The following is a 72,089-nucleotide window of genomic DNA, read 5'->3' as shown; positions in this document are numbered from 1 at the left end:
GAACTAAACGCGTTGCAGTGAAAGAAGACGATATGACAACAGAAAATACATGTCTTTTTCGGTTAAGGTCGTGTTGAACACAGAACCTTCTAACACTCATTGCAGAACATCGCTGGATCCCCATTTGCTGCAACGTGCACGAAATCTCTTCATGCGTCTTACCACCTTCAAAAAGATCTTTAATTAGGCCAGAATGTGGTTCCAGTCCGGCCATGCTGCCTACAGCAATACAGACTGTGTAGATAACACTGCAGTGAACTCCCGCGCAACAGAAACCCACCAAGAATAAACAAATCAGTAACTTCCGGGGCACACAAATGGGTCAAGTTCAAAATCAAAATCAAATTCGGCTCCTGGTCCGTTTTTTAAATTTCCAATTTTTGTTTGGATAACCAAATAAAAATACAAAATACAAGCCGTTATTCGTTTTTTGGTATTATATTCAAAAACGAAAAAACGAAAAAACGAATTGGTTTTTCAATTTTCCAATTTTGATTCTCAATTGAATATCAAATGAACGAATGATACACGGATTCAAAACGTACATTTTTTACTAGCGAGAGGTCAAAATGAGTATCCAGCGTGAAGTTTTCAAGCCGTTTTCAGCACTGTTGTGTTCCTTTTTGCACGGCGTCTGCTAAGTTTTAAGGAAGCTTTAAGCTAATAAATCTAATAAACAGTGGCTAATGAACATTAGTCGGGACCACTTTACCATTTCGCCATATTAAAGGTCTGTAGCAAACATTTCATACCAGACTACCTGTATAAACCAGAAACGTCAGAAGCTTGGAGACGACTGGCAAAGCATGCCACTGCTTTTTAAATGGAATAATTAACGTTACAGCACCCAGGCTCCATGTATTTGGGAGAGGAGATCAGCCTACTTGCCTGAATGATCCACCAGCTAGCATTTTTATTATTATTATTATTATTATTATTATTATTATTGTTGTTATTATTATTATAATAGCTAATTATTATTATTATTAATAATATTATTAAAATATTATAGCTAGCATTTGTATTCTTATTTTTTACTAATATAGCTAGCGTTTTTATTAGTATAGCTTGATATTATTATTATTATAGCTAGCATTATTATTATTATTATTATTATTATTATTATTATAGCTATATATTATTATAAATTGTACTATTATTATTATTATTATTATTATTATTATTATTATTATTATTATTGCTAGCATTTTTATTATTATAGCCAGCATTTGTCTAATTATTTTTATAATGATTATTATAGTTTGCGTTATTATTATTACTAGCATTTTATTAGACTTCCATTTGATAACAGGAGAAACTATCAATAATGCACCTAGCAAGCTATTTAGCTATACTAGCTAATGCTGAGCTATGTGGGCTAACGTAAAATATAAGAAAAAAAACTTTGTAGTGTGTAGGTATGATATAGTTTATAGGCATATAGTTTAAAGCCTTTCTCTAATTTTCTAGTGGTAGGCTTTACTGGTCTCCTTGACGTTGAGGTTAATTTTTAGAAGCTCTTGTAAACACCAGCTGATAATACTGCCATAACGAGTGTATTGGAAAAGCCAAACAGGAAACGCTGGAGCAGCACTGATGAGAATGCGGAAGTAGTTGTGCAAAGAGCGCATAATGTGTCTTATAAGGCTGGATGGCGGTTAGAACGCTGTCTAGTTAAACAGCTGTCTACGTAGTCAGTGCCTATGTAGAGAGCTCACTAGGTTTTGGGACAGACCCTATATGTGCCCACAAATATTCAGCTAACTTAAAGTAGTTGAGTAAAGCTTTGAAATATCCAATCTTATAAGTTCATATAAGTTCAAACAACTTATGGGTTCACAGTGTGCATAACACCTACAGGAACTTTTATAGCATCTTTCCTATAGGCATTATTATGAAAAAATATGCTTCCAATACTTTAATTAGCTCACAGTTCTCAACTCAGACTTTACAGAACATATCAAGGACTTGCTGCAACAATTGGAAATATTATTGGAATTCAGTGAGTTCTTTAGAAATAACCCTTCTTTTATACATATTTGTAAAGGTAGACTGCATTGCCAGGTGCTTGATTTGATTATGTTACTTTACTTGCCGTCGCCAAGCAAACACTCTCTGAGACGTTAATACATTACACCTACAGGAACTTTTATAATATCCTATTCTGTATCTATATGCATTAATATACATACAGTAACATATGCTGCGAAATGTTTTCACGTTTCAATAGCTCACAGTTATCAACTAAGTAATAGTAAAGTGTTATGAAAGGAAGAAAAATAATGAACTTGCTTGCTGAAGCAATGCAACCTTATTACAGTACCATGCTGGAGTTCAGTTAACTTGTCAAAACGATTAATTCTTTCACACATATTTGCAGACTGCATGGCTAAGTGTTTGATTTATTACACACAGTAATTTTATTCTTATTGTTCTGACAGACTGTAATATGCTACAGGACGCACAAGGAGTTACATGGTTTCTTCTCTTTTATTTAAAAAGTGCTGCCTAATGTTTATATGATCCACATAGTCATTCTGACAGACTGTAATATAATACAAATAGTGTAGAGGGTGTTTTATTATGCCTTTATTCAGAGGTGTCAAATAACAAAGTTCTTAAAGAAGAACTCCAGTGTAAAATGGACTTTTGGTGTAGTAAAACATAATAAAAAATACTTACCTGCAACAGCACAGTGTGGCCACGGTTCGGTTCGTATCGTGGTTCTTGAGCCACGGTAGCGGTTCGGTTTCAATATATCAATATTAGAGCTTAGATTCTCTGCCCGAACCGAGATTTCCCACCACTTTCCTTGGGCTGGGTCGGGCTCCATAAAATATAGATTCCCAATCCCATACAGAATGGGATTAGAATATGAGCGCGAGGGAGATAAAAGCACGTGTTCTGTAGTGAAACAGGAGATACAGTATGAGGAATAAACACCACACAGCTACAAGTCCTTCTGAGAAGCAGCTTTGAGAATCTTTACCTGTGAGTAGCTCATACAGCTGAACATCCCACGCGGGAGGATAAACTGATAAATCTCTCTCTCTCTCTCGTACTCACTCCTAGTTGATAATTTTGGTGAAAATTAGTGAAACCTGTAAAGTTTATTAAGTTTTTGAGTTTGTTTATGTGTTTCTCAGATTGATCTCTCTGATGTGATGGGTAAAAACTAATAAAACTAGCAAACTCACTCTAAAAGCGAATCAAAACTAACTGAATTTAAGGAGAAAAAAAAAAAAAAAAAATATATATATATATATATAATGAAACATGAAAAACTATTATAACCTTGTAAATTACATCAGTTAGAATGTACAGAGAACTGTTACATCCCTATCTTGGATAAAAAGCCCACCTCCATTCTCCCACAGCATTTCAAGATCCAGAAGTTTGTCAAAACACCCATCAGACTGGGTGACATGGGGCATAATTTGCCGCGAAAAATTGTTTTTTACACCGTTATCCGGGCTTAAAGTAGCTCCACACCTCCTTGCTAGAATCCAGAGAGCCCTGACATTTAAAATGAAGAACCTCATTAAAAACCTCTGTTTACATCCCATAACACTAGCTTCAGCTCCGTACGCCACCATCTTTGTAATGAAAATAACCTAGACATATGTATATAGTCTATGTATATATAGTAGGTGCAGGTCAGTATCCTCTGCTGAGACTTGCAAATCGCCACGTTGTTAAGATACCAACCTGCCAAAGTCAGAGTTGCACCTGCCCTTAAAGGGAATGACTACTGGCACACTGATTGTTTTTTTTCACGTTACGGCCAAAACACACTCATAATTAATTAATGGACTTAGTACATGGCTTTTGAGCGTTTCGAGCTACATAAGGTGTGTTTTTTGCGCCCTCACAATACCAGAGACACACAGATACGCCCTAAATCAAGCTGCATGTTCTGCAATTGTCTGGTGCACTATAGATCACTAAAATAAGGCCCTTTATGTCTTTCGAATAAGCATGCAACAGTGATAGGTTGCTTTTCTCCCCATTATATCACTGAAGGCTGTCCCAGTTTCCTTTCTTTGCCTGAAGAGAAACAAAGCAGATGTCAGTATTGTATTAATGAAAGATCACTGCTTTCTCAATTTCTTCTCCTAAACCCAAACGCCTTAGGAGAAAAGACGAGATTACTAACATTTATCTGTGCTGGAACTTTCTGAGGGTAAATGAGAAAAGTTCTTCTGCTCTCATTTCTGAAAGCTTCCTGTGGTAACCTATATGAGACATAGTTTTGATTGTTCAGCCCAGAACATGCCTCTTAATCATATCACTGAGGGACGTAGATTAAAGTATACTAAGTATTATTATGCTATAGTGCACTAAAGTGTACTTGTAGCCACATTATTAATCGGTATATTTAAAGGGTGATAAAATGGAACAACTTTTTTTGTACTTATTATACTTTAATTGTATAGAAATAGTACGAAAGTCTTACTTAAATTATGCTTAGTGTACTTAACTATACTAAAATGAAACGTTTTAAAATATATACTTAGGTAACATTTAAACATACATAAACATGTATGTAACCCAATATTTTAAATATGCTTACAGTAAAATTATAATACATTTAGTGAGTAATACAACTGTATCACTATTATACACCTGGGGCCTCATGTACTAAAGGTGCGTACGCACAAAAACATAGCTAGCCATATTTCACGGTCACGGTCAGATGTACTAAATTTGACTTGAACGTGAGAAAGTGCGTTCCCCCACGGCATTTTCGTTTCGGTCGTACGTCTTTTTTTTGTGCGTATATATTGTGTTTTTGTCATTTGGCGACACTTAGAGGCGATGCATTGAAATTACAACTAAGATTTCCTTTACGCACAGATTGTAATAAGTCATTATTGGGTAAAATAAAGTGAATTAATCAGACAATTAAACAGTAATTAACCAGACAATTTCATTGGCTTACTGAAATAATCATTCAACGTGTTTCTGCTTAGCCTAGATTATATAAACATGCATGAAATGTTGCGTTGGAGTTGTTGGAGATGGCAGCGTTGGCATTATCGGAAGATATTGCTAATGGCCAAATTCGTCGAGAGCGCATTTTCCGTGACCATTATGATTTTTTGGCCCATGATGATGACTGGCTTATAAGCCGTTTCAGATTTCCAATTTTCTATCCTCTTGGAACTCTGTGCTGAGTTGGGTCCCGTTTTGGAGAGAGAAACGGCGAGGAGTAGTGCATTGCCAGTTCCTTTACAGATACTGACAACGCTCGGCTTCCTGGCAACTGGCTCGTTCCAAAGAGAACTGGCAGACCGGTCGGGGATGTCCCAGTCATCTTTGAGCCGTGCCATGCCAGCTGTTTTGGATGGGATCATCTGCATGTCAGCTAGGTATATAAGGTTCCCATATGATGCGGTTGACCAGGCAAACATCAAAGCGCAATTTGCAGCGATAGCGGTTTTCCTAATGTAATCGGAGCGATCGGCTGCACACACATTGCTATAAAGGCACCATCTGAGGAAGAATTTTCTTATGTGAATAGAAAGCACTTTCATTCCATAAACGTGCAAATTATCTGTGATGCAAAAATGTGCCTTACTAATGTAGTGGCACGGTGGCCTGGATGAACACATGATTCGTACATCCTAACAAACAGCATGGTTGGGATAAGATTACAAGCTGGCAGAGTGCGTGATGGGTAGCTTCTTGGTAAGCAACAAATGTAAAGCATTTAAATAGAAGTATTACATATTTTCAGCTTAGAATAGTTAATTTAAAACATGTGTAATTGTTAAATTACTTAGGAGACAGCGGCTACGCGCTCAAGACGTGGCTGATGACCCCCCTTTGCAATCCGCAGACTGACCAGTCAGTCGTGGAGGGGGCGATTGGGCAGCTGAAAAGCCGGTGGCGCTGCCTGGACAGGACCGGGGGAATGCTTCTGTATTGGCCAGAGAAGGTGTGTCGCATTGTGAGGGCATGTGGGGTCCTGCACAATGTTGCGCACAGGTATGCCGTGCCATTGTTGGAGGTGGTGGAGCAACCAGCAGACCCAGAGCCAGGACCAATTAATGCGCAGCCTAACCCAGGTGCCATACAATCAAGGCAACAAATCATAAGGTGTGTATTAATTTCTCCGATGCCCCTCACAATCTCCTCCTGTGACTGCAGTACAGCACGAGTCAGGACCCGACCGGTCGGCTGAGATTCAGCACTGGACGTGGAGGGTGCAGAAACACCAGACACACTGGGGACAGCAATTGGGGACATACGGGCTCAGCTGGCGTGGACTGTGTGCCAATGGATGCTGTAGAAATACATAAAAGAATTAAATACATCTCATTAACCCAAACAAGCTATGTCTGTCTTTCTTATAAATAGTAGGGGGTAAATTGCCATAATCAACCAACGTAGCCTACTTACGGGCAGCTATTAAAAAAGGAATAAAATAAAAAAAGGCAAATAGTGTACTTGGAAAATTGCTCAAAGAACTTGAACTCTTACCTTCACCGGTATCCAGGGTAACATCAGTGTCTCCCTCACCTGCTGACACCACGCCAGAGAGGGCCACGTCGCCCACAACAGCCACCACCCTTCGCTCAAATGGTGTGAGCTCCTCCACCCCCGCTCCCAGTCCTCGCAACACTTTCTCGATGGGCAGAAGACCGTTTCTTAACGCCCGACTTAACATCAGACCATTTCTTTTTTAGTTCAGCTACTGTGCGGTGTTCAGAGCCCACTGCATTGACGGCCTGCGCCACACTTTCCCATTCAATCCTTTTACGTTTACTGTTTATGCCGGAGGACAGAGAACCAAATAAAATGTTTTTTTTTGGCCTCTACCTCTGACAGTAAAACCTCCAGTTCACAATCGGTAAAGTTCCTTTTCTTTGCCATTTTCGAAATGAGTATTCCAAAGCCTGTTTTCTCTCATTAGCCTAATATACTCTGCTTAATTGAGGGAGGAGACATGACAGGTGTGATGCGCTCGTGCACGTGCGCTTGATTTCAAGTTGATTGCGATGTACTAAGAGAAAGTACGTGGAATTCTGCCTACGCACGGTTTGATAAATCCAGATTTTTTTGTGCGTACGGAACTTTTCAGGTCTGAGCGTACGGAACATTTTAATAGGAAGTCCACGCAAGTCTTAGTACATGAGGCCCCAGGTATTTTAGGAATGTACAAAGAATTGATGTTAAATATATGTGATCTTTTTACATTAGAGTACAAATATGCTTCTTGTTCCTGTCTTTTGTATATAGCTTCCTTCTAGTATACTTTGTTGGGTATAAAATATATTTTAACATACTATACTACAATTTTACAATGTTACAAATTTCCTTTTTTTTTTTTTTAAATTAGTAGTAGTAATTTAATTTACTTTCTAAAACGTTACATGATACATTGTACTTTAAGTGAACTACTGTAACAGTTGTTTTTAACACATTTTGCTAAAAATGTACAAAAGTATATTTAGAAAAATATGTATTTTATAGAAGTATATTCAATTACATTGAATTAAACTAAAAATGTACTTCAGATTAGTCTTTTTTTTAAATACACTATATTATACTTTTTTAAAAAGTATGATCAAAGTTTACTTTCAAACATTTAATGAGAGCATAATATTCATGTACTTTTAATATATTTTAACTAAGTACATAAATCTCTTAGTATGTTTACAGCATACTTAGACATTTCTCAATATGTTTTAAGTACAGTTAAGTATATATTTTTTACAAGGGTGAAACAAGACCATGAATGAGTAAAACCTATTTTAATTGATATTGCTTAACGAACACAGCTGTTTTAGTGAAAGGAGAAATATGAGCCCTCGTTTTTGTGTTACAGTTTTCATTGCAGCACTTTGCTCCCTCTGCATGCTGGAAATAGAGCTATTTTGTTGGGCAGAAAAGAGGATTGTGTTAATCCAGGCGTGACAAAACCATGTATAAATTTCCCAATCAGCCAGGAAGAGCATTATGCAGATATTGTACAGTATATGTTTCTAAGATGAAACAATGCTGTTTTTCAGACGCTGCTTATGTGGAAATTAAAGCTATAAAAACTCTGCCAAATGTTACAGCCAGAGCTTTGAGCCTTCAGTATAGGGATTCTAAAAAAAAATGCAAGCACCCCCTCTCTGTTCATCACATTCAAATACAATGATATCAGTTCTACTATCATTAAGCTGCAGGAAATATAGATATATAGATATATCCAGCATGTGACGTCCTATAGACACTTATATAGCAGGGTGTTAATAGATCTATGAGAATCAGAGGCTTGCGACAGATATATACCACTTCATTTCATTAGCATACTGATGGAAGAAAATATGAAATATATTCATAAATCTGGCTAATGGCAGTGAATAGAGATGGAATAGTGCTGGACCCAAGATGGTACCCTGGGGTACATTGAGGCACTTGGGTAAAAAATTTCCAAGTGCAACGTAATAGATAGAAGTATAGATAGAATAGTATAGATAGAAGAAAAAAAACTAATTTTTTGCTGATTTTTTATAAACAGTAAGTACAGATCCCTCCGTCAGACGAAGTCTGCTGCCTAATTCTGCAGTGTACTGTCTGATTTTCTCAACCAAAATGACAAATATTGTGCTACTACAACTGATCTAGTGGTTGAGGGTCTGATGGAGGTTGATGGCTGAGGGGTGGTGCCAGGGTGTTTCTATACACATTCTAAGCGGCCATCCAAAGCAGATTATATTGTACATAATGCATATGATTCCTGACACCAAAGTCTTTCAGCTGATTCACAGAAAACGGATGAATGGATTTTCTTTGCATTTGTAGTGTTTATAGTAGAAATACAAAAGCACGCAAAAAAAAGAATTTTGCATAGTAAGTTGCCTTTAATAAAATGGTAAAGACATTTCCTGTGGTCAGTTGCACTGAAAGAGAAATAAGAGAACCAGTATTGCAAAGTTACCAGAAATCTGTTTAATCCTAAAATGATTAAAACATGTAATAATGATCATTTCTCATTTCAGTGCCATTATCAGCCTGGAAACACTCTGGCATTTCTCATTCAAAGTGTTTGAACTGAGAGAATCATTTCATTTAACAGATAAATGGTCTTACTCAGGAAAGAAATGTTAAAATTGATATATAATTATTATGAATGGAGGGTGATTATTATTAGCTTTGCAGCTCTTAATGGAAATCACTCTTTTAGCAGAAGATTCAGCAAGCTCTACATATTTATCATTTTGGAGCTGTAATGATATTTGCAGAGAATGTCTGCCAATCTATCATTTATGGAGAATTTTTTTTTTAGGAAAGTCTCTGGAAATGTCAACGTGGTTTAAAATATAAGCTGAGCTTGACATTCAAGCTGGTTTTTCATCAGTTTCGAGTGACTTTTTAACACCTCAGACCTGAATTAGGTTCCAGTGATGGAAAAATATAGAACAATATAGTGCACTCATAAACTAGACTGCAGGGGTATAACCAAGTCATCAAACCAAGCTGAACTGCTTGAAATTTTGCATCAGGAGTGGCATAAAGTTATCCAAAAGCAGTGTGTAAGACTGGTGGAGGAGAACATGCCAAGATACATGAAAACTGTGATTAAAAACAAGGTCATTCCACCACATATTGATTTCTGCACTCTTAAAACTTTATAATTATGAACTTCGTGTTATCACGAATAACATCACAGCTGTGATTCGGTCGTAGATCATCACAGCCGTGATGTTATTCGTGATAACACAGGACCTCGAGTGTTCTATTGCTTTTATACAACAGTTTTTTTTTTTTGTTTTTTTTTTTTACAAAATGAATAAAGAAAATAAATCAAAGAACTTTAAGAAATTCAGATTGAATATGCTTTAATATGGACTGTGCCTTCCGCCAAAAAGTAGTTCCACATAAACTGTCACAGAACTGAAACTTAACTACAAAACGGTGTATGGTTTATAGAGACTAACACCACGAAAGTTAGCTTGAAATCAAAATTGGGAATAAGCGAAGATGGTAACGTTAGGAGCGTGAAATAGCGCTAATACTGCTTTAGCTCAGCATTAACTTAGCTTAGCCTAGCCTGGCTGGTTAGCGTTCTGGCTGTTAGACGGCATTAACCGAGTGATTTTCTTTCCCTAGAACACTACTCAACCAATCAGATTGTGAGGTCGGAACTAACTGTTGTATAAAATAAAACAACAAAGTTTATTTTACTCAAACATGATATGCCTATAAATAGCAAAATCAGAGAAACGGATTCAGAAACTGTGGTCTCTTATTTTTTTTCCAGAGCTGTATATACATTATATATATATATATATATATATATATATATATATATATATATATATATATATATATATATATATATATATATATTAGTCTAGATGGAAACAGGGGTCCACGAGCACATAGTGGATTTTTTTTCGCCACCTGTTTTTTCTTAACCTTTGAAGTGTCAATTTTAAGGTTCTGACAGGTAACAGGATGAAATAATGTCCCATGATATTTATTTTTAACCCTTTAATGCATCTATGCTAATTCTGAACCGGAAAAAAAATATGAAGAAAATGGCATAGCTCCTTGAGTTAACAACCTATAGAGACAAATGAGCACACTTTTCCATACAATTCTGGGCCAAGGAATTTAACGGAATGGTAATTTTTAAGTTTTTTACACATTTTGACTTAATTTTGGGACAAAAATATAAAAAAATTGCAAAAAATGTAAATTTGCCTGTATGTTTTCACATTACACTAAAATCATGTGCATTAAATAAAAACATCTTGGGGTTTTTCTTAAACTTTGAAGTGTCTACTTTAAGATTATGACAAGTAACAGGAAAAAAAATGTCCTGTGGGGCTTATTTTTAACCCTTTACTACATCTATCCCAATTTCGAACCTGAAAAAATATTAATTAATTGGCATAGCTCCTTAAGTTAACAACCTATACAGACAAATGCCACTTTTCCATACAATTCTGGGTCAAGGAATTTAATGGAATGGTTATTTTTAATTTTTTTACACATTTTGACTTAATTCTAGGACAAAAATATCAAAAATTAGCAGAAAATGTTAATTTGCCTGTATGTTTTCACATTATACTAAATTCCTGCACACTAAATAAAAACATCTTGAGATTTTTCTTAATCCTTAAAGTGTCTTCTTTAAGATTTTGACAGGTAACAGGACAAAAAATGTCCTGTGGGGCTTATTTTTAACTTTTTACTACATCTATCCCAATGCCGAACCTGAAAAATAATTAAGAAATTGGCATAGCTCCTTCAGTTAAAAACCTATACAGACAAATGAACACACTTTTCCATACAATTATGGGCCAAGGAATTCAATAAAATGGTTATTTTTAAGTTTTTGACACATTTTGACTTAATTCTGGGACAAAAAGACAAAAAAATAGCAGAAAATGTTATGGTCTCCTGTATGTTTTTTTACATTTTACATTATATATTTTACATACCTCTTCCATTGTCTTCTCCCAACCCGTGCCCTGATCGTAAGGGTTTGGCCTTTCAGATTTTGGCTGATCTGTCCTTTTATAGCAGGAAACCCTGTAGTTTACTCTGTCTACTTTGGGAGAAGACAATGGAAGAGGGGGTGTTGGAGCCGGTCTGGTCAGTTTGCCCCATCTTCGCTCTTTCTCTTGACATTTTTGCAAGAGCAGACAGGATTGATTGGAGAGGGGACAGATGATCAGAGGAAGGGGCAGAGATTTAAAAGATAGACTTTGATGATCTCTTCAATGGTGATAATGAGGATTAAAATTATTAGTACTACACTATACTAATACTTTATGTTTAGTACATTGTTGGATTTTTATCATCAATTAGTTCTGCAGCTTATTACATTTTTCTTCCTAGTACCTGTCAGGATCTAAAAGTAGACTTTTCATAATGTGAATATAATGTAAAAAAACATACAGGAGACCATAACATTTTCTGCTATTTTTTTTGTCTTTTTGTCCCAGAATTAAGTCAAAATGTGTCAAAAACTACAAAATAACCATTTTATTGAATTCCTTGGCCCATAATTGTATGGAAAAGTGTGCTCATTTGACTGTATAGGTTTTAACTGAAGGAGCTATGCCAATTTCTACATATTTTTTTAGGTTCGGATTTGAGATAGGTGTAGTAAAGGGTTAAAAATAAGCCCCACAGGACATTTTTTGTTCTGTTACCTGTCAGAATGTTAAAGTAGACACTCCAAGGATTAAGAAAAATCTCAGAATGTTTTTATCCAGTGCATTGGATTTTAGTATAATGTAAAAACCTACAGGCGACCTGAACATTTTCTGCTATTTTTTTTTATCTCTTTGTCCCAAAATTAAGTCAAAATGTGTCAAAAACTTAAAAATAACCATTTTATTGAATTCCTTGGCCCATAATTGTATGGAAAAGTGTGCTCATTTGTCCGTATAGGTTTTTAACTGAAGGAGCTATGCCAATTTCTTAATTATTTTTCAGGTTCGGCATTGGGATAGATGTAGTAAAAAGTTAAAAATAAGCCCCACAGGACATTTTTTGTCCTGTTGCCTGTCAGAATCTTAAAGAAGACACTTTAAGGATTAAGAAAATCTCAAGATGTTTTTATTTAGTGTGCAGGAATTTAGTATAATGTGAAAAAATACAGGCAAATTAACATTTTCTGCTAATTTTTGATATTTTTGTCCTAAAATTAAGTCAAAATGTGTAAAAAACTTAAAAATTACCATTCCGTTAAATTCCTTGGCCCAGAATTGTATGGAAAAGTGTGCTCATTTGTCTCTATAGGTTGTTAACTCAAGGAGCTATGCCATTTTCTTCATATTTTTTTCCGGTTCAGAATTAGCATAGATGCATTAAAGGGTTAAAAATAAATATCATGGGACATTATTTCATCCTGTTACCTGTCAGAACCTTAAAATAGACACTTCAAAGGTTAAGAAAAAACAGGTGGCGAAAAAAATCCACTATGTGCTCGTGGACCTCTGTTTCCATCTAGACTAATATATATATATATATATATATATACATATATATATATATACATATATATATATATATATATATATATATATATATATATATATATATATATATATATATATATATATACATATATATATGTATATACATATATATATGTATATACATATATATATATATATATATATATATATATATATATATATATGTATATACAGTAAGTCCAAGAAGTATTTGATCCCTTGCTGATTTTCTTTGTTTGCCCACTAATAAAGACACTATCCTTCTGCACTTTTAATGGTAGATATATTCTAACATGGAGAGACAGAATTTCAAGACAAAAATCCAGAATATAATTTTAAAGAATATATTTTAATTAATTTGTATTTCAATGAGGAAAATAAGTATTTGATCCCTCTTGCCAAACACACTCAATACTTAGTGGCAAAGCCTTTGTTTGCAAGCACAGCGGTGAGACGTTTGTTGTAGTTAACCACAAGTTTAGCACACACACCAGGGGGAATTTTGGCCCACTCTTCTTTGCAGATCCTCTCTAAATCATGAAGGTTGGTGGGCTGTCGCTTGGCAACTCTGACCTTCAGCTCCCTCCATAGATTTTCGATCGGATTGAGGTCTGGCGACTGGCTGGGCCACTCCATGACCTTAATGTGATTTTTCTTGAGCCAATCCTTTGTTGCCTTTGCTGTATGTTTAGGGTCGTTATCATGTTGGAAGACCCAACCACGGCCCATTTTCAGATCCCTGGCAGAGGGGAGGAGGTTGTCCCTCAGGATTGTGCGGTACATGGCTCCATCCATCTTCCCAGTGATGCGGTGAAGTAGCCCTGTACCCTTGGCAGAGAAACACCCCCAAAACATTATGCTTCCACCTCCATGCTTGACGGTGGGCACAGTGTTCTTGGGGTCATAGGCAGCATTTTTCTTCCTCCACACATGGCGGGTGGAGTTGAGGCCAAAAAGTTCAATTTTGGTCTCGTCTGACCACAAAACCTTCTCCCAATAACTTGGTTCATCTTTCAAATGATCATTGGCATACTTGAGGCGCGCCTCCACATGTGCTCTCTTCAGCAGGGGTACCTTTCGGGCACTGCAGGATGTGAATCCATTGTTGCACAAAGTGTTGCCAATTGTTTCCTTGCAAACTGTGGTCCCAGCTGCCTTCAGGTCATTTGCTAACTCCTGCCGAGTGGTTGCAGGACGATTTCTGACCCTTCTCAGCATCATTGCCACCCCACGAGGCGCAATCTTCTTTGGAGCACCGGGCCGAGGTCTGTTGATTGTCATGTTATACTCTTTAAACTTTCTGATAATTGCACCAATAGTTGTTACTTTCACATCCAACACCTTACTAATCTTTTTGTAGCCCATTCCAGCTTTGTGAAGGTCAACAATTCTGACTCTGAGGTCCTGTGACAGCTCTTTGGTTTTACCCATGTTGGAGACTTGAAATCTGTGTGATCTGTCTGATTCTGTGGACAGGTGTTTTTCACACAAGTGATTAGTGAGAACAGGTGGCTTCAGGTCAGGTAACAAGTTGATTGGGAGTGTCTAACTGGTCTGTAAAAGCCAGAACTGCTAATGAATACTAAGGGATCAAATACTTATTTCACTCAATGAAATACAAATCAATTAATATATATTCCTTAGATTTATTTTCTGGATTTTCTTTTTAATATTCTGTCTCTCCATGTAAGAATACATCTACCATTAAAAGTATAGAATGATCATGTCTTTATTAGTGGGCCAACGAAGAAAATCAGAGAGGGATCAAATACTTCTTGGACTCACTGTACATATATATATATAATCTTTAAACAGTACAATAAATTCATTACATAATAAAAAAGAAATCAGATTTAATTTCTTACTCTGCGTTCTTGGTTGAAGTGCTGCTATGCATTGAATTTTATTTCAAGTCCAGTGGGTGGGGCTCATCTGCTGTTTGATTGGTTGACAATTTTAATAAAGCTAATAAAAAAGAGGTACTGTATGGCTTGATGGATGGATGGAGAAATAGATCAAACTTTATTTTACTAGGAAATATAATAAGGATAGACACACCGACACACCCTAAACCCAGCTGTGCGATGCGCAACTTCCGTCTCGCCTATAGGTTGCTAAAATAGAGCCCACAGTGGTGATCTGATATACACACATCAAGGAAGTGTGCCTTAGCAATATATGCAAGTCTAGAGTCTGACCATGTATCTGTGTAGAGCTTGATTCATGCTGAGTAAAGTCAAAAGCATTAGAAAACATAATTACTAAAGGGCACACACACACACACACACTCCAGTGAACAGCACATGGTGGAAATGTTAAAAGTCTGGAAATGTAAGTTTGTACTAATAATAGCTGCAACAAGAGCAGAGGTGCTGTTTAATTTCAGCTTGTTTTCATTCTGGCTTGAATTTGTTCAAAATAAAACATCTATCCACATAATTTGTGCCATCTGGATAGAGTGGAGATGGCCTAGTGCATCACAATTTTTTCACATTTTTCATTTGTTTTGGAAAGGGAAAGTGGGTAGTGCACTATTAGCTCCTGTTGCACAGCCTAAGCTTTTGTTCTTAATGACTGATTTTTCCTCTTTACCTTACCTTTACTTTTATAGTCATATGAACATTTTGGTTTGGGCACCCCTATTAATCTTAATCATTTTTAGTTCTAAATATTTGGGTGTTTGCAACAGCCATTTCAGTTTGATATATCTAATAACTGATGGACACAGAAAGAAGCCATTTCTTATGCAAAATATATATTCTCATTATGCAAAAGCACACCTCAGGCGACTCTGTTTGTGGCGTGCTTGCAGAAATGGCTTCTTTCGCATCACTCTCCCATACAGCTTCTCCTTGTGCAAAGTGCGCTGTATTGTTGACCAATGCACAGTGACACCATCTGCAGCAAGAGAGATGCTGCAGCTCTTTGGAGGTGGTCTGTGGTTTGTCCTTGACTGTTCTCACCATCCTTCTTCTCTGCCTTTCTGATATTTTTCTTGGCCTGTCTCTTCTGGGCCTAACAAGAACTGTCCCTGTGGTCTTCCATTTCCTTACTATGTTCCTCACAGTGGAAACTGACAGGTTAAATCTCTGAGACAACTTTTTGTCTCCTTCCCCTGAACAACTATGTTGAACAATCTTTGTTTTTAGATCATTTGAGAGTTGTTTTGATGAGCCCATGATGCCACTCTTCAGAGGAGATTCAAATAGGAGAACAACTTGCAATTGGCCACCTTAAATACCTTTTCTCTTATGAAGTTCAAAGCTCAATGAGGTTACCAAACCAATTCTGTGCTTCAGTAAGTCAGTAAAAAGTAGTTAGGAGTATTCAAATCAATAAAATGATAAGGGTGCCCATACTTTTGCACCGGTCAAATTTTGGATTAATGCATATTGCACATTTTCTTTGCAAACACCCAAATATTTAGAACTAAAAATGATTAAGATTATTTGGGATGCCCAAACTTTTTCATATGACTGTATACTTAAAATAGTTTTGAAAGCAGTACTTTTACACTTTTACTTAAGTAAAAAGCTTGAGTTGACTTCAACTTCTACAGAAGTATTTTAAACCCTAGTATTTATACTTCTACCTGAGTAATGAACGTGCCTCCTTTTTACATCTTTGAATAGAAGCAATTTGCACCAATATGGTGCACTATATTTAAAACACTAAATTTACTACTACTACTGCTACTCCTGAAAATGCATACAGATCTAAGAAGTTTTTTTGTATTTTATACAGCGTCATAACTTTTTCGGAATTGAGGTTTTGTATATGATTGGTTACCATCTATTTGGTCAATAATAGCTGTGTGTTGAGTTATTTTCAGAGGACAGTAAATCTATGCTGCTTTCTATATCAATAAGCTGTACACAGACTACTCTACAATACATGGAATATTAAAGAATCTGTAAAGAGTACTGTATAAAGTGTTGGATATGGGCTTACCTAAATTTGGATTATTATAACAAAATTAGAATAATTTTTGTTTCTTTTCTACAAGCCACTGACTATACTCCTAAGAATAAACTGCTAGAAACGGTTTAATCAGCTTCGAATGAAAGTTTAACTTCTAAAATGGAAGGATGCTTTCCGATCAACATTCTACAACAGGAGTAGACAATTCTGCCACTTGTGTGGTGAATTTCGCCACAGTTTTCTAATTTCCCTGCTTTAACAAACCAACATAACCTGGTCATATTTTTGATTTCTTGAAATCAGTGGTTTGTAGTTTACTTCTACTGAACTCTAGTGTGGTCCTCTGCAGGTGTGAAAGCTTTTCACTCCCAGTGCCACTTGTGGGGTCGCGTAATTGTTTAACTTTTTCAACAAGTTGGAACGACCTCAGAATTGTTCATTTCCTCTGTTTCACAGGACTGGCGCGAGGGTATCGTTATAAGCTTACCTTTGTAAAGTGAATGTGGGTGCTGACAGCATGGTGATCAATGCTTGTCTCGTGCTGGCTTGCCTCAATACAAATCTTCTGGTATGACAACAGCTCTTGGATTGGAGGAGCTTCTGCACATTGCAAAAAAAAAAACTGCATCCAAAAAGCAGTTACTCACCAATTAAGTGTTTGGATCCAAGCTAAATAATAAAAGGCCAAATGGCGGAAGTTTTACAAATTTACATGCAGAAGAATAATGCAATGTATTGCACAACTACTCCTTAGTTCTTCTGTGTAAAACATAGTAGGTAGATACTCATATTGGTATCAAGGGTGAAAACACCCTTACTGAACTATGGACCATGGAGGGAAAACAGATTCCCTAAGGGAAAGCCAATCCAAAACAGGAAGAGTATGGAAAATTCACCCAGATGGGGACCTCAACTGAAGACCCTGGCACTGAGAGTTCAATATATTTTGTAAAAAAAAAGAGATGGCTGAAGAACTTTTACTTAATGTAAAGGTTCTTTACCAGCTGAATGGGTGTTCACCTTCATTCATCTCTATTATGTACATGGTTCTTCATAAAACCAAACGTTGCATTGCTCAGAAAAAAACATTTGTAGCACCTTTATTGTTAGTAGTGTACCCCAAATAACTGAAGTATCATGCTGACATGTAGCAACTATGGTTCGTTTCCAGCACAACCTTTTAATGTGTTCTCTTTCTCTGAGCATGGGGGAGGAGTCCTCTGTTTTCCAGCTCTCTGTAGAGAACATAAATTGCTAACTGGGGAATAAGGACGCTTTTGATTATCTGAGCATGCTGAGGCGTGGGCTTACAGTGGCGATGAAGGGTACGGTTGATGCTGTCTGTGGACTGTAGAGAGGCCAGAGTGCTTACTGAAGTGGAAAAACATGGGGAGGAGGAACACAATGCTTCTTAGGTGAAAACTCTTGGCTGGCAGCAGAAATCGACTGAGAGCTCAACGTAGGTCCAGCCGCTACTTTATCCTCAGATTTGTGTGAAAATCCCAACAGAGGAGACATTGTAGGAGTGATAGAAAGTGAGGAGGGATGAGAGTGGCTCTAGTATTGCTTGAGGCTAAAGACTTTCATCACAGGACTGAGACTGCGCGCCCTTGAAGAACAATAACTCTCCCCTGTTAGCGATCCAGCGAGTTCTCCATTCTTCTATCTTTCACTCTAGCTCTGATATTCTGCAGTAACTGCAGATAGAGATGAATGTAAATTATGATGTGGGAGGCACCGTCGTTCATACCTCAAATTGGGTTTCAGCAGAATCTGCTTCCAAATAATGTTATCCCTATGAATTTGAAAATGCAATTAAAATAAATAAAATATAAACAAATTATAAATGACTTATGTTTATTAATAGATTAATTCTTCTAATTTAATCCCATTTTCTCCCAATTTACACAGACAATTACCCAACCCACTCATTAGAACTCCCCTTAACACTAGTGATAACACCCTGAGTCAATGAATGTGTTCTGATAGATGTAAATGAATGTGTTCTCATCTGTTCTTGAATTTCTTCAGATTGTGGCATAGTGTGTTGCTTTTTGAGATCTTTTTGCTGCTTTCTGTAGTCAGTCAGATTATATTAAAGTGATTTCTTGATTCTAACGGTCTGGCAGTAATCATGTCTGGTTGTGGCTACTGAAACTGAACTCAGCTTTCCAAAAAGTATGATTAATCCCAGTTCATTTATGGGGGCAAACACTTATTCACACAGGGCTAGATTGGTGTGAATAGGTTTTTGCCCTTAATAAATTAGATCATAATTTAAAAAAGGCTTTTTATATTTACTATATTTGTCTAATATTAAAGTTAGTTTAAAAATCTGAAAATGTAGTGTGATGTAAGGTGCAGATGTGATGGATTGTGGATAAACCAATAGAGCAGGGGTGTCCAAACTTTTTTTGTTGGGGGGCAAACATATTTGAAGAGAAATATATTTCAAGTCACAGGCCACACTCTGTAATAAAACAAATAATGAAATATACCACTTTAAATAATACTTTTTTCCTGATTATTTCATTTACACATCATTTTACTTGACTTACTATCTTTATCTTTGACAGTGTTGTGTAAACTAAGATTTTTCAAATTGATGTTTAATTTCATGATGTCTCTTAATATTAAACTCCTTAATTACGGCAACTTTTAAACTCTTTTACCCCGTTTTTCTGCGCTAGAAATGCGCACCCTCTCCGCTTTTAGACTCTTTGGCCCGTTTCTGACACCTAGCGTTCAAACTTTGAATCTCACATTATAAAAACCTGCTTAACAGCGGGCCAACTTTCATTCTATTTCTAAAATACCTTAGTTTGTACCTAAAGTACCTTAGGCCGTAGTTTGGACACCCCTGCAATAGATGGTATATGTTTGTTCTTCTCATCCAACCACAATCAAATTTACTCTATCTGGATGGAGCGATTTATCTGGATAGTGAAAGCTGAAGATCCAGAATGAAAAAAGCGGAAATTAAATAATAGTAACAAGGCTATTTTTAAAATAGTAGGAGTAGAAAGTACAGAAAACTGTGTGAAAATATAAGGAGTAGGATTAATAAGTCATCTGAAAAATTATTGCTCCAGTAAAGTACAGATAACCAACATTTCTGAGATAACCAACTCGTCTGAAAATGTGGTTGAGACATCCTACATTCATTTCTGAGACTCAGCTGGTAGATTCTTCCAAGTCTTCAATTACCCACAATCCTGCACAGAGTGCAAGGCTGCAGCCTTCAATCTGAAACACCAGTAATGATGTTCCTCAGCCGTCACTCTAGCTCTGCTAATACCTGCTTTTTCACCAGCTGTCGTACTGAGCAGTATGATCAACCTTCAGCTTCCAGCTGCGTTTTCCAGCTCAACACACTGAGTGTGAAGTGAGCACAATGCATTAATGTACAGACGGTAATATAGGAGAAATGTACATAGGTTTAACCCAATGTCTAATTTAATATATCTAACTATATTGAGAAAAGCTTGTTAAAAAAAAACCCCATAGAGGCCAGAGGCTTTCAAACTACATTTAGTTATTTACATTGGAAAGCTCTCCACGATGCTTCATGACTGTTCATAAATTCTATTCTAATAACACATACATTCAGTTTCTCAAGAAAACCATTTATTATATCATGATACCAAAACTGAATCTGACACATAGAGGGTTGGGGTCCCCAAGTCTTTGTGTTTTCTGCTGGCCTACAGTTAAACACAACTGAAAAATGAACAAATACAAATGATTGTCAAGGTGAAAGTAAATGACTCTCTATGGAGTCTAACCCTACACCCAACCCTTACCTTAATTTTAACATTAAATAAAAATTGAATTGCAAAAGTATCAACAAAGATACAGTTTGGACACATCTCTTCTCATTTACTGTTTTATTTGTGTTTTTTTTACATTGTACATTTAATATTGAAGAACTTAAAGCTCTAGAGAAACACGCAGAATTATTTTGTAAACTATTTTTTTTTAACAAACTAAATTATATATTATATATTTTTATACTTTTTTCTAAGTAGCCACATTTAGAGTTGGTTGAAATAAATACAATTACAGTTTATACATATAGTGCTTTTTACAAAAAACAGCTGCAACAAAGCAGCTTTACAGAGATGCAGGTCCAAACCTCTTATGAGTAAGCACCACTGTCACGATGGCCAAACACAAGACAGACCAGCGCAGATACCAAACACACAATTTGTTAAATAGGGGTTCAGACCTATAAGAATAGTCAGGGGCAGGCAGGTTCAATAACCAAAAGGCAGCATAAAAAAAACAACATAAAAGAGTAAACAGGCAAGGAAGCCATACACAGAAAATCTACAACAAAGGATAGGCAAAAAATACAAAAAGTATCGGTAACAAATGGTCAAACAAGAAAAGAAATATGAGGTAAAACAGCTATGAAAATAGGTCCAATACTGGGCAACTAGAGAATGAAGGCAGAGATTATTTATACTAGGAAACACAGGTCCCAGGCCTGAGACCCATAGACAGATGATGATCCTGAAAAATAGGTTAAAAAGCAAGAGGCCAAAACCATGACTTCTTCATGACCATGATTTCTTTTCAAGACAATCAGTCTACAAATATGTATACCAAAAAAAAACAAAATACAGAAAAATATTTAGCTTTCCCCTTGTCTCCGATAACCCCTTCATCCACAAACAGCTATACAAATGTTTACCATTATTAGAGGTAATTTACCAAAAAAATATATAGTGTATATATATATACTCTGAAACACTCTTGCCCGAACATGAAATGTACATTTACTACACATCTTCCACCAAAGACCAAGAGGTTCGCTTGTAAACTAACTAACAGAGAACTGAACAGACAGATAAACACAACAAATTGCAAAGTTATTCACTGCTAGGATTATAATACTAGAAAACACATTAATATGCAGTTAAATGGACAAAAAATTACATTGTAACACTCTGAAAACAGCTTAGAACCTCTTAATTTTAAGTATTTTTAAGGTAGCTAACCTAATTAAAACACAATTACCTCAAACAAAACTAACCAGATCGGTCATTTTACACTCAGCTGCCATTTTATACTACTATCTCTGTATCTCCAACAAAGAAGCATTTTACAATTTACAGCTCATTCTAGGTGACTAAATATGAAATAATATTATCTAGTAACTGGTTTAAAGTTATTTTAGTGCATTTTGAGTACATAACTCACCTGAAAAAACAGGTTCAAAAGCAAGGGACAAAAACCATTACTGGTGTCCACGAATGCCTCTCTGGTCTGAGGGGGAATTCATGGCTACCTCAAATAGTCACAGCTTAGTCATAGTCAGCGCTACACTGCCACCTACTGGCAGAACCAAGAAATAGCAGATAAATTTAACTTATTAATGCTTAGAATGGAAGCATATTAAAACAATGAGTGTTACTTGGCAGATTTGATTAATTCAATAAAAAAATATATATATACTAAATTAAATTACTAACACAAATGTGACCACACTTTGTAAGCATGGCGAGCCGGAATGCTGCAGCGTCACGTGATCTGGCATGTCCGGGATGTCCGGGAGTCTTTATTGAAAACACTAGAGTCTGTGGCAGCAGACAGACAGTGACAGGACTGACAACCCCAGTGGTAGTGGCAATAATGGTAAGAAAATACTCCCTCATACTAAGAAGACAAAACCTTGGGAGGAACCCATCCTCCTCTGGTCGACCTGGACAGCATAAACAAAATGAAACAGAACGAAAACAACTGTAAAGAGAGATCATTGGGAGCTATAGCTAATATAGAAGCAGGTTCTGAGTTATAAGTGTAAGTGATAGGGATATGCTCAGTAGTGAAGCTTTAAGGACAGAGTTGCAGACTCTTGTATTTTTTCAGCATCTTGAAGGAGTACCTGGAGGTGCTGAACAATAGTTGCTGCTTTTCCTTCATGTTGTGTGCTGTGTTTACAACATACTTCCATGTGTGTCCCTTAATTGTTTAGATGTAGAATAAAGAAAAAAAAAAACATTGAATGAAAACATTTGACTAGTACTGTATACTACTACTTCATAGCCATTATATCAAAATCTTATTACATATCAGTCATTTCCAGACTTCAAAGGAGAGGAAAAATGTATGGAACAAATCTTCCAAAAAGATCAGACGTGGCCTGGGATTAAATAAAAGGATCAAAATTGCAGTATTCATTTTTTAAATATGAAAGTTCCAGTGAAATACATATCTCATGGTCCTGAGGTTTCACATGAGTTTTCTTGTCTTGAACACTATCTCTGCTCTAAGCTTATGTTATTGGGATAAGGTGTTTCTATGTTTAACAGCATTATTTTAACCTGTTGTTAAAAAGTTTGACACAGACCTTCCTATTCTTCCAGAGCAAAGATTAAGCAAAACGAGAATAAAAATAAAATTACATATATCAAGACACCCCCAAAACCCTTGTTAGTCTATTCAATAAAAAAGAAAGAAGTACCCAGAGAAAGCACAAGTGCTGACCAACAGCACTTTCACATTCTGTAACTCAAGCAGCTGGTGGTGTAAGCTCCCCAGTGACTCAATAGCTGATGTAGTGTTTTCTCTTATTGTATTTGCAGTAATGCTGAAAGTAAGAGGCTTTTATGATGGTAAACTTGTTATAGTTTATTACAATAAACTGTAGCTGTAAGCATAAGTGTCTATGAAGTGATCAAACATCACTAAGTAGCACTTTAAATAAAAAACTAGGAGGGAAAGTGTGTGAACGAACTTTAAAAGTTGTCTTGGAAAAGCACACTAATGCTAATAGTTTTTGCTATTATATATGTGGTGGTTGCTAATGTGTTGCTAGACAGTTGCTACCATATTCCATGTGGTTTCTAACGTATTGCTGGGCAGCTGCTAAGGTATTCCAAGAGGTTGCTAAGGTGTTGCTAATTGGTTGCTGGGCAAACTTCAAACTATATATATATACATTTGTATATATATGGTGTCTATGTGAAGATTTTATACATTGATTACTCTGGAAGATGCAGTTCATGTGAGGGATAGGCACAAAATGTGAGAAAGAGATGTGTTCACATAACAGACACCTGTCTAGTCTGTGTGAAGATATAAAACATTGTTTCATCAGGAAGTTGGTTCACATGGGAGTGTGTAAGTGAGTGAGTGAGTGAGTGAGTTAATATAGTCTGGATACCCATTCATTTTCTATATTTTGACCAGGAACACCACAGGTGTAACAAGGTTGATTAAAACACTCAAAATTCAATGAAAGAGGTGATCATCACTTTTATATGTTTAAGTGCATGGTGTGGAGAATATCATAAGGCCTTAAGGCAAGCAGATGTAAGACACAATATTTATGAGTTTCTCCCGCTGTTTGATTTGGTTTCACACAGGCATGGTCTGTGCTGTGTTCGCTACTCGCAGCCGCACGACTCCTTTTACTACGTGTAAATCTGCAATGCACATCCTATTAAAAATTGAAAGTGTTTTGATAGGAACGTGCAGCGCAGATGTACACGCAGTAAATGGAGTAGTGCGGCCGTGAGTAGTGAATGCAGCACATATTGGGCGTGCATGGAACAGAGACAGCATTTGCTCATAGCTGTGGTAAATAGTGTTATCTGACTAATACATCAGATTAGCTCTTCTAGCTGGCCCAGTTGTTTTTATCTGCACCTGAGTCCGATTACTGTTTTCACACCTGCTCAATCAAACCGCACTAAGGGTATAAACCAACCAGAGACTGTTTTAATTGGACCAAATAATGCTGGTGTGAAAACTCCCTAAGAAATAACTTTCTTAAAATAAATTCTTGGGCCTCTGTTAGTCGTAGACCATAAGACCTTTCTATTAGAACTTCCTCCTGCACAGCATTCCTAGTCATGTATGAGCACTCCAGCACTGCATGTGGTACTATGAAAGTAAGTACTGAAGGACGACTGCACTTTAGCTCCAATAATAATATGCTTTGCTTGCATGAACACTCAACACACACACACACATCTCCATGAAAATGTCATCTTTGTAAGTATACTGAAGCCATGCGGCATACATACTTGCAAACTGACTTGAACGGAATGTACCATTACAGGTCAGAGCAAGCACAGCAGGAGGTTCATCTCTGACGGTCTCTGCTTGGATTTGATTGCTATAAAGGACACATAATGCTTACTTTGGTAGGACCTTGAAAAACATGAACAGCTAAGCCATAAAATATAAAAAAACACAAAAGCTCCAACTCCTTTAGCCACGTCTAGTATCATCATTCTGTTCAAGTACACAGCACATTTCTGAAGATGGATACATTTTTTTGGTATTTTTTTTACAATGTGATTTACAGTGAGGAGCGTGATTCAACTCTGCTGTGAGGTAAAGCAAGAAATAAGAAAGGCCTAGGGCATTCTCCTTTTCCCTGATCTGGAGATGAAGATCTGTGGTCACAATCTATGATGATAAACAAGTTCTTTCCACAGAACTTTTGGAAGAAAGTTCTTCATAAATTGAACTTGATCCAGGCCAGCGTTTCCCTCTGAACACAAAGCTCTAGTGTCAGAAAAGCTTCTCTAAAAGTTAAACACACATAAGACTGTCTTGTTCTTTGATAAATAGCTTAAAAGATGCCCACAGCAGCCTTATATCTCTGACCATATCCTTGCAAAGATGGTCTTTTATATATATATATATATATATACATTTTTAAGCTTCTGCTGAAGTAGCAAAGAAGTCAGTTTTAATGTCAGTATTTCTGAAGTCTGAAATGGCCTCTTGCCACTGGTTATCATAAGCTTGTTGTGAATATGGCTCCATTTACACAGCAGATAATGTGGCCAAATATGACATTTGATACATGTTTTGTTACATGTTACACATTGACAACTCTGAATACATTGGATCTTATATTTTAATTTCAATTCCAATTATGTGGTATCGAAATCCAATACATATTCAATTTGCAGCAATACGAGTCTAAACAGGCAGAACTCCTGCAATTTTTAAGGAAAAAGTCCTTCAGGAGATGGAAAATAAACTTGAGATAACAATAAAAATTATGACAGCGGTGAGTGAGGGTTTCAGTGGTGATATCGAGAGGTAACAAACCTCATGAATATTTCACACACATTTGGAGTGATGTCTCTGTTGCAGTAAAATGAGAAGGCTATTTGTATTTCTAATGAAAATTACATTTTACATTTAGAAACCAATAAACCAAGGGCCCAAAAAGAAGCAGTGTCCGAAGCTGAATAATGTGAATTACAGTGAGATTGAATGCTGTATATCACCTGTAAATCTGGAAAGAATGAAACCGAACCTTCACATAAAGCACTGCTCTTTTGTGCATGTGCATCAGTTACACAGCGTGAACTGTTCAGAGGGATGTCAGAAATAATTTAAAATAAAATATATTTTGTTAACATCATTAGATTTAGGCCCATTTTATCTGCTGTATGAATGTAGCCTATGTGTCCTTTTGCACAACAAAGTAACAAAGTAAATAAGGGTATCAATAAAAGATCACATGTAACAGAAGCAAGTAAGACACAGGTTCACGCCATATACTTTTTTTTTTCACTCCTAAATTCTACTGGAACCAAAACTTTAAAGCATCACTCCATTAGTTTTGGGGATTTAGAGACCTGTCTGGTGAGAATGTATAATTGCATAGAGCACATGAAAGAATACTTTAATGCAGGTCATATAAATTAATTGCTCCATAAAATTCTTTGTTACTGAGTAAATTGCTTTTTTTTTTTTTTCAAAATCTTGATATCAACCAAAAATAAAACAAATCTATCAGACCACTCTGTTTTTAGATTAAATATATTTGATGTTGCAGGGATGGTCATGCTGGGGCACTGATACCATACCAATATACTCTTTCCACTTCCAAAAATCTTAGGGATTGCTGCTTTAATGATTTCAGACCAGAATTATTTTACATTTAAGGAAAAATATAAACGTACAAACATCTTTGCCCGTTATTTTTGAGGGTTTAAAAAGGGGAACTGTGTCAGGTGACACTGATTTCTGGAATAGTTTTGCTGCTGATGTCGACATTAGTGTTCGGTTGATCTCTAACCCCTCTAAGAACTCTTTTAATCAACTTCACTTGATCCCTTATCCCTCCGAGAGCTAATTTCATCAACTTCACTACAGCTAATCAAGTAATGGAATGGCCCTTAAGATGCCATTGGGAATTCCCTTAAAAGAAAATGGAAAGGCCAAGTGGACAAAGGCTTGTTAAAACTGGTACTGAATCGGGCAGTTGATCAGACCAACAGCTCAGCAGAAAGCTATCAGGGTAATAGGCTAACTGGCTGTGAGAGTACTGAAAAGGGGAGCTAGGGCTGCCCTGAGGGCTGGAGGGAATGATGGTGCTAGCAGCAGTCTGACACGATCCCAAATCCACACATCTAACATGTGAGAAAAAAAAAATAAAATATGGAAAAAAAGAAAAACTGTACAGGAAGAAACTGCACAATATTCAAAACTGGCCCATAGGATTAAACAGCCGCTCAGACTCAATGCTACAAAAGCAAAATATTTGGTTCCAAAAAAAAACTTGTCATAATTTCTGTAAGAGACACATGTGAGTGTAAAGAAACTTTGCATAACAAAAAGCATGAACCTAATTAAATCAAATTTGACTTGAATCTAATAAAATAAACAATAACATTTCGCATATATGACATTTATTTTATATAATATTTGATAATATTTTTTTAAACAATAGAGCAGTATGGTTAAACAGACAGAACACAAAGTTTATCCACTTATATATGAGGGAACAGCTAATCCACCAAAGAACCTTAAAGTGCATCGAAAGAAATTCGAATATCTTTGAAACAATACTTTATTTCAGTAATTCAGTTCAGAATGTAAAACTCATATATTATATAGGTATATTATGCACAGGGTAATCTATTTTAAGCCTTCATTTCTTTTATGGTTGATGATTATGGCTTACAGACAATGAAATGCCAAAAATCAGTGTTTCAATTAATATTTTAGATGTTATATAAGACCAATTGGTACTTTTACACTGTGGGCAGTGTGCCAGGTCCTGCTAGACAATGAAATCTGCATCTCCATAAAAGTTGTCGGCAGAGGGAAACATGAAGACAAGCTGCTTTTTTATTTTGTCGTCTTATGAATTACTTTATGAAGTCCGCTCTTTACTTCTGAAACTGAGACTTAGACCAGTGTTAAGGCATTGCCATGTGAGTCAGCCAGACCTCTTTCTGTACCAGTTTTCTCCAGTTCTCAAGAATCTTTTGAAGACTTTATCTGTAATTATTCTAAAGGTAAGGCTTATGGCTAGAACAGTCATTTTATTTTCTTTCCTGAAAAACCCTGGCAGATTATTGCTATCCAGATTATTCGCTTGATCTGAAAATCTTAACTGGCAAAGATAAACGAATAACAAATTTGGGAGTGTTCTAATACTTTTTACCCATATTGTATTAGTCAGATATGATACACTTGGCCACTTGGCAAAGGGTTAGGCCTTTAAAACATGGTTCTTTATAAAACCTAAATCAATTAAGCAGCAACGAATAAAAGCAAACAACCATCACATTGTACTTGTATCCAAGAAATCTCAACCTAAATGTTTACTGAAAAAATCATTATCTTTAACGAGACTTTAACGAGAAAGTCACATCCAAATTCTATTTTGGAATTTTTAATTTTTTTATGGATTTGCCTGATCAGTATCTCATGGCACTACTAGAAATAGTGTCAGAGCTCAGAATCAGGTGGATCCACCTGACTAGCAGGTTAGGCAAAATCAACAGAGGCAGAAAAGAATAATTATATAAATAATCACATTTTAAGAATGGGCAGAAGATTTTAAAATATTTTTGCTTTTGATTACATTTTTATTGTTTATTAGTTTTATTTCCAGCAGAAATGACAGAGCAGAATTCTGTCTAAAAGGATGCGTCACGTTTAGTGTGTACGGTTCATGTGCGAATCTTTGACCTTTTGAGATGTTGCAGCATTACCACTCTGAATTCAACTCTTAAATGTCTTGCCTATTAGAGCTGAGACAAGTGTGTTTACTGAGGCAGAACACTAAACTCTGTGAAGCTGTGGCCTGAGTTTAGAGATACATCCCTGCAAAAAACAACAGCATAGATAATAAATGAGGAGAGTTCCCAAGAGGGGTGAGTGTGTCATATCAGAAGAAAAACAATAATTAAAAAATATAATTTAGATTCAAACCAGAAACAAACTATTTACTATGCACTGGGAAGATATAACTATTGGATGCACATTTGTAACTATGTTTATCAAACATTTCTCCTGCAGCTGCATTCTCTGTTGTCTGATCTAAATGAAAAATCTACATGTTGCACAGTGCACCTGCTCATGGTGAGTAATGAAATCTCATCATTTATTTTCACCTTATTCTCAAATCCTAAACCTGAATCTGTCTCTTTACTCTGGAAAAACTGTCCAATATCCATGGCTGATATATTATGAGTGGGGCATTAACTATCTCACCTTCTATTATTCTGTAACATTAATTGGCTGATACACAGACAGACAGTACTAGTCTAGCACACTGACTTTAATATCAACACACTCAGCTACCAATGGTACCAGAGCTAGCCTGTGGCTAATTATCAGTCTCCACCATTAGCTTACTAAATTAAAAAAGCCCCAAATCATAAAGAAGCATAAAGCATGCAGAGTAATTTAATGTGTATAAGTGCGTATGTGGGCCATACTGGGGACACTGCTATATTTTTAGTCCTAAAATTATTATTATTATTTTTTTAAATATATTTATTACAATTTTAAACTTACATCAACAAACAAACAATAATATATCCATAATAACAATAATATATACATAATAACAAATTATATCCACCACATTACTGATGTTACATACTTAGAAACAATACCAGTAAAATGAGAGTAAATAAAAATAAGCTAATCAAAATATGTAAAAGGATCTCATAGCAGACTTATCTACATACAATTATAATTATGATTGACAAATTGCAGGTAGGGTGCCCATATTCGTTTAAATAAATCTGCAATATAACATGCAAGTCAGAAACTCCACTGTCTTACAATTGTATGCCAATTTTTATTAGAGGCAACCTTATCACTTATCCAAGACAGTAAGAGATTCTTCCTTGTGGCATAAGTCAGAATACAATATAATCTTTTATCATTTTTACTTTTCAGTGTGTCACTTGGAATGCCGAAAATTTATGAAAGAGGGTCAAGGTCTAAAGCAACTCCAACGTTTTTTCCAAAAATTATTTTAATAATCTATTTTTTTTAAAGATTTGAACATTTTTTAGCTCATCAATAACAACTTCTGTTCAAAAACAATAAAAACACAACTTTTTGCTTTCACATTGGGACACTTTGTAGGGGTTTTTAGGGGTGCTGGGAATAGCTTTAGGGAAAGCTACACCCATGTGACCCATGTTAGATGCGTCAATTTTGCCATGCTCTGTAAGTGCCTTAACTGCGCAGTGTCACTATCGTATATAGTGTCGCTATCTAGGCCACATTTACAAGGGTTGGACAATGAAATTGAAACTCCTGTCATTTTAGTGTGGGAGGTTTCATGTACAAATTGGAGCAGCCTGGTGGTCAGTCTTCATTAATTGCACATTGCACCAGTAAGAGCAGAGTGTGAAGGTTCAATTAGCAGGGTAAGAGCACAGTTCTGCTCAAAATATTGCAATGCACACAACATTATGGGTGACATACCAGAGTTCAAAAGAGGACAAATTGTTGGTGCACGTCTTGCTGGCGCATCTGTGACCAAGACAGCAAGTCTTTGTGATGTATCAAGAGCCACGGTATCCAGGGTTATGTCAGCGTACCGCCAAGAAGAACCAACCACATCCAACAGGATTAACTGTGGACGCTGTAAGAGGAAGCTGTCTGAAAGGGATGTTCGGGTACTTAACCCGGATTGTATCCAAAAAAACATAAAACCACGGCTGCCCAAATCACGGCAGAATTTAATGTGCACCTCAACTCTCCTGTTTCCACCAGAACTGTCTGTCAGGACAATAAATTATTGTGGTCTAAAACCAGGTGTTTCAGTTTCATTGTCCAACCCCTGTATTGACAACATGGGAAAATATTTCTACTAATTTTCCTGATTCTACTGAAGCTGACTAGGATTTCCGATATTTTGGAATAAAGAGCAGTCAAATATCCCCACAAGAACACAGTGATCTTGTTTTCATTTTCAAAATGCTAAACACTCATACACTCACACACACACACACACTGCCTGTCAGCTTTGGACCGTGCTTTGGACCGTGTTCCTGCACACTTAATGCTCCATCTATTTCAGCACATGACAGTCAGATGGGTCTTTTATAGTCTCTTCCTCATGAGCCCCCACACACAGCGCTGCATTGTCATCTTCACATGAAAACAAATAAATATATAAATAAATAAAGCTGCTTGCTGGGCTCTTAAAAGATGATGGATTGACCAGCCTGCAGGTAAATAAATGACACACAGAAAGAAGCAGCGCAGCAGGGGGAAATAAAGGCAACCAAAGCTCTTGTAAACATGCGGCTCCTCTCCGATTCACAACAGGAAGCTCTGGCTGAAGCTCAGGGTAGTATTGCTGAGCTGACGCTGAGGGCAACGCAGCTGTTCAGCTCGGAGAACTGTGCTAACGACCATAGATCTTTCATTTCCAAACCAACCACTAATAATAACAGAAACCCTCTGTTTCGTGGTCATCTTTGAAGTTGGTTGTGTTGTTATAAAATATGTTATATATAGAGATTTTTTCTATTTTATTTCTATTCATTTTTCTATTTTCTCACCAATTAGGAAGGTCAGTTACCCAATCCCTATGAATTACGGCTTTATTTTTAGGAACTAAAGATCTAAAGTATTAAACATCCAGCTAACAGCACCAGTTGTAATGTCTTGCTAAAATCACATCATTTCATAATATTTTAATAAAGTTCTAATTTTCTATGAAATACACTGCCTGGCCAAAAAAAAAGTCACTACCTGGATTTAACTATGTAAATGATGTGGGGTTAAAGCTGCAGTTGGTCTGCAGGTCTAGGTTCAGCAACAGTATGTGCTGAAAGAATTAGGTCAGCTGACTACCTGAATATACTGAATATAGACCAGGTTATTCCATCAATGGATTTTTTTCTTTCCTGATGACACGGGCATATTCCAAGATGACAATATCAGGATTCATGGTGCTGGAATTGTGAAAGAGTGGTTCAGGGAGCATGAGATCATCAATTTCACATCATTTTGAACCCGTTGGTATAATTCGGCTTTCTGCACTGATTACTATAAAAGCACTTGTCTTGGAAACCATGGTTATGGTATCATGACATACTGTAAGGTCATGGACTGCTGCCCATACATTATCCTGTAAAACATTACAAATATGAATTTATTACTACCTTAATGAAAGCAGTCATGCTCCCTCCACCATGCTTTATAGTGGGATGAGGTTGTTGTTGGTGGTGTGCAGAATGTTTTTCTCGTTAAATATAGGGCTGTGCATGTGAGCTTAAACGATTACTTATTATGTTATTGTGTGTTATCAGTCCACAGAACATTTCTTCGTACATCCAGTTCGTACTCCAGTTTTTGTTGTTCTTTCATGAACTTTTTGTTATCAGTTTGTAGAGTTTCCTGCAGGTCTTATGCTGTTACTGTTGGGTTTATTCTCACCTTTGAACATTGTGCTCTCAGAGTGATCTTATCAGGACACCCACTCTAGAAGAGAGAAGTGACAGTACAGATATTTGTTTGTTCTCTTTGTTCTGAGGACTCATACACCTACATATATAGGAATGTATTTTATAGGCATTTTCAGCTTCCTACATCTCTGTAGATGTATTTTGAGATCTTTATAATGTTATTTTTACTGAGGTATGATTCACACTAACAAGTTTTTGTTAACAAAAGCAAATCTGTGAGTAAACAGGTATTGTGTGATTCTAATTGTTGGTTAAAAGCACCTGAGAATCCCATACTTTAAATCTCATCTCCTTAATTGAATTCTATTTGACAATTATCTATATGAGAAGTCATTACCACGAGGTTCACTTATTTTTCTGTTTTTGTCTTATTAGCTTTATTAGAATGTGTTTGTCCTTCTATTAGCAACCAATGCAGGAATTCAGGGAACTGCAGAGGCTTCAATTACTTGTTATTAGAACTGTAGATAGCAACAGTTAGAGCAATTAAGATCTAATTAACACCAGCTAAAGTTTCCAGAAGTTCCTCTGCCTTCTGAGACCCCTTTTTTTTCCAGTTTTCTAGCACTCCTCTGATCAATAGCAATGCTCTTGGAGGCAATGCTAGGAGGGACAAGTAAATACTAAGGGTGTCACGATTCTCTAAATCCTCGATTCGATTTTATTTCTGATTTTAGGGTCACGATTCGATTCGATTATCGATTTTCTTTTTTTTTTTTACAGCAGAGAGCCCTATGCCATGGTCATTCATTGGTTTGATTCATCAAATTTACAATATCTTATTTCAAAAGGTGGGCTTGATATAAGTGATGCAAAGTAATACAAGTGATCTGTAATACAACACTAGAGGCACTAATGGTCAAATTTAAATAATTTAATTAAGATACATGTAATGTCATCTAGTGGCTTTTTTGGTAGCAGCAGTGTGCACATAACAAAAAAATAATAAAAAAAATACTGGAACAGTCATGTAAAAAATAATAGAACAATTAGAGCCTTAAGAAACCTATTCTCTATCCCACAATAACAGTTAAATGTAAAATTAAGACTTTAAAACTTTTTTGGTCCCTGAGAATGACAAGTTTTTTTCTTAACTTTATCTGAGAGAAAGATGCTCCTTAAGGTACCAAAACTATTAACATATTTGTGGCTAGACAAAACAACTGTTATTTTTATATTTTCAAGTTTTTCTTTAAGAAGAGAAAGGGCTGCTCTTTGAGCTACAGCATGCTGCACCATTTGCACCATTTGCGAGACCATGACATAATTTCGATCGATTTCGATGAAATATCGTAATCGTAACACCCCTAGTAAATACCTCTTCTGGGCAGCTTATAGGACTCAAACCCCAGATGATTTGTCAAATTAATCTTTTTCATCTTTTTTCATTATTGCCAAACATTTTAAGAAATTAAAGCCATTGGTCTGGCCTGTCATGAAAGCTGGCATTCATCCTCTCACCTCAGTAAGCAAGTATTGCAGCTAGCAGGTAGCTAATGTTAGCTAAAATAACTAAGGATATAAGTATATTTTAAGAGGAGTCAACCACAGCCCTCCACCACAGAAAAAAACATTTAACAGTGTCAGGGTCAACAGTGAGTGTGGCATGTAGTTAACTGCAGTTAGCTTGCTGGCTAACATCAGAACCTTTGAGACAAAGCTCTGGTAAGTTGAACTTTATATATAATTTTATAATTAAATATACACCAAATTTTAATGAATTGGACAAATTCACTGTGTTGAAACTAAGTCAAGCAAACAGGCTAAGCTAAATATTGGGGCTAAGCTCCAGATGCAGACGCAGACCTGCCAACACTTACACATCTTATGTAACGAGCACACATTTCGACCTCCAGTACAATTCCAAGTACACAGTTTGTTTGACCTTGTTTTCACCAGTATTAGTCAAGTTTTCACAGATCTGTTCTGTGTGTTTTCGGCCAATCAGAGCGCTTCAATTTTACCCAACGACTGTGCTTTGCCTTGCATAGGTCTCAATTCAGTTAAAGACCTTATAAATTATGGTGATGATGAGTTTCTTTGTTGTCAGTGTGTCTGTGTGTCACAATGTTGCACTGTTTATCGTCTGTCTGATTAGCATGGACACTAATTTAGCAAGCTACCTTAGTGATATATCGATATTTAAAAAAATATCGATATATTTACATATGAGACATAAGACGAGACAATATTGCGTACACCAGTATAGACTACGCTGCATTATAGTGAGCCCCGTGAGTTCTCCCGCTGTGTCTCCGCCTCACCTAGCCCCGTCTCCCTCCCTTACTAAACATAGTTTTTCTTAAGCACTTTAGATACTCTTTTTCAAAAAGCACAATGTATATGTTTATATATGTTTATATATTTCTTTCTATATACACTACCGTTCAAAAGTTTGGGGTCACATTGAAACGTCCTTATTTTTGAAGGAAAAGCACTGTACTTTTCAATGAAGATAACTTTAAACTAGTCCTAACTTTAAACAAATACACTCTGTACATTGCTAATGTGGTAAATGACTATTCTAGCTGCAGATGTCTGGTTTTGGTGCAATATCTACATAGGTGTATAGAGGCCCATTTCCAGCAACTATCACTCCAGTGTTCTAATGGTACAATGTGTTTGCTCGTTGGCTCAGAAGGCTAATTGATGATTAGAAAACCCTTGTGCAATCATGTTCACACACCTGAAAACAGTCTAGCTCATTACAGAAGCTACAAAACTGACCTTCCTTTGAGCAGATTGAGTTTCTGGAGCATCACATTTGTGGGGTCAATTAAACGCTCAAAATGGCCAGAAAAAGAGAACTTTCATCTGAAACTCGACAGTCTATTCTTGTTCTTAGAAATGAAGGCTATTCCATGCGAGAAATTGCTAAGAAATTGAAGATTTCCTACAACGGTGTGTACTACTCCCTTCAGAGGACAGCACAAACAGGCTCTAACCAGAGTAGAAAAAGAAGTGGGAGGCCGTGTTGCACAACTAAGCAAGAAGATAAGTACATTAGAGTCTCTAGTTTGAGAAACAGACGCCTCACAGGTCCCCAACTGGCATCTTCATTAAATAGTACCTGCAAAACACCAGTGTCAACATCTTAGAATTTCCCCCCGGGGATCAATAAAGTATCTATCTATCTATCTATCTATCTATCTATCTATCTATCTATCTATCTATCTATCTATCTATCTATCTATCTATCTATCTATCTATCTATCTATCTATCTATCTATCTATCTATCTACAGTGAAGAGGCGGCTGCGGGATTTTGGGCTTCAGGGCAGAGTGGCAAAGAAAAAGCCATATCTGAGACTGGCTAATAAAAGAAAAAGATTAAGATGGGCAAAAGAACACAGACATTGGACAGAGGAAGACTGGAAAAAAGTGTTGTGGACGGATGAATCCAAGTTTGAGGTGTTTGGATCACAAAGAAGAACGTTTGTGAGACGCAGAACAAATGAAAAGATGCTGGAAGAATGCCTGACGCCATCTGTTAAGCATGGTGGAGGTAATGTGATGGTCTGGGGTTGCTTTGGTGCTGGTAAGGTGGGAGATTTGTACAGGGTAAAAGGGATTCTGAATAAGGAAGGCTATCACTCCATTTTGCAACGCCATGCCATACCCAGTGGACAGCGCCTGATCGGAGCCAATTTCGTCCTACAACAGGACAATGACCCTAAACACACCTCCAAATTGTGCAAGAACTATTTACAGCAGAAGCAGGCAGCTGGTATTCTATTGGTAATGGAGTGGCCAGCGCAGTCACCAGATCTGAACCCCATTGAGCTGTTGTGGGAGCAGCTTGACCGTATGGTACGCCAGAAGTGCCCATCCAACCAATCCAACTTGTGGGAGCTGCTTCTAGAAGCGTGGGGTGCAATTTCTCCAGCTAACCTCAACAAATTAACAGCTAGAATGCCAAAGGTGTGCAATGCTGTAATTGCTGCAAATGGAGGATTCTTTGATGAAAGCAAAGTTTGATGTAAAAACAATGTTATTTCAAATACAAATCATTATTTCTAACCTTGTCAATGTCTTGACTCTATTTTCTATTCATTTCACAACGTATGGTGGTGAATAAGTGTGACTTTTCATGGAAAACACAAAATTGTTTGAGTGACCCCAAACTTTTGAACGGTAGTGTATATATATATATATATATATATATATATATATATATATATATATATATATATATATATATAATTAGTATAATTTGAAATGACTTTCAGTTGTTGATTATATAAAATGCTGCTAGAAGTGCTAGGCTACTCTAATATACAGGATATGGCACTGAATTATAAAAGTACCAATATAAAATTTGGAACATCTAGCTTTGTCTCAAAAGCATCTTTTTGATATTACCTTATGGGTATTGAGGTATATATCGTATATCGCCCAGTGGTAATGCCTTTTTGCAGTATTTCAGGTACACATGACACTGTATATCAAGGAATGTTAAATGTCCACAAAACGTAAAAAAATGAAATGTCCCATCCACCTGCATATTTGATATGTCTGTGTTATTACCTATATATTGAAGGTAATTCGACTTCTGCTGTTACAGTCAGAGCAGTGTTGTTGGTAAGAACATCAAAATTTAATTTGTACTCATAAAAATGACTTAATATAAGTCACTATAGAAATACACTATAGAAATGTACAAATGCAGCACCACTGCATTCTATCTGTAACAGCAAATAATGTATATTATATATCTATCATATGCCTTATATGTACTATGGTCTATTCATCATATTGAGCTATTTCTTGTGCTAGTTCTTCCACAGGGATGTTAAGAGCACACTTATAATTTAATCCAAAATAATCACTGTACTTGTGTCAGAAATGAAAAGGAAATATTCAATTCCATTCAGCATGAAAATGAGACACCTTCCATAAAATTCAATCTCAATGAGAAAGAATGAGGTCTGTTTAGATTAGAAGCCCATGCCATGGAGAACATTAAGAAAAGCAGCATGAAGCATGACTCACTTCATCACTCAGTAAAGTGCACTCATTCGGTACACTGAAATCACAGTGCAGTTTCTGTAGGAGCTCAGAAAAGCTGGACTTCTCTATTGTCTAGTGGCTGTGTGGCTGTATACTCAGAATCGTCCTTTAATAATATATGTGTACATCAGGTATCTGGTTTTTCATGTCAACTTCACTCTTATATTACTGTTCCAGACAAAAACCGCACCAGTCTAAAGTTTGGAAATGCCTTCTCGTTCAATGTTGTTCTTTATTTCTTTATTTAATGTATTTTTTACTTTGTAGATTAAGGATTAAAGACATGAAAACAATTAAGAGATACATATGGAATTCTGTAGAAAACTAAACAGGGTTTGGCCTCCACAATCCCCTGACTTAAACCTGACCAACTAAGATGGTGATTTGGGATGAGCTGGAGCTTCACAGCGTGAAGGAAAAGCGGCAACTATTTTTCAGCACCACTAAGAACTCCTTCAAGATGCAAAGAACTATTCCAGGCAGCTCTAAAAAATAACCAGGAGTGTGCAGATCTGTCAACAAAGCTAAATGTGTCTACTTAGAAGAATAAAACATATTCTGGTTTAACACTTTTTGTTTACAAAATAATTCCGCATATGTCCCTGTAAAGCTTTAATATCTTCAATATGAAATTTAAATGTAAAAATAAAAATAAAATAAAAAACACATTGAATGAGAAGAGGTGTTTCCAAACTTTTGACTGGTACTGTGCTCGCACAGACAGAAAAAAAATTGGCCTGCCATTTACTTCTCTGTGAAAACCTCTACATTTAACATCTGTGACAGTGCACATAAACATACTCACACTTGTGAATAAGGCAATGGGAACACACACACACACACACACACAGTGGACAGCCAACTCTTCATTTGCACTTCATTTTGGGCCCAAGCTAAAGCTCAAGTGGGAGGCACTTGTTACACCACCCCCTACACCTTCCAATAGGTCAGTCTTTTGGAGACCTTTTTTTTCCCCCATGAGATCTGGCGTCTCCACAAGGTTTCTACATAAACAAGATGGTGTCCCCATAAACATTTAAATACAAGAACACACACACATACAAACATAATTGGCAGCCACAATTAGGGGTAAACTTTGAATACTGAAGCAGAATAAATCACTGTACTCTAACTAAGCTCTAATTCAGAGCCATACTGACCTACACTCATCTATTTGATTTTTTCCATCCCTCATTCCTCCTTTTAATATTAACACACATATTCATTTTCAACAACATCTTTTCAACAGAGAGTTGTTGGAATCACCACAATTTACATTAAATATTAATGAGTTTTTTGTGATTGTAAACCAAAATATTATGTTTTTGTTTCCAGAATAAATGTAAACATTTCTGCATTTTTTTTTTTCTAATTCAAATTTTTTTTCCTATTTTCTCCCCAATTACCCAAACCACTCATTAGGACTCCCCATATCACTAGCAATGCCCCAACACCAGGAGGGCGAAGACTAGCACATGCCTCTTTTCAAACTGCTGCTGATGCAGCATTGCAGAGTAGCATCACAGTGCACTCGGATGAATACGCAGCGACTCGGTTCTGATACATCAGCTCACAGACGCACTGTGCTGATCAACATCATCCTTTAGAGAGAGAACAAGGCCAATTGTGCTCTCTCATGGCAAGCTACATGAACAGGATTCGAACCAACTCCTGATCATAGTGGCAGCGCTTAGCCACTCGGAGCCCCCTTCGTGTTAACAAAGTGTTAAACAAAACCCTGTACCTCCAAAATCGCAACATTCAATCAAAGTCAAGAAATGCACAATGTAAAGGAAACCCATTTTTTTATAAAAAAGTGAAACATTTCTTAGCTCTAATGTCTCAACTTAGTGAGCATCTTTACCATAGCAACAACTGTCAACATCTTAGCAACCTTAGCAACAACCTATGATCTTAAAACAGTGAGAACCACCTTAGCTGCACAACCATTCTGCATTTCCTTCAGAAAACAAAGCACTTCTTTAGTTAATGTTGCTCTTTCTTGTCATCACCAGACTGATATTCTGTTGTTATTAATGATATATATGCTATAGTAATTTATTCAAAACTGCATAATTTGTCTGTTTTGTGTTTGGGGAAAAACAGAATGTGTAGAGCGCACGTTTTCTGTAGACGTGCAACTTTTTCCACTGTTGCAGCCCCAGTGCCTGAGCTGACCTTTGCTAGGCCAGTGTGAGTCTGCTGCAGCCCTTCATTACAGTGGCTCAGACCTTCCAGATGAATGATTTTACCCAGTGTGTTCTGAGGCAGGAAGGCAGGCTGGGATTGATTTTTGCATGTGGAGAACCCATGTGCTCAAACACCATGAGCTGTGGTTGAACCACAGGCTGATTAAGAGTAAACATGTGAAACAGCTCAGACTGAGCCATTAACAAACAATTACAGCTGTGAGACCAAGGAGAGGAGCTGTTTCCTGCAGGCTTAACTCAGCTAATTCATCAGTAACAAGACAGCGAAAGATTCCCCCACAAAGCCCAACTCGATAAGTCAACACGCTCAGTGTGTGCCTTGTTCAAAGAAACAAATAATAATAAAAAACATTAACACTTCTTATGCAATCAATAAGTTAGATAAGAAACAGAAGCTTTTGCTTTACAGATTAGCATTGTGCTAAGAGCATGTCGAAGTCAAACACCAAAGGCTTTGGTCTGATTTTTGTCCACAGAGCAAATTTCTAGAGCTGCGTGGAAGTGTTTGATTTTTTTTTTGTTTATTCCGTAAGTGCCTTCCTGGCATCTTTTTTTTGTTGTTGTCAATTTACATAATACAACATCAGTTTGTAGTCTTGCCCACCGGGCTACCTTCCAGGGGTATTCAGTTGTATTTAAATAATGGTGACTGCCTGATCACAGTGTTGTAGGCCATAAAGGCAAGATAACACTTTCTTTAGTTGTGTTTTTTAAGTTGTAGTTTCTTTAAGTGTGGCTTTATGCTGTCTTAGAATTGCAATGAATAACCCTCTGCTTGATTAAATTTCCCATTTAATTTATATAAGCATTTTTGTAACTGTCAAGGAAACTACAGGAATAAATGTTTTAACTGTTGTGCACATAATTCTATGTATGTTTTGATATTCTGAATAAAACTGATATGACTTGTTTATATAAAAGTTAGTGTTTTTTGGAACAAAAGTTAGTGTTTATGGAGCATTTCTATTGGTTCATTAATTTCAAAATTTTAATAAAATTTAAAAGAAACACATTTGTCAAAGCTCTACTCCTCACATAGCTCTAGCTGAGGAGTTCTGTCTTAGTGCCCTTACAATGTAATTTAAGATTTAAGTTATTTACTTGAATTTAATTCAATAACTGACAGCCTGGAAACTTGTATTTTATTGTTTTTTGAAGAAAAATAAACCCTTTCAAGTAAATGCATTTAAGGCATGCTTGAGCAACGCTAATGGGTAAGGAATTTGGTGTTTGTTGCAATGTTATTCATGAGCAATTAGCATGGCGCTAACTACGTACTTAACCTTACACACTAATTAAACTTCCTTATGTGAGTTCTGATATTGTACATCATGCTGTTATCTATAAACACAGACTAAAAATGGAAGAAAGGCTAAGACATTAGCAGCATCGGGAAGCCTGCATCTAACTAGAGTCCTTGAGTCATTGTCTTTAGAGAACAGTGAGTCATACACAGTGTTAGAAACTAAATAAACATGGCTTTTAGTGATTACTGAAGCACTCCACACAGCTAGAGGCAAGCGTGATAAATTAGACTTGCAGTTAGCACCATGCTTCTATAACTTGTTAGCTTACCGTCTCGCAGCTTCATTGTGAAACTGAAGAAGCCAATTCAGACACTGGCCCTTCACTAATCTCTTGAGATTCCTTTTCCTGAGAAAAGGAAATCAGGAAACTGTAAATTACAGCGTTTTACCAAATTACTTAGGCTCAATTTTATTTTTCTTTTATACCCCTACCTGAGTGTTACAAGGGGGATGGGTGAAATCCTCATGCCAAATAATTGGGACAACTTCAAGCACCCGATACTTATACAGCTCTGGCAAAAAAATATCTTCAGTTTCTGAATCAGTTTCTCTGATTTTGCTATTTGTAGGTTAATGTTTGAGTAAAATGAACATGGTTATTTTATTCCATAAACTACAGACAACAGTTTTCCTAAATTCTAAATAAAAATATTAACATTTAGAGCATTTATTTGCAAAAAAAAGAAAAATGGCTGAAATAACAAAAAAAGATGCAGATCTTTCAGACCTCAAATAATGCAATAAATAAATATATATATATAATATATATATATATATATATATATATATATATATATATATATATATATATATATATATATATATATATATATATATACACACAAAGTTTTAAAAGTTCAGAAATCAATATTTGGTGGAATAACCCTGTTTTTTTTTTATCAGTTTACATGCATCCTGGCATTTTCTTCTCCACCAGTCTTACACACTGCTTTTGAGTGACCATAAGCCACTCCTGGTGCAAAATTCATGCAGTTCAGTTTGGTTTGATGGCTTGTGATCATCCATCTTTCTCTTGATTATATTGCAGAGGTTTTCAATTTGGCAAAATAAAAAATATATATTATTTTTAAGTGGTCTTACATTTTATATATAGAGCTGTATATAGCAGTGGAAGGCTAAAATTCTTCAACCTAGCTGCTGGTTAACTACCAAGATGTAAACACCCCTTTAGGGCATCATATGTCTTCAGAAAGGGGGCAGGTGGTGCAGAAAGAAATTATTATTCTCCAAACCCTGAATTCCTCTGTAATGGTTAGCTAAAATTTGCTTTTTCCATTCCACCTTAAATGCTACAGCCTCTTCTGTCTGTTTCACCATTTAAAAATACTACTAGTGACTTTTATATGTTTGCTATAAAGAAAATGACGATGAAATTTTGAAATAAAACATTAAACTATAGCATTATAGTGGTTATCATAATTTGTAACAAGAGAAAATTTTAGGTTTTCTTGTGGGTGCTTGTGTTGCCATCCTGCCAGTAATTCTCGTAGCCCTCTGTTCGGAGTTTGCCTCCGAAAAATCTCCACTTGAAGGGTCACAATGGTCCTAACACTTCCTCCTACCCCTCCAGCTTGACAAAAATCAGGACACCCTACCCCAGGTGTGAACACATAAAACAGAGAGGTAGAGCTAAGTGGTAGGGCCAATGGGTGAAATGGAATTGAGACTTATTCTTTAGAAGAGTCAGTTTCTTACAAAGGCTGCTTCTCTTTTAACCTGGTGAGCAAAAGAAACTTTTCAAACAAACAGGGCAAAATCAAATCATGGTTTAATTCTCCATACAATGTTTTATTCCAGCAGCAATCAGAATGAAGCATTGCACCATTGAGGCCGTGAAGTCATACAAAACCAGCCCTAAATGAACCACAGATTTAGTTAAGGAGGCAGCACATAAAAGTATAGCCAGTGCATGATTAGTGAGAATGAGATGATGCAGAATTATTTTTGGAACTTTATTGTTGCAAAATCAAACAGTACGTTGGACAAAACTATGAAAGATAACATTCATTTACTAGAAGAGCCAGCACTAAATCTCTAGACCTTAGCAGTCTGTTTGTTACATGATTCAATTTATTAAACACATAACACTGCATCAAGCAAATACTGCAGTGACAGTGCGCCTTCTGTTCGGCCACAGATGCACATAAGTTCTACCCATCATGGAAGTTCTGGGAGGCTTACGCATTTTAATAAGGTCTCCCTAATCCGCACAAATTATATACCATCACAGAAATTGCAGAAATAATCTTTTAAAGGAGCTACCTCTTTAAAAAGAGTTGTGCAGCTTGAGATTTTTGGATAGATGTTTGAGTTCAAATTTGAAATGCAGCAAAACTATGCATTTTTTCCAGTTTAGTTAACTTAACTTGTGAATAAAGTGTGAATACTTTATTTACTATTCTGTGGATACAAATGATATTTGAAATGAAGGTAAATACTGATACTGAGTACAAAAAAAAAAGACACTAAACCCACTAAAACCAGTTCCCCCAACAGTAGCTGATCAGACATGTTTGGTGTCTGAATAGCCAAACTGCAAGCCTAAGCCAGCATGCTCTCCTCAAACAGTATAGAGCTGTTCAGTAATCTCTAATGTAATGGACTGCTTATGTATTTTCTGACAAACTACATGACAAACTAAGGACAAAAGTATGGGCACAGTTTATAGTGCCCCCTGCCCCGCACATTTGTACCTGCTTTACCAATCTCCTGTGCCTCCGACAAGACTTGTTAATCAGCTTTTTAGTTGAATCAGGTTTCAACACAAAATAAATAAATATTCTGTGCAGGACAGAATTCATAAGCTGTAATTTAGGCTATAATGTCTTTGCTGATGCAGAACTAAAACAGCACTTTATTTTAAGCACAGCTGGCTAAATTGTTCTGTTCCCCTTTGCTCTTCCAGTAAGCAAAAAACATGTCAACATGTCACCACATACTGATCTGAAATATTGGTTGAATATAAGTGCGTGTACAATGTAGATACATGTTATCAGATATCTAGAGGAACATATATGTTTCCTATATCATTCTATGCCCCAAGCCTACACTGTAAGTGCAGAAAGGGAAAGAAATCCTATGCCATACAGATCTGTTAAAATGATCTACTGAATAAAATAACAGACACTGTGAAATTGTAGAAAAGACACAAATAAGCAAGTGTTTTTCTTTGTTCTCAAATTGGTCTTACCCCACAAGTGACCAAAATAAACTGCTCAATTTACCTCCAATCAGCCTTAGGCTCTTTGAAGACTTGCTTACGTGTTTTTTTTTTTTTCAGAGGGGATTAGTTTCTCAGGGGGGCCTATTTTTTTTTTCTCCATGATTTTATTGCTGTCCAAAACGAACATGTACATGTTTTTCTTTGACGTCCTCTGGGAAAATTACAGGCAGAATTGCAGGCCCTACTGTTTTTCGCTGAACTCTGTGGTCCTCTGGAAATTTTAGTTATGTTCAGACGCACATCTCTGAGTTTCATCACCTCACATTTAATAAAATAGCTATTTGTGCACTGCTACGCACCGCAATTAAACAGTGCATGTTTCCATGGAGATCCACATAAACACAACAGCGAGTGGAAGTGGAGGAGCTACTGAACATGATGTCGTGACTGAGAAAGCCAAAAAAAAAAAAAAAAACAACTCACTGAGTTTTATCACTGCATTGAAATGCAAAATATTTTTCCCTCTAGAAACTAATCTCATCCGGATACGGCTACTGTCACCTACAAACATAGACTAAATTCCAACATCAAGTCGGCTACAATAATTTTTCCCCATGCAACATACAAATATATCATGAATGACCAACAGACTCACTGCTCAAAGTTTTAGATGAAAATCATAATTGGTCATAGACACTCATTTACTTTACATTCTCTCTGATAAACACACAGATGCTCCGTTTCAGACCAAAAAAAAAAGAAGACTCGACTGGCTCTTTACAAGCAAAGAAAAAGAAAAGAGAATTGAATAGATGCTGCAGACATCTCCAGTTTTAAAACTCTCCAGTTCAGGACATCTTCTCAAAAACGAACACCAGATAGATACCTACAACACAAAAGCACAGACAAGGACCTTAATTACAGCAGAGAACACAACCCCTCACCTCAAGGTTAATAACAGCATGTAGTTTGTAATTGGAGTGACCAATGGTCAGAAATGGAACCGATGGAGAAAAAGAAAAGACATCCTGATTCGCTCTGAGGAGAAAAACACTCGAATATAGTGTTCATAAACTAGATAAATAAATTAAAAATTCAATTCCAATGTCTGAGTGTTTTTTTAAATAAATGTAAAGCTCACTGCTCTTTATAAATATGTAAATGTATTATTATGCCATTATACTATCATTGCTTTATACGCACAAGTGATCTTAAAATGCCTTTCATTTATTGCAGCTGTTTCTGAAACAATCTAATCCAACTGATTTCACACCCCCCCCGCCTACCCTTTTAAGACCACACCATTAAACCCAACAAAACAGATGAAAATACATTACTTTTGCTGTGCCCCAAACTATGTTTTTTATATTGTATTATATGTTGCACCATTATGCAGTATGAGTTTTTATTCAATAATGCAGTTTTTTGCTACAGTTTAATCAGAAAGAATGAAACATAAAGGCAGCCCACAGCTGCTTAAGCTATAGAGAACACACGAGTACGTACTTGTAGCCTCCCACTCAGACTTGGACATCGTGCCCTGGGAGAAGGACAAGAAACAGAAAAGATGCCAGTATTCAATACAAATACAAGTGTTAATATACAATTTAATTATACTTTGTCATCATACCAATACAGTATACAAACACACTGATGGAAAGAGAATAGTGGCATAAACATTACTACAGATAAATGTCAGTCTAACAGAATTTAGAAAATGCCTTTGTACACCCCTTTATTCATTCTAAATCAGAATGAAGAAATGGCGATTCGACTGTTTCATCATTACAATACGAAATTATACAATACAGTCTAATAAAAAGGTTGGGCACCCCTATTAATTAACATTTTTAGTTTTAAATATAATAGTTTGCAACAGCCATTTCAGTTTGATATATCTAATAACTGATGGACACAGTAATATTTCAGGATTAAAATGAGGTTTATTGTACTAACAGAAAATGTGCAATATGCATTAAACCAAAATTTGACCGGTGCAAAAGTATGGGCACCCTTATCATTTTATTGTTTGAATACTCCTAACTACTTTTTACTGACTTACTGAAGCACAAAATTGGTTTGGTAACCTCACTGAGCTTTGAACTTCATAGCCAGGTGTATCCAATCATGAGAAAAGGTATTTAAGGTGGCCAATTGCAAGTTGTTCTCCTATTTGAATCTCCTCTGAAGAGTGGCATCATGGGCTCATCAAAACAACTCTCAAATGATCTAAAAACAAAGATTGTTCAACATAGTTGTTCAGGGGAAGGATACAAAAAGTTGTCTCAGAGATTTAACCTGTCAGTTTCCACTGTGAGGAACATAGTAAGAAAATGGAAGACCACAGGGACAGTTCTTGTTAAGCCCAGAAGAGACAGGCCAAGAAAAATATCAGAAAGGCAGAGAAGAAGAATGGTGAGAACGGTCAGGGACAAACCACAGACCACCTCCAAAGAGCTGCAGCATCTCTCTTGCTGCAGATGGTGTCACTGTGCATCGGTCAACAATACAGCGCACTTTGCACAAGGAGAAGCTCGCCACAAACAGAGTCGCCTGAAGAAGCCATTTCTGCAAAAGCACACCTCAGGCGACTCTGTTTATGGCGAGCCTGCAGAAATGGCTTCTTTCGCAACACTCTCCCGTTAGAGCTTAGATTCTCTGCCCGAACCTGACCCGGCCCGAGGAATGTGGTGGGAAATCTTGGCCCGAACCAACCCGATTTCGGGTCGGGCCTCGGGTCAGGCCGGGTTCGGGCCAAGATTTCCCACCACATTCCTCGGGCCGGGTCAGGTTCGGGCTCCAGAAAATAGTCTGAGATGTAGGCGTCTGTTTTTTAATTATATTTTTATTTTTAAATAAAATAACGAAAATAAAGAAAACTGAAAGTGAAACTAAACTATTTTATTTATAAGCGCTGTTTTCACTCCCGCAGTTGTACAAACGATTCTGTCCGCGAAGGGGGAGTCGGATTCAGTAGCGGATTCCGCACAAGCGCGGAGGCACCTCGCGGTCCGCGGTGTTAGTTGTAAGCGCTCGCGCTAGCCGCAAAATACGTCAGAAAACACTGAGGGAGCAGCAGAATTATGTATGGGACTAGAATATGAGCACGAGGAGATAAAAGAGAAACTTTACCTGTGAGTAGCTCATCAGAACACGCAAATCTCTCTCTCTCTCTCTCTGTGTCTCTCTCTCTCTGTGTCTCTCTCTCTCTCTGTGTCTCTCTCTCTCTCTGTGTCTCTCTCTCTCTCTGTGTCTCTCTCTCTCTCTGTGTCTCTCTCTCTCTCTGTGTCTCTCTCTCTCTCTGTGTCTCTCTCTCTCTCTGTGTCTCTCTCTCTCTCTGTGTCTCTCTCACGTTAACTCCTCCGCGTTTGACCTGCAGCACTGTGTTAAGCTGTTCTTAAAAATCATTTTAATTAAATAATAGTTCTATGCTTCTATGTTACAGTGTTAATTAACATAATTATGATCATATTTTGCTCATTCAAACAGCCCGAAAACAGACAGTTTATCGGGGGGTTCGGGTCGGGCTCATAATGACAGTTTATGGTTCGGGTCGGGTCGGGCTCGGGCAGAACGTGCACGGGCTCGGGCTGGATCGGGTCAGATTTTTTGGGCCCAAACTAACCTCTATCTCCCATAAAGCTCAATGAGGTTACCAAAGCAATTTTGTGCTTCAGTAAGTCAGTAAAAAGTAGTTAGAAGTATTCAAATCAATAAAATGATAAGGGTGCCCATACTTTTGCACCGGTCAAATTTTGTTTCTGTTAGTACCATAAACCTCATTTTAATCCTGAAATATTACTGTGTCCATCAGTTATTAGATATATCAAACTGAAATGGCTGTTGCAAACGCCCAAATATTTAGAACTAAAAATTAAGATTAATAGGGGTGCCCAAACTTTTTCACATGACTGTATATCGATGTGACCAACAACTTAGCCTGTCAAGCTATTCTGTTAGGTCATTAGCTCTCTGCTGGAGTCAGTTAATCAATAAATGGTGCCTCCGTTCACAAAACATGGTATTGGGGTTGGAATCCCAAACTATTATTAACTGAACGTTTATTGGGTTTAATTGCACTGAGATCTCATATTGGGATGTTTGTATATAAAAAAAAAAAAAAAAAATATATATATATATATATATATATATATATATATATATATATATATATATATATATATATATATATATATATATATATATATAAATAAAGGGATGCAGCGATTCCACTTTTTACCTTTCCAATACTGATGCCAGATTTCAAGTAACTGCCGATACAGAGTACAAGCACTAACTCTTAACTCTCTTATCTACTTGACAGGTGCACGTGAATCTTAATATTTATATTATTTTATTCTTTATAGGTTTTATTTTGGTAAACACAGTGTTCTGCATCCCAAATAGGATTTAATAAGCTTTGAAAAAAAAATGAATGTACTGGTTGCTGCACTTTTTAAAAGAGTTATGGGGCCTGAATGGGACTGATGTGAGACTACGGCGGGCTCTAATGACGAGGTCCATTTGGAAAGCCCAACTGTAAAACCTCATGTACAAACCCAATTAAAACATCAGTCTTGTAATATGCCAGTATCAGCACAAATAATTTTTTTTTCTGTGTTGCACCAAAAATGCACAACAAATAAAAAAAGAAAATGCACAACTAAAGTACTAAAGAAAAAAAATCAAGGATCTCCTGTTTTATAGTACAGTTACTGAAAATAACAGTCCCTACTCTAAGGATAAAAAATAATAAATCAAAAGATGTGTGCTGTGTTAAATGCAGTGTGTATGCCCTGTGTGTACATGTGTGTGTGTGTAAGGGTGTTTAACTGACCAGTGGCAGTCTAACTCCGGGGGTCTTGGCTATCCTCTCAGCATGGTGGTACTCCACTGGGTTATCAGACGCTAGCCTGCCTCTGCCATCTGCTGGGTATTGCTATAAAAACACACACAAAACAATATTGTTTTCTTATGAACCTGTGTAATGGTGATGATTTAAACAGTATTACTTTATAGAAATGTCAGGATTTTGAAAATTAAATTAGGACCAACAATTTGATCTCAATATTTAGCGCAATATTAAATGTGTTTCTTTATAAAATGTTTTTGATAAGTGTAGTAGTACTGGTAAGAGTGAATGTTACAAGCAGGTATAGTACCAACACCAACATCATACAAGTGTATATTTCATGCATGTAATTAAGATTATTAAAAATGTTCAACAACCTAAATTCTGTTCATGTTTTTCCAGTAAAGAGCAGAAATTAAATAATACAAAATTCTGTTTTTTTTTTTGTTTGTAGTCCAAATATTTAATTTGCTGTTTTTAATATATATTTTTTTTATTCAGTGAGAAAAATCTATTCAGTTTTGGGTACGAAGTTTATTGAGGTCCTGTTTAATCTTTGAACATATGCATAAGACAAAAAAAATAAAAATAAAATAAAGAAATATATATATATTTTTAATGACCTGACATTTTTCCAGTTTTTTGTATTGCATGCATAATAATATACAGTCATTTATGTACACATTTGATTTCTAAAAACTATTCTAATTACTACTGACTATTCAACGCCCAGGTCTGAGCTAGTCTCCATATATTTGACATTGACAGGTGTGTGGAAGGGTGTGAATCAGACATTGGCCTTGTCAGTTTACCCACTGGTACCTTTTATATCTGTATATAAGTAACGATTAGTCTTGAACCAATTAGTCTAGTTGAACCAATACTGCCAGGGGGAACAAAAGAGTCTGGGTAAAGAAAGAAATGAGAGGTAGAGAAAGAAAGAATGAGGAAAGAGAAAAACAGGGAGAAGGACACATGAGATGTAATAGTGATCAATGTCTACCAATGAACTGTTGTACCACTTTGATTTGGAGAGCTTCTTTAGAGCGGTTGCCGGGGTGATGTGATTTTAGTTACTCTGAACAGTTATCACACACAAACACACACACACACACACACACACACACACACACACACACACACACACACACAAACACACACACACACACACACACACACACACACACACACACACACACACACACAAACACACACACACACACACACACACACACACACAAAAACACACACACACACACACACACACACACACACAAATATACACAAACACACACACACACACAAAAACACACAAAAACACACACACACACACACACACACACCTCTAGCCCCTGCATCCTCTGCAACAGAATCCTATTCTGCTCGTCCTTTATCTTGTCTTGAAAGAACTCCCGGAATGTCTTCTTAAACACCAACCGCATGTTGTACTTCTTCGCCATTCTGGACAAGACAGACAAAGATTTCTTTATAAATTATAAAAACAGACACACGCACATTGTTAAAACTACATATTAGCAGCTGAAGCCTTATTCATTAGTACATGTATTTATAACAACACAGTATGCAGTCTATACAGACATCAAAGTCAATATATATATATAGCTAAGCTCTAATAATCGTAGATTGGTGCATCTCTCTTGAATGAATCTCAGAAAGTTATTTTTCTTTAAAAGGCTTTCTGAGACTACATTTTGGATAGTATACCTCCTGGTGAGAGATCAATGTGGTACTAGAGCCTCTATTCTGTTGTGCATTTTCCCCCCAATTAAACTTAGCTTTTCATTCTTATATTGTAATTATTTACATACACACAAAAACTTATATTCATATATACAGCCCTGGAAAAAAACATAAGAGACCACTTTAGTTTCTGAATCAGTTTATCTGATTTTGCTATTTATAGGTATATATTTGAGTTAAATCAACATTGTTGTTGAGAAATGACTGAAATAACAAAAAAAAGACACAGATCTTTCAGACCTCAAATAATGCAAAGAAAACAAGTTCATATTTAAGGTTTTAATGGGTTCAGAAATCAATATTTGGTGGAATAACCCTGGTTTTTAATCACAGTTTTCATAAATCTTGGCATGTTCTCCACCAGTCTTACACACTGCTTTTAGATAACTTTATGCCACTCCTGGTGCAAACATTCAAGCAGTTAAGCGGAGGCAATGAGTGCATATAAATCACTTTTTTTTTTAGGTGAGTCACTTCAGGTAAAATGTGTATTCTCAAGACATAGTCTACTTTCAAGGATTCAGGTGCTAAGAGAGAGAACATTGATTCTGTACAGATCAACTAAAGATTGTCATCCTCAATAATCTCTAAGGCCAAAATAAGAGCTACGGCCGCCAATGAAAAGACAGAGCATTGTTCTTGTAGCAAGGCACCACCTTGTGTTTATCAGCTGCAACTGCATCAGATACTCAACCTTCCATCAGCAGCAGTCCTTCAATAAGCTGTGACATTCAAGCGAGCATCATATCAGCCTATATTTTTCCAGTCTTTAACTTTGCAGTTGTGTTGCAGTGTAACCTTCTGTTCTTAACTAACAGAAGTGGAACATGATGGAAGGTTGGATGTTGTGCACAAGGATGTTGTGCATTCTGAGATTGTTTTCTGTTCACCGCAGTTGTATATGGTGGTTATTTGAGTTACTGTAGCTTTTCCTTCAGCTGGAGTCAGTCTGGTCATGCTCTGTTGACCTCTGTTTATCTCAGCAGAACTGCTGCTCAATGAATGTTTTCTGCTTTGCACCTGCTGATCTATGTGGGTATGTTTTAATTTTCAACTTCAAATTTAAACAAGTAGTTGGACATTTGCATTCAGGATTTGCTGGTATTTTGTGGAATATTACCACTGCTAGAACCAAACCCAAAACATGATACCTCCACCCTCATGCTTCACAGCTGGCATGGTGTTGTTTTCCTTAATAGCAATTTTTGCATTTAGTTACAATGGTGTTCTTTCTCCAAACATAACAGACTAAATCAGTCCAAAGCACTTGTGAAAAAATTCACCCAGCTGCTATGGAGATTCTGTAGCAATTATCAAACTTTGCATAACTTTAAACAATTCTTCTTTCATGAAGATTATGTTTGTACAAACACTGCACAATGGAAAGAACCTTTGCACAGGTTCTTAGCAGTTGTATGTAAGTTTCTGATTTGTCAGCATGTCATACCAGCACTCAAGCAGTTATTTTCTGGTGTTTAATTGGTCTTCAAGATGTTATTCTGACCTCTACAGTTCCCCTGAACAGCCATTTCTGTTTAGCCACATTTTAAACTATATAAACTGCAAGTTGAAAGTGGTTGATTTGCCTAAAACTTTGACTGCTAATTTATTTGTTTATTTTAGGACCTTATGTTGCTTGAAGGAACACATGTTTCATGTCTTCAGACAAGATTGAGTCAGACATGGTACGAAATGTTTTTTTCAGCTAATTATAGTTAATTATAATTAATTGCATATTTTGGTGACATATGCTTAAAGCTGATTTGCTAAACAGTAAATGTTTGCATAGGTCAAATTGATTCATTTTTACATATGCAAGACTGCTGATTAGAATGAGGAAAATAGTGTTTTAAATGTTGATTAGATACAAAGACTGCAAATGAGGTGAAATAAGCTTTTACTTGTAAACAAGAAATCAAAGCAACCTGATTACACTTGCTCACAATAAGCTGCATTGATTTTTCTATTCACTGTAACAAGAGCAGCACTGACATTCAGGACTGTTTATGAATACACCAGCTCCACCTGCTGGTAATTCAGGTTAATGACCAAAAAGAGAAAAGAATAGAAAGCACACACAAACTTACTCTACAAGCAGAGGGAAATAGACTAAGAACTCTGGTACGTCAACGACTCCCTCCAGGTTGAACTCATACTGACAGCCAAACAGCGGGTATTCTCCTTTCTTCCGAAACGTTACCCTGTACACTTCATTCCCAAAGCTGTTCGAATCAGATGCTTCTAGACGCTTTCTGCAGATCAAACAGAGACAAAGTGAAAAAAAAAAACTTAACACTAGAAAGAACAGCCTGAAAATACTGTAGTGCACTCTGTACTGTGCCCTAATCTATATTTATCATTAATCTAATTAAGGACAAACACTAGTCTGAACACCACAAACAGTTATTAATCAGATTGAATACATTTTTGTCATGAAATAATACCCCACCCCACCAACCTCACACAGAGGAATTGTATATATATACGTAAATAAATACACTGTATTTTTTGCACTATAAAGTAGGGGTGTGACAAGACTCTAATATCACGAGACGAGACACGATACTGGGTTCACGAGTACGAGACGAGATTTAAAAATAACATTTTAAAGAAAACGTCAAAAATGAAAACGAGTTTTATTTGACAAAATCATATAACGCAAACTTAACAGATGGGTCTCACACATTGATTCTATAAGAAATAGAAATACATTTTTTATTCTTATATAGTGCAAACAATAAGTGCAAACCACAACCAGTTATATTAAGCCTATGGTTTATGTTTTTTTTCTCCTAAATCTCTTGTAATTAAACTATGCACAACCTTAACCAGTCATATTAAGACTATAATTAAAGTGCAAACAGAGACAACAGTTTTAAATACAGTACAGAGCTAAGGGATTAGTACAACTGCCTATGAAACAGTCACGTGTATGATTTACTTACAGTATTTACTAGGGCTGTGAATCTTTGGGACAGTAAGAGCACTGTCGCGCGGAGCTTTTTAACTGTACCGCGGAGTTCACCCACTGTCACGCATAGCTTATTAACTGGACCGCAGAGCTTTTTAATTGGACCGCGGAGCTCACCTTCTCTCCCGCGGAGATTTTTAACTCTACCGCGGAGCTCACCTACTGTTTTTCTTTTTTTTTTTTCCTGTGAGACAGGTTAAGGCTTGATGAGATATATCGTCACGTTTTCATTTAAAGTTACAGCCCTACTATAAAGGTGCACTTCTTTAATTTTCCCAAAAATGGTCAGTGCGCCTTATGTATGAATTTACCAGTCAGGTTGTAAAAAGCAGTGAAGCCACAGTGCCAAACTGCAGTGTTATTTAGGAGTTTCAGTTTAGTTCTCCAGCACTGGAGTAGCATTAGCCACTAATCGCTATTTCCCCGTTCAGAGGGGAGTATTATCGGCCTGTAGCCTGCTCCTAACCCCGGCTAGCACTGGAGCTGGAGCAGTCAGCCGGTAATGCTAATGCTAATGCTCCAGCTTTGCTGGTTTATCACAATATTTTCTGGGACGATATATCGTCCACAAAAATATTTTCATGACAGGCTTAGCCAAGAGTCTGACTAAATCTGACTAAAGATTTGGTCAGTACGAAGTGCGAAAAAATCCTAAGTTTGTCCCAATACAGAACTGAAGAAGATAAACTGGTTAAATATTTGAGTTCAGGCTCAGAAACACAACTTTTTAATGATGTGTTGCTGGGAAGATAGCGTGGTATTAATTGATGTTAGTTAGCATTTAAGAACAGTGAAAACACTGAAAACACTCTTTGAGCAACACACTGGCACATTGTCTGCTAATGAGAAAAAAGGCAAGCCTCTTGTTGAAAATTAGTCTCGAAAAGCAGACAAGAAATCCAGGGGAACCCAAGAGGCTAGACATGTTCAAATTGTTGCTACTCGAACAGGAAAACAAAGTTAAAAAAAAATAAATAAAATCATCCCTATCACCAGCACCAACGGTTATTAATAATACATCAATTACAGGTCCTAACACGGCTCTGATGAATATTGTGTGCGTGTGTGTGTATTTACACTAGCTCGTAGGAGTCTGGCGTGGTTCCTATGAAGAATCCTCCTGGCCGCAGTCTCTCACAGGCGTTTCTCAGCATGGTGTCTGCCTGACTGTGACTTTCAAATGAGTAATGATACACGAACTGACAGCTACAGATATCAAACTTCAACTCTGCATCACTCAGTTTATCACTCAGCAGCTCCTACAGTGGGGGCAGGGGAATGACAGAGAAAAGAGAGAGAAAACATATTTTAGAAAGGTGTTACAATTGTGCTTGTGTTCACTGCTACAATGAACCTGGAAATATTTAAATAATGAGTCCTTAAGGCCTTTTTTTAAATAAAACTTTTTAATTGCCAAAGTATTAAAACTAAGAGAGCTAAAAAGATAAGAGAACAACAGAGACAAGACACATATCTCATGAGACTCCTTCCACACACAGAGGAATGTACAGTATTTTTTCCACAATAGGGGGCACTTAAAATTCTTTAATTTTCTCAAAAATCGTGAGTGTGCCTTATAAATACATTTTATCAGTCAGGTTGTAAGGAGCAGTAAAGCCACTCTGCTGAAGTACAGTGTTATACAGGACTTTCAGTTTAGTTATCCAGCACTGAGGCTGGAGCAGTATTAGCATTAGCCACTAACCGCAGCTCTAGCTCTTTTGCCGTTCAGAGGTGAGTATATCATACTGTATATGCAGACAGTCTGCACGTTAAATGTGTTAAAACAAGCTACATTGGAACGAACCACTAGCAGATATCGCCCTGGCTTACCGCAACCCTCAGGGTTCCTCAGTCTAGCGCTGTCAGCATTTACTAGCATTAAGCGCTGCTGACCTCAATAATATTTAATAATTGTGATATCATCTATTGTGTTTTTTGTATGTTTGTTCACTCATAGTCACATTAAACAAACTGAAAATAAAGTATTCAAGTGTGTGTGTGTGTGTGTATAAATATATACCCTGCTGCAATCTGCAGTGATGAACTCAGCACTGAAGATTCGTTCGTTAGGGTGACTCCTCCTCCTCATGTCATCATAGCGCTGCCGACACTGTTCCACCGACACATCGGCGATATCTTTAGTACAGGACACACTGATATTTAACACTGATCTGCTTGATTGAATGGGCACAACATTCAACAGCAGGGAAAACCTACTGATTAAGGACACTCAATATTTCCTCAATCATGAATAAAGAATGTGTCACCATTTGTGAACTACCACCATCAGCATTAGAAAAATAAATAAAATGCGTCACTTGCACAAGACTTTGTGTGTGTTTATTTCTGTTTGTGTTAATAAGCATTAAAGAACAGCATTTACTGGTCAGACCATATAGGTAGAATAGAAAGGGACATCTAGGACAGAAACTAAACAAAAAGCGTGTTTACCTGCACACACTAACTTGCTGATGCGTCCTTTCCTCCACTTCAGCAGGTCTCCTCCTTTACCACAGCCCAAATCCAGCACTGCCACGTCCCTCCGCTCACGCCTCACCTTATCCAAGATCTCTCCTAAAAGCATAAGCAAAACCTCAGTTGCATGGACAGCTTTCTCTCCGGCTTTAAAAAATATTAATTTATGAGATTGTGTGTGTTACCAATGAGGATACTCTTCGTCCAGTTGTTGAAGTTGCGCAAGTGGACGATCCGGCTTCTGCTGCGCTCTGCCAGGCCGCATTCCTGCAAGGTGTTGTAATGACTTGCCACTTTCAGACTGTGTCCCTCTCCTGTGTCCTGCAATACAACACACACTTTGGGTTAGTAAGAAAACTATGTAACACCATTAAAATAAAATGTGTGAGATAGAATTTGCTGCTTTGCTTTTGCTGCTCAACACTGACCAACTGCAGCAACCTCAGATCATAGAGCCATAGATTTGTACAGTTGGCACTAGACATGATGGGAGCCCCTCTTCTTATCCAGATGCACCAATCAGATGAAACAGGGTAAATCTGGACTCTTCAATCCACATGACATTCTTCCATTGCTCCAGAGTCTAATCTAGTCCTTTAAGTTCCTTTGCATTGTGTGTGTGGAAATGCTCTTACTTTCACTATTAAACATATCCCTGAGTTCTAGTATTGTTTTCTAATCTAATTTCACCAAATGTTTAAGTGAGTGACTCATTCAAGCTTTTGTTCTGGCCACACTTCTTCCTTGAAGATGATGTTTTCCCCACTGTCCTTCCACTTTTTATTAATAAAAAGGGCAGTGGGCAGTTCTTAACCCAATTTTAGTAGTTTCAGTTCTTTCTCCTTGTTGCATGGCAATCATCTGACTCTTCTGAAATAGATTAACATCTTTCCATATGGCTGTTAACAGATAAAAAGCTACTCACTGCATCAGTAAGGATGAAATAACTTGTTGCCAGCTAAAACAATATCACCCACACAGTAATTATGCAATAGGAGTATCTTGCTTTATTAAATCAAAGTTGTGTGTAACTTTTATTAATAGACTTTTGTAAATGTCATTTTGTAAATGATTAACATGGAGATGTAAACATGAAATATTACAGTTTAACCAATACATTTCACAAAAATTTTAATATCTAAATATTAAATAAGTCTTTCATACATTTATTTAGTGATACTGTGATAACATTCTCATGGATCTCTAACATTAACCAATCTAAAGAAAATAACTGTAAAAAATCTGAAGTGGATGAATCAGGACTGACCTGTTTTTTAGGAGGAGATCCGAACTCCGGAGAGTCTTCCTCATGTCTCCTCTTTAGGGAGGATGTGTGTGCAGGTTGCTGCTCTTCTGTGGGATAGCCTGCAGAAAAACAAAAGAAAAACACATTTTAAGATCACCTGTGCTTATTTTTGCATGAGCAGAAGACGATACGATATGCTGGGGATCAGCATAAAACATAAAAACATGACATTTTTTTTTTTTACACAAATCAATTCAATCAAGATCAGTGTGTTGCAGAAACACTGCCTTAAATGTTATCGAAAGGCTTTCTTAGAGAACTCATAATTAAACATTAAATGTTTCCTTAAAAGTTGCATAATGTCCATTAAGGGACCCAAAACCCCACCTGAACACACAAGAAACTAAGAATATTGCTGCACTTTTATATGACTAAGCTATATAGTCTATATTTATTCATTCTTTATGAACAAATAAGTTTCATTCAGAAGTTCAGAAACTGGAATAAATTAACGTTAAACGCAAAATAGGAGAAACACACGTTCACATATGAGACAGAGTGTGACAGAGTGAGTGTTAGAGTGAGAGAAAGTGTTCAAGAGAGATAGAAATTGATGGAGAGAGAGAGAGAGAGAGAGAGAGAGAGAGAGAGATAAACAGTGATGGAGAGAGTAAAAAACTTTTGGAGAAGGATTTTGAAAGTAATAGAGATAGAAAGTGATGGAGAGAGACAGTGATAAAAAGGTGAAAGGAGTGATAAAAAGTGATGGGGAGAGAGCGAGAGAGAGAGAGAGAGATAGAGAGAGAGAGAAGATAATACAGAGAGAAAGAGATAGAAAGATAAAAGTGAAAGTGTAGTGATAGAGTGAAAGAGACAGAAAGACTGCGAGAGAAAGAGAGGACATAGAAAGTCAGAGAGATATAAAAAAAGGAAAAACAAAGTGATAGAGAAAGATCGATGTGAGAGAGAGAGAGAGAGAGGGGGGGGGGGGTCCGCCTCACAGGGGGCATTTGGGCATGATTTTTCTGTGAGATACTCATTTTTAAAAATATATATTTTATAGGTATAAAAAGTTGGTAAATCCAGCATGAAACCCGCTAAATTAGCAACACTGGCTCTGTAACAGCGGTGTTCAGTAAACAGTTTACCGCTGCTGATTTTATGGGGTTATAGAGGAACTTCAGGTCAGTCATTGCAGTAGGTTAGTTAAACTCCTAATTTACTGAATGCGAGACATTATGCTTCACTATTTAAATTATTCCCTTCAGTAATGTGAAATGTTTACAGCAAGTAAGGGGGGAAAACGAAGGTGTTTCCTGCGGAAGGGCACAGAGCTGAACGTCCAATTAAAAAAAACAGGATTAATTTATCTCAGGTTAGATAATCTAACGGGGGCTATAAATCCTCAGTCTAAGCAGCTCCAGCATGAGAAGCTCCTGAACAACACTTCAGATTAAAACGGGCAGAGAGGGGGGGTTAGGGTGAATCAGACACTGCAATAAACTGTAGCTTTCTGTGAACAAACACCACATTTATTAACCCAAATAAGCATATAATACAAGTAAAATCACAACAAAACAGCACCAATAACAATGTGCTTTACTCACTCGAGTTTTCCGCCATCTCGCTGGCTGCTCTCTCTCCGCTCTGTCCCGCTTCTCTTCAGCACCGCCGCCTGCCGGCCCTCCAGAGGAAACACAGCCGCTCACACTCAGCTCACATTTAACACCAAACACCAAATAAACACACGGCCCCTCTCTCAAAACTGCAGTAATTAATTTATTCAGTAGTATTTTTAACATAGCGTCACCACAAACCAATATGTATTTAAATTCAGACTTTCTTTCATAAAAATGAATATAATGACGTTTCATTTAAAATGTGTTTTAAATTCTCATTATCATGTGTCACTTTTATTTTTCTTTTTTATTATTAGCCAAAATTGAAAACTGAAATTGTTAGTTTTTGCGCGTTAGCTTTTGACCCTGACCCTGACACAGCAACTTAAACACCGCGGTGCTTTCTGGGAAATGAAGTTTTAACGACGCTCTCTTGATAGAAAGTGGTACGGAAATTGGACTACATTTCCCAGGATCCTTTTCAGCGAACCCTGTCCATGTGTAATATTCGTGCGTCTTGCTGCAGCTTTCCGTGTTTTCTGTGAATGACAGAGGGGACATGAGTGCAGTTTTACCTGTTTAAGATGGTCCCGGGGATAAACGCCAGCCTGCTGGAGCCGCTCTCTCATGTATGTACTACGTTTCCTGTAGTTACGGGCTGTTTTTGGCGGGTACAGCTCAGCATGACTGGACTGCTCAAATAAGGAGGTGTCAGGGCTTGGCTGGATGTTCACCAAGCTGTTATAGCTGTTATAACTAGCTTTAGGGCCTTCTAAACTTCGTTATTTACACGTTATGACTGATTATTGGTGGCGAAATCTTCAGCTAGTAAAGACTTTGGGCAGACTTTGGCGGGGATGTTCCTGTTTACAAGAGCTACACAACTAGCGTTACTTACTGAGTCATCAACTCTTATTACATCACGTTACATCACATTGCATTGTGTTTAGTAGAAGATTTTATCCAAAGCGACTTACAAACGATGATGTACATAAGCAATAGAGGATAAAAACAGCTAAAGGAGGAAAAGGGTAATATTGGGATAGAGAAAGAAAAGAGGAGGGGGCGAGGGGATAGGTTAGAAGTAGGTGCTGGGAAATATTGTATACAGCTCTGAAAAAAAATGAATCAGTTTGCTGATTTCTGATTTTGCTATTTATAGTTATATGTTTGAGTAAAATGAACATTGTTGTTTTATTCTGTGAACTATGGACAACATCTCCCCCTCCCCCCAAAAAATTAATATTGTCATTTAAAGCATTTATTTGCAGAAAATGAGAAATGGCTTAAATAACAAAAAGATACAAAGCTTTCAGACCTCAAATAGGTTCAGAGTTCAGACATCAATATTTGGTGGAATAACCCTAGTTTTTAATCACAGTTTATCTGCACCTTGGCATGTTGTCCTCCACCAGTCTTACACACTGCTTTTGGATAATTTTATGTCACTCCTTGTGCAACAATTCAAGCAATTCAGCTTGGTTTAATGGCTTGTGATATATTATATATTTAATTCAACTAAATGAGTGATTCTCGATTACAATATAGATTTTTAGTTCTTCTATATCTTCATTGTTTTATTTGTAAACAAGCAGTTTGTTATGGGTGTTAGGAGAGGTAGTAGGTGCTCTTTGAAGGTGGTAGTAGGTGGTCTTTAGGAGGTTCTTGAAGGTAGTGAGGGACGCTCCTGCTCTAGAGAGGAGAACAGTCTGGATTGATTTGTGTGAATGTTTGGCAAAGCTAAACAGCATTTTTCCCAATCCTGCACACTGACCAGAGGGCATAGTAGACAAAAACACACTAAACTGGCTGCAGTGAAATAATGTCTCAAACAGAAGTAGAATTAGCCTTCAGATTGTTAAATATAATTAAATCAGTGAAATGCTGCTAAACAGACTAGCCAACCTAGCTGACTAGTTACCAGGGGTCTCCTAATCCCATCCTCCAGTGTACTGATATCTTAGTGAAATAAGTAACTAGTTAATACAAAAAATCTTTAAAAAAAACTTCTTTAGTGAAAGAATTAAAGTGGGAGCTCAAAAACTACTTGGAACCGAATAACTTCACTACAGAAATGCAGTGGAGCTTCTTTGTGAATATACGCTTTATAAGGTGCTGCGTGTGTTGGACTACTTTCTTCTGCTTTGTTTTATGTTTTTGGTGTAAAATAAAACACTAAAGCTCCTGAGTGAGATGTTTCTGTAAAGCAGTTCAGAAACTGAGACAACAAAATATAAATAAACAAAACTTAGAAAAGGAGAGCTTTTCCCTTTAGCTTGTTGACTTTTTTTCGGGAGAGTAGAGGATTCGATTCTAAAGTCATATTTATAACACTGTATACACTGCATGTTCTAATTACCTACAGTTATTCAGACAGACTGTAATAAACTACAGAAAGCGTAGCGGGTGCTCTACAAATCCTCAATAAGGTTCATAGGATCCCAGGGTTTCTTTACAAGTATGTACAAGTATGAAATTTGATTTTTGTAAATGTTCAGGTCTGGAAAAGTATGTAAAATAGAAACTGTTGTATGGAGAAAAAATATTTGCATTCCCAAGACTAGTGGTAACAGTCGTGTTCTATTTTGTAAAGAATAAAATTAAGGATATAGAAAAGCTGTGAGAATTTTTGTTTGAGAGCACACAGTACACATCCCAAAAACAAACCTCTTCTTCAGGCAGATTCATGGACAAGTGGAATGCCCAGTCCCCTTCTTTTGTTCTCCTCCAACTCACTTTAAGACCCGCCAAGGTGTAAATGTATTTACTAGTGATGGTAAAAGTGGGACTTTTAGGAGATTGTATCAAATAACCAATTGATTCGGAAAAACAATATTCAGTCTTGTGAGGTGTTTGAATTATCTTCCACCACAGTGACATCTAGTGGGCAACCAGACACTTCACCTGCTTGTCAAACAGCAGACCAAGGTCTTTTTCCAAATCCTACCATTTTACAAATTTCCAGATCCTAGTATTTTACAAAAAAAAAAAAAAAAAAAAAATATATATATATATATATATATATATTTAATACGATTTAATGCAATTACTGCAATAAAGGAAAAAAAACCACGAAAGTGCCATTCCAGAAAAACGAGTATTTTAATCTTTGATTTAAAAATATCTAAAGTCGGGGCTTTTCTAACGTTTCATTCAGTTACTTCTGTTTAAGAGTGGCATATAGGCAGGACTAACTACAGTAGCACATAAATGTGTTTAAACTGTTAATGTAGTATTGTGTAAAATACTTATACACATTCAGCTTCACCGCTGTTCAGAAGTTTAAATCGCGCTACGTTTAACCGGTAGCAACGCAGTTTCCGCCTTTATTTGACAGATCTGTTAAGGTGATTGGCTGCAGTAAAAAAATATGGACAGCTTGGTCCGTCTGAGGATTGGCTTAATAAAAAGTGATTGACAACGAAAGTGTAGTGTCTGATTGGCTGCAGTCGAAAATGATTGACACATGCTCCGCCCTTTAGCCACGTCCACTGGGGCTCCGGTCTGCAGCATTACCCTTCTCAAGAATTCCCAAAGATCATCAAAAATGTTATGATGAAACTGGCTCTCATCAGGACTGCCCAAGGAAAAGAATAAGAGTTAACTGTGTTGCACTAGATACGTTAATCAGATTTAACAGCCACTTTGTGTTCTTTTATAGTGTGGATGACTTCAGTATTTATTTATAATGTAGGTGAAAAAAAAGAAAAATAAATAAAAAAAATTGAAGGTGTGTCCAAAATTTTTACTAGTACTGCAAAGTATTCACAAAGTTATGACAGGCTTTAATGCATTACAGGAAGTGTAGGGGGTGCTCTGTGAAGTTCTATGTTTATATGATCCTCTAAAATCCTCTGAAACTAAAACACTTCATGGAGCAATGGGATGGTTAATGTTCTCTTACATAATAACATAACATATAGCAGATAAAGCTGGTCTGTCAGACAGAGGCTGGCAGAATTTGTGCATGTGTTTCTGTAGTTATAACGAGTACTTGAGTGCTTTATTAATGATATTGGTGTTCTTCTTTTTTTTAACAGGGACTCTGGAGCAGATAGGTTGTGAATAATGTTGCGCTTTCTGTGCGGCAGAGCAATCGGGCAGCCTGCCCTGCTCTCCGTCCTTCAGGGGTCCTCATCCCGAGGTTTGCTCACTAAGTCTGGTCCATCATACTTGAAGCAGCTGAGTTCCAGTCCTCGGTGGATCAGCACCTCCGTCCCAGCATGCTCTACAGCCCCACGGAAGGATCCCTCTGGACATGGTCAGCAAAGTCCAGACAGTGCTGGCCCAAGTGACCTGAAAGAACCTGATCCACTGATGGATAATTCCATAGGCCTGGTGCAGAGATATAAAAAAACCTTTAAACAGTATGGAAAAGTGATGATTCCTGTACACCTGGTCACGTCCTCTCTCTGTTTCGGAGTTTTTTACTACAGTGCTATGAAGTAAGTGTGTGTTTCTTGGGTCTACTAGGTTCAACATAGACTAGATGATTTAGGGGGAATAGGGATTAGGGCTTCAACATTATTAATTGACATTATCAACTAGGGGTGTGCCATATCATATCGTACGCCAACATTTTTGAATATTGTGAACGATATTATACCCTGAAATATCGTGCCATAACACTCACCCCTAATTATCACATCAGGGTCCTACTTTTTTGCTGTTTAAGCAAAAGAAAAATTCTCACATTTCTCATTCCCTATTAAATATCTACTAGAGACAGATTATATTTGTCCAGTATCACTTATTTTACTTTAATCCTGGATATATGGAGATATTTGAAGTGCATTAATAGTATCATGACATTCTGGATCATTGACTTCTGTTACAAATCTGATGAAATTCTTGTATTTTTTATATCTCAGTTAGGGGTGTGCCATATCATATTGTATACAAAAAAAAATGTAAGTTTTGTTTTTGTTGCAGTAGTGTATTTTCTTTTTTTTTTCATATTGCCAAGAGTATCGTTATCGCGATAATACCATGAAATATCGTGATATTATTTTAGGGCCATATCGTCCACCCCTATCATCAACCATGTTGATTATAAAAATTTGTTAACTTCAAATTTTAATGTTGACTGATTTTTTATTTGTAGCTGCAATGAATTGTGCAAAGTGCTGGGTACAGTAGTACAGGTTTAGTGTTAAGGGCTCCTCATTCACTCAGTTCACACTTAGCTGATCACCAAAAGTGCACAACAGATTAGATATTTTCTCAGAAAATATCAAAATTTATTGTCTTGCCACATAAATGTCTTGTGGGCATCCCACATTCAGCTGTTTCTATAATTCTAAAGCAGTATAGAAAGCTAGGAACTGAAGCCAGGACAAAGATTGCAGGCATGTCAGAAATAATCATTGACTAATCATCGACAGATTAGTCGTCTACCAGATTAATCATTAGTTGCAGGCCTATTGCAAAAGTTCACACACATTTTACTCACTCATTTTTATGACAGAACTGGAGTACAGCTTTAAATCACTAGTCTACACTAGTCCTTGTGTTACAGTGCCTTTTCCAGGGAAATAGGGGGATTTCATCAAAGTGAAACTTGCTTGAGTCAGAATTGCTCATAGTGGGGGTGACCAGAACCAGACGTCTACAAAGTTTAATTTGTCTTACAGCTTCCTCACGGAAGGAAATGAATACAATGCCTGATTATAAAAAAGAAGCTAGAATTACTCTGTAAGGAATTACAAATCTTGTGACTTACCCAGCCCAAAAATATATGATTTATTTATGCTTTTTAAAAAAGTCACAGATTACAATGTGGTTTTGACCTCTCAGTCTGATACTAGTTCAGAATGAGTATAGATTAGTGAAGAATTAAAATCTTTGATTACATAGCAAAAATATTGGGATTATTTCTATTGGGAGACTAAATTTCAAATTGGCAGCGTGTCAAAAAAAACACTGATTTAACAGCAGCTGCAATTAATTTTCTTTATGGTTTACTCTCATCCACATGTGAAAAGAATAGACACGTACATGCTACAGATATTTGTACTGGATTATAATAATATACTTTACTAGTAATATAGTCTAACCTGTTGGGAGTGTTTGTGTTGTTTTTGACCAAAACCACTTGGACAAAAATCATAATCTACCTACAAGCTCCAAAAAATCATATCATATGTACAGACAAAATAACAGTAGAATTTTAGCTGCACAAACGAGAGAGATTCAGCCTCTGCAGCAAAACCAATCAGAATCTTCATTTTAGGGGTATAAATTAGGGGAGTACTGTAATTGTTTTGTTCCACTTAAAGCAACTAAAGCATCTAAATCCCCTTTAATTCCCACAATGCCATGCAAATCCAAACTTAATTTGCTGATGACTTGAAGCTTAAGTCACTATGTGGATGCTTTGCTAATAGCTTACCACTTACCATTTGTTCTCCATATGACTGCAGGCACCAAACTGTGACGTTGGTGCGGGAACTGTGTGGTCCATTCCAGCTTCCAAGCCTTCAAAAAGTAGATTATGGTGATACATGAATTGAGAAAATATGAAGTTATATATTTTTATTTTACCAAGCCTTTACACTGCAAAGTGAGTGCTGTGGAGAAATTTTTAAACAATGTTTAGTGCTCTTGAAAGTAATCTCTGGTATCTCTGGGATGGTCGGACATGCTCAGGAATTGAGCTGAGCCTCTACACACTAATCTAAAAATGGATCGCTGTATTAGAGTGTAACATTGTAATCTATTAAATTGTTTGGTGGTTTGAAGTTTAGGTTGGTAGTTAAGTTTAGCAATATCATTCATAAGACACATGCTGTATTAAATGCTCATATTAAGTAAACATTATATAAGGTGGCTGTGATTTAGATAAATATCATAGAAGTAATTACCAGTACATTTGTAAAGCTCTACACTCACAATAATTCAAATACAACAGATAATACATAATACATGATTTTATTCTTTATGAAATCTGTTGTTATAATCAATTAAAATACTCAAATTTTCCATAATTTATTTGTACCTAAGATAAGACTTTGTTTAAGTAACTGTTGCTTTCCTGTGTTTAGCTCATTGTCCGGCAACTGTGTTAAAAGTGTGAGAGCGTTTTAGGAGGGGTTGGAAGAGGGTAATAAATAGGTAATTGGCCTTTTTTAACCCTGGTCATCCTGGCCTGGTGAATAGAGTGAGCTGGCAAGCTGTGGAGCGTTTGCTGGGCAAACACGTCTGGCTAAATGCGGAGCAGGCTGCAGGGATGGACTCATCACCGTCTGGAAATGTAAAAAATGTCGGTGGGAGGAGAAGGAGGAGGAGAATGGTGGTGGTGGTGGAGGGGGGGCTGGGTGCTCTAAAGTGGAATATTATGTTTACCAACGCCAGACGATGAGGAAAATCCTGAGTCATTGCCCCCCCCCTCCTCCCCCACCCCAGCTCGAAACTCTGGTTCACCTGACTGACCACGCTCTCTTAAGCTTCCATCAGCTGTGAAAACTATGTATGACTGTCTGTACAGTCACTGCAGTCTCAGTGGTCTCAGTTGGATGCAGATACAGAATAAATATTTAATAAAGACAAATATTTAACTTAATAGTGAAGAGTGTTCTTGTTAAAGCCTACATAATAATAGAAAGTGTAACAGAATGTTGGCCTAAAAAGTCCTAAAATTATTCAACTTTTCCTTTGTTCTTGGTTTTCAGGGGAGTGAATCTGGTGCCATTTCTGGAGTACATTGGTTTTCCTGACAGGCTTGTTAAACTTCTGGAGAACTCCCAGAGTGGCTATGCACTGACCGCATATGCCATGTACAAGGTATTGTAACACTCTATTGTAATTCTCCCAGAATAACTTGTATTTATTTTTTTCAAAAGGCACTTTAGCTGGGTTCCAAAGCTTATGCTGCAGTTGAGCTAGGGCTTATCCACTGTAGACTCCTTTTCCATAGTTTAGAACAGTCTAATGAGACATTTTGAACACCACATGGTGATATTGCCTTTTTTTTCTTCATGTAAACAAACTAGAATTATAAAACCTAACATTTCTAAACAAATTCTGCTCCAAAAGCCTTCAGAAGCTTGCTTTTCCTCAATTGTCATCCAGTTTTTGTGGATAACTGAGAGCTGAGAAAGATGCACAAGTTGCTTCCTTAAAATCCCTTTGAATGTTGGCTGCCCATCTCACTTGAAGGGTCCTTCTCTTTAAAACAGTCTCCTGTGATGTAGCCGAGACATGCTACCTGCAGCCGAGGCTTTGGATCGCAGCTGATATGTCCAAATGTTTGTGGACACCCCCATCTAATGAAAGCATACGTCTACTTTAAGATGCATCCAAATTTGCCGACACAGATATCTAAATGCACTCTTATAGCTTCTCTATCTAATCCCTCTTGGAAATGATTGTAGATAGAACACAACTATTTTTTGTTTTTCTTGAACAGATTAAAACATTTTTTTTGGCAAGATGGCTAAAATATAAAGCCCCCAGCATTGAGCTTTAGGGCAGTAGAACTTTATAACTATCTAGCATTCTAACAAATCAAATGCTCACAGCAAGGCTACTAATCTTCTAGAAAGACTTCCTTGAACTTCAGAGACATTTACTCCAACATAAGCAGGATGATGTTGATTTTGTAAGAAACAGTGAGTGAACAGTAATGTAAATGTTTAGTAGTGAATATGTCTGTTGTTCTTTACATTCCATATGAATTGACTAATATAAATGCATTAAATTGCATAAAAATTACATAAAATATTTTTCCATTTTGCATTATATGAATTGTTTGCACAATATGCTAATGCTAATAACTGTTAGACACAGCTATGGAAAAAAAAATGAAGAGACCACCTCAGTTTCTGAATCAGTTTCTCTGATTTTGCTATTTATAGGTAAATGTTTGAGTAAAATAAACCATATTCATAAAGTTTTAAGAGTTTAGAAATCAATATTTGGTGAAATAACCCTGGTTTTCATGCTTCTTGGAATGTTCTCCTCCACCAGTCTTTATGCCACTCCTGGTGCAAAATTTCAAGCAATCCAGCTTGGTTTGATGGCTGTGATCATTCATCTTTCTCTTTATTGTATTCCGGAGGTTTTCCACTTGGTAAAATCAAAGAAACTTAAACTTTTAGGTGATCTCTTATTTTTTTCCAGAGCTGTATATGATACTAGATCTATTAAATCCATGATACTAAGGCGATGCACATGCTTCCAGTTCAATTTAGTATCAGACCTCCCTTTTCTCTCTAAAGATTGCCACACCAGCACGATACACCATCACTTTAGGAGGAACGTCACTGTCGGTAAAGTATCTGAGGAAGCACGGCTACATGTCCACCCCACCACCTGTCAAAGAGTACTTCCAGGAGAAGATGGAGGAGACGAAAGAGAGGATCTCTGAGAAGATGGAGGAGACGAAGGAGAGGATCTCTGAGAAGATGGAAGAGACTAAAGAGAGATTTTCTGGAAAGATGGAGGAGACAAAGGATCGCTTCTCTGAGAGAATGGAAGAGACAAAGGACAAATTCTCTGGGAAAATTCAAGAAACCAAAGACAAAGTTGGTTTGCGAAAGAAGACAGAGTAGTTTTCGCAGCTCATGAGGATATGTTTCAACACAACATAACTCTTGCAAACTCCCCAATGGGGTTCACATAAGAATATCCATCTCCCTATTAATAAAAACAATTCTTGAATCCCTCAAGTGATAGTTGGAAAAAAAATCATTTAATTTCTTCATAACCCCAAATGTAGTCAAACAACTAAGACAAGATCACGTTTATAGATAGGAGTGCATCATATAGAGTGAGAAACCACATATGCAAGCCTATTACAGATTATTCAAAGTGATTGATGATATAGACCTGCAGATAACTGCATGCTAAAATAGAGGCAATATAATTCTAGTTAGCTAGCTACATTAGCTTTATAGGTCCAGTGTAAAAGAAAAAGAAACTCCAAACGTGTCTTTCCTGATTGACTATGGTCCAATTCCTTTCACCCCCTGTTTTGCACAAGCACATTTGTCCTGTTACATTTACGATAACCACAATATCACCATAGTTTAATGTGTACTTTTAACGTTTTAGGACTATTTTCTTTATAACAAGCATAAAAAATTGCTTGTAGTTCATCTCAGTAGGTAGCCAGCTTTCTACCTAGCTATTTTTCCTGTTCCACCTTAAATGGTGCAACAGACGTTAGAGACACCTGGAGCATTTAAGGTGGAACGGAAAAATAAAATAAAAGCTATTTTCTGCTCCCCATCAAAAAGGAGTTAAAGAATTGACAGTAATAATTAATTTCTGCACCACCTGACCCCTTTCTGAAGACATACGATGCCCTAAAGTTAACTAGTTAAAGGAGACCTCTGGTATGAAATGCACTTTGGGGATACTAAAACGTGATAAAAAATGACTTACCTTTGTTGAATAGCACACCTCTGTTCTCCCGCAGCTTTCTGAGATCCAGTATTTTGTGCACTTTGCCCAAACAGGCTTTTAGACTCGGTGATATGGGGCATATTTTTTCCCTGCAGATAAATTGCTTTTTCCACAGTTATCCAGGGTCAAGGTAGCTCCACACTTCATTGGTAAAATCCAGAAAGCCCTGACATTTAAAACGAGGCACTTTAAGACTGCACAAGAAGTTTATTAAAAGCCACTGTTTACATCCCATAGCGTAGGTAAATCTCTGGGCACAGCCATCTTAAATTTATGTCATAATAATTCAACCGTTGAGCATGAATAGTAAAAGATTTTGAGTAATGTTTATTCATTTGTTGTTGGTTCATTGCATTCTAATATCAACAGTAACCAGAAATTTTTAGTGACAGCTGGAATTCATGCATTTCCAAGGAATTAATTTAGCATTCTGCTCAAATATTCTACCTATTCGTTCGTGCTTGACAGTTGATTTATTGTGACTTAAATTTAAGATGGCAGCGCCCGAAGATTTACCTACGCTATGGGATGTAAACTTCTTGTGCAGTTTTAAGGTTCTAAAAGCCTTGTTTTAAATGTCAGGGCTCTCCCGATTCCACCAATGTAGTGTGGAGCTACTTTAATTCTGGATAACGGTGGAAAAAGCTATTTAACTGCAGGGGTAAAATATGCCCTGTATCACTCAGGCTCATAAAAGCCTGTTTGGGCAAAGTGCACAAAATACTGGATCTCAGAAAGCTGCAGGAGAGCGGAGGTGGGCTATTCAATAAAGGTAAGTACTTTTTTTAAATCACATTTTAATACACCCAAAGTCCATTTCATACCGGAGTTCTGCTTTAACCAGCAGCTAGATCTCTTTCTTTAGCGCTCCACTGCTATTAAATCTGTATCATTAATTCTCATGGGGAAAATTTCACCCCATTCTCTTTATAGCTAACTCTGTTACAATGGGGATTTCGAGTTACACTCAGAAATAAAGGGTACAAAGGAGAAATGGGATTGGTCTATATTTCGGCTAAAATAAAAATAATAACTATATGGCATTATTTACTAAATTTTACTGAACTTTAATCTAAATGGAAGTGACCTGCTCTGCTCAAGTGTCTCAGCTTACATTATGTGTACAATAGACCCAGACTCACTGCTCTGCTGCTGCACAGGCTAACTGGATGGTTGTTTTGTTTAATGGAAATGTAAAGAAAAAGCTTTCCGAAAGAAGGTAAAATTAACATTATTTATTTCTAACCCCAAAAGCCTTATATCAGCCCAGACATACTTAAAATGTGAAGTGAGCGTCTGTAGTTTACAGCAGGATATGCTAGGCTAACGTTGATAGCTTAGCTAGGGTAACAAACAAACACTCAGCTAGACTGTATCCAATCTTCATTTCCATAAAGATACAGCTCCAGTGTCTTTTAACCTGCTCAAAACATACTCAGACCTTTATCTCTTAGGTGAAGGGAGATGTATGTAGTTTGGAATGAATTCAGGTGGTGTTTGTTAGCAATGTTAGCATAGCATCTCCTGCTGTAAACTGAAGAAGCACATTTCATATACCAGACATACCATATAACAGACTGGTTTTGGCTGATTGTCTACATATGGGGTCAGTGATTTATCATGTTCATGTTCTACTGATGGCACTTAAGTGAAGCATTTTTCACACGTTTAAGAGAAGCTATGTATTATTTTCTTAAGATGAAGTGTGTGAGTATGATGTCTTGTTTTCTGAATTGTATGTGTCCATCTGTGTTACTGTGTTTTTTTCCATATTAAGAAACACTTAATGCTCTTACCAGCCTTAACTCTGCTACTTTCAGCACTTCAAATAACATTTAAGGGTTTTGACACTATTCCTGTTACTGAAACATGCATAAAACACAACCGCTGAACTTGTTTGTAAGTGTAATTATTTGCATCATTTTGCAAAAAAAAATATTATTATTAAGGACTACATCCAGATTCAGCACCAGGCAGAGTGGGTTTAATGTGAAATGGTTGACTATAGTGAAAGGTATTGATTTATTTAGTTAGTGTTGGGAACAAGAACCAGTAGGTAGCTATGACTACAACACAAATATAGCCAATTTATTTAATTGTCTAAAACCAGTAAATCTACACATTTTACATGTAATATGGATTATGGATTTTTAAAGTACATTTTCTTTAAGGACTATTTTGTGTGTGTATCTCTCCATCATGAAATGAACCAAAGTATATAAAGTACACATTAGACCAAATATGGTAAAACCAAAGTGGTAAAACAGTGTACTCACTTTTTGTGAGAGTTTTTAGAGGCATTACATTCTGTATATAATACACTGGGATTTTTTTTTTTTTTTTTTTTGAGAAGTGGGCTGACAGATTCACCCCAATTTTGGTAAGAGTAAGAGTAGACGTTACAATTAGGCAATTAAAATAGGAAGAAGGCATAAT

General features: G+C 36.7%; 2 protein-coding genes across 2 annotated transcripts; one reads left to right on the top strand and one right to left on the bottom strand.

Moving 5' to 3' along the window:
* Positions 1-43,094: 43,094 nt before the first annotated feature.
* On the bottom strand, positions 43,095-59,342 carry rnmt (RNA (guanine-7-) methyltransferase). Its single transcript, XM_007254677.4, has 11 exons — positions 59,235-59,342; positions 57,649-57,746; positions 56,567-56,702; positions 56,358-56,480; positions 55,927-56,042; positions 54,981-55,162; positions 53,020-53,184; positions 50,515-50,632; positions 49,157-49,258; positions 45,826-45,859; positions 43,095-45,205 (listed from the first exon to the last, which is right to left on the bottom strand). The coding sequence occupies exons 1-11, from the start codon at positions 59,248-59,250 to the stop codon at positions 45,168-45,170; spliced, it is 1,128 nt and encodes a 375-aa protein (XP_007254739.2). The 5' UTR covers positions 59,251-59,342; the 3' UTR covers positions 43,095-45,167.
* Positions 59,343-59,721: 379 nt separating this feature from the next.
* fam210aa (family with sequence similarity 210 member Aa) lies at positions 59,722-69,316 on the top strand. The gene is made up of 4 exons (XM_007254678.4): positions 59,722-59,875; positions 63,287-63,691; positions 66,917-67,028; positions 68,465-69,316. Exons 2-4 carry the CDS (start codon positions 63,315-63,317, stop codon positions 68,795-68,797), a joined length of 822 nt encoding a protein of 273 aa, XP_007254740.3. The 5' UTR covers positions 59,722-59,875; positions 63,287-63,314; the 3' UTR covers positions 68,798-69,316.
* Positions 69,317-72,089: the final 2,773 nt, after the last annotated feature.

Source organism: Astyanax mexicanus, chromosome 3 (genome assembly GCF_023375975.1).
Source record: "Astyanax mexicanus isolate ESR-SI-001 chromosome 3, AstMex3_surface, whole genome shotgun sequence".
In the NCBI taxonomy this organism is placed as follows: Eukaryota; Metazoa; Chordata; class Actinopteri; order Characiformes; family Acestrorhamphidae; genus Astyanax; species Astyanax mexicanus.
This window is presented reverse-complemented; position numbering and strand designations above follow the sequence as displayed.

Excerpts from the sequence above, each read along its gene's own strand:
- rnmt (XM_007254677.4), bottom strand. Across the intron at positions 56,703-57,648 it reads GATCTCCTCCTAAAAAACAG|GACACAGGAGAGGGACACAG; the intron begins GTCAGTCCTGAT and ends GTTGTATTGCAG. Across the intron at positions 50,633-53,019 it reads TATTTCCCTCTGCTTGTAGA|AATGGCGAAGAAGTACAACA; the intron begins GTAAGTTTGTGT and ends TGTCTTGTCCAG.
- fam210aa (XM_007254678.4), top strand. The coding sequence starts at position 63,315 with ATGTTGCGCTTTCTGTGCGGCAGAGCAATCGGGCAGCCTGCCCTGCTC. Across the intron at positions 63,692-66,916 it reads TTTTACTACAGTGCTATGAA|GGGAGTGAATCTGGTGCCAT; the intron begins GTAAGTGTGTGT and ends CTTGGTTTTCAG. Across the intron at positions 67,029-68,464 it reads CCGCATATGCCATGTACAAG|ATTGCCACACCAGCACGATA; the intron begins GTATTGTAACAC and ends TTCTCTCTAAAG.